A 72089-nucleotide genomic window follows, 5' to 3' on the forward strand; every position below is an offset into this window, starting at 1 on the left:
AACATTTTTGTCGGTTGACAGTTTTGCAGCTGTAATGACTTCAGCCCCTTTACATACATTTTTCCGTGTTGTTTTCTCCACATTATTAGTTTGCTTAACTAAGGAGAGCAAAAGTGTTTAAAAACTGGTTGAGATAGAACCATTGGATGATAGTTCAGGACGTAGTGGAGTTTGAAGATCTTTTGATGTTGAAGCATCCACAGAGGTAGAAATATCTAATGGTAATTCCCTAGTCAGTTTAGTCTGATGGTCTCTTGTAGTATCCATTGTCATAGGTTGGTATACATTTGACGCAACAGAACAAGGAGGGCATGCTTGACTAATTTCTTTTCCTGATGAAACAGCTGGGCCATCACGAGACTGGGAGGATTTCTTAATAGCTTCTTCGAATCTTCTCAGTGCATGTGGATTGTACTTGGAAGAATCAACTACAGAATTGTTAAATGGAAAAATTACACCTTACGGAAGCCTGCTGAAATATTTTCTGCTTTGCTGTCCTTCCAAACATTTCCAGAGTGATAAACTCTTTTTTTGGAATTTTACTTCCTTGATGATGCCGTTGCCACAGAGTAATTTTTTCATCCCATGCACTCTTTATGCCCCTGAAAACAGGTTGGCTTCAGTAGGTGGCTGCTGTGTGGGGGCAATTTCAAAATGGTAATATTATTTTCAACTGCTAGTTGGACAACTTAGGATCTATGTGGGTTGAGTGGCCATCAAAGATCAGCAAAATTGGCCTCTCCTTTGATAAAGAAGTAATGTGGTCATTCTCCAAATAGGGTGCTTTTTCTAAATACATATTTTTTTCATATCACATTAAGCAAACTGTACCAAAGGCACATTGTGATATATAGTATGAAATACTAATGTACGTTTACAATGTTTCCAAGCTCAAAGATAAATAGTAAAAAAGAAAGTTAAATAGAAAGTTTGATATGTCTACGGATGTGACAGCCTTGTCCACGGATGTGACCACCTTGCCCATGGATATGACAGCCCTGTTTACGTGACAGTCTCTTAAGTAACAAAGATTTTATGAACCGGCTAGCTTGCGTTATTTTAAAACACAAGGTTAATGAGTACTGTTAGAATAAGTAGAGAATCTTTATTAAATTAAAATAAAATATGTGAAACCTAAGTTCAGTGTGAATAAACATAATCTAAAATTGCAATAATATGCCCAGCTATTCATAAACTAAATAAAAAAACTTTAAACTAGTAAAATTAAATTTTTTTTACATAATTTTAATGTGCCCACAGAAGTTGCTTAACATAATAATATGACAAGACTCTTAAGAGAGACAAGATTTAATGAACCAAGCTAGCTTACGTTTGAAAAAAATTCAAGGTTAGTGAAAGATATACTTTAAACATGACCTAAAATTTCAATAATAAGAATGCCTCTTTTTCATAAACTAATTAAAGTTAACATAACACAATTAAAATTCAAATTTTTTACTCTTGTATCCATTACAGCTTACGGGAGTCACCTTTTATCTTGTGACTTGAAGCTTAGGAATTACTTCATGAATCTTAAAAGATCCTTTGAATTGGGGCACACTTTTTGGTAGATATTTGTCATTATCTGCAATTGCATTACTGTTGATCTGGAAAATCTTAATTCCTTTACAGTTTTCCTGTAGTTCATTGACAAGAACTGTAACATTAGGTATGTCTTTTCTGTGTCCATTCTTTTAGTACAACCACCAATACCATCGGGTCCCCTTTTCCATGAGCCTGTTCTGTATAGTGCCAGTGAAGGCTGCTAGCATAAAGCATTTTTGGCAAAAAAGATGATGCCAAAAATACATGTTTTTATTCCGGTACTGTGTGCACGGCCCATCACTTAAAAAGTGCGCTTTGTTAATGTTTGGTACAATGTTTTTTATTTCATTTTCACTGGCACCAAGTGTGTACAAATCGCTATGGGGTCATGACGCCAGCTCTCTGATAAGGTACAAAATTCGGACCTAAAGTACACCACAGGTGTATGTAGTGCAATTTGATTTCTTGAGCCACCGAAGTGTACTGACTGCACTTCCTCCGAGTATTTACACAAATAATTTTCTGAGAAATCGCAATGTAAGAAAATTTCGTCAGCTGCCAGATCACTTTTAATTTTCGTGGTTGTGTTGTACTGATGCCTGATATTGCATTATACAAACACGTGTATCTGGCTTTGTAATCGGGTCTCATAATCCAAAATGGTCAACATTTGCAAAAAGCACTATAGGAAATATCTTTGTGCTGTGGAAATTCAGAAATGAAGTCCTTGTGAATGTTTTTCATAGTATTATTTAACAGATGCTTTTTTTTTTTATTTTTCTTCTTGTAATAGTTTCTTTTTTGCCAGCGCACAACCTGCTATTCTTGTCCATTTCAAGAAAATCTCTTACAGCATTCCTACGTACAGTAACACGTTTGTAGGATTTGTTACATACTGTATGATCAGAGGTGACCAACATTTTGCGAGAAGTGAGGGAACTAACACGGTTCAATAGTTTATATTTTTTAACTATTTTACCACTGATAACTGTCAAAAATGTTGCTTTTCTTTTTTGTACTTTTTTATTGCTTATAATTTGAGGTTATCTGCTTTTGAATTACTTCACTAAAAATAAGCTCCTTTTGAACATGTGCAGAACACTTTTTTCCCTTCAACAGAGGTTTAACATTTTTCTCTGGAGTTGCAATGTATGATTTTTTGGCATGATAGTACCTCTTTTTGTAATTCTCAACTTTTGCTTTCAACTTCTTGTTGTCTTATTTCAACTTCTTGTTGTCTTCTTTCAACTTCTTAATTTCAGTTTTTAGCAAGTTCCTATTTTTCCGCCGTGTTTTCTCACCACTGTCCTTCCTTGAACTTCCTGCTTTGTTACACTGTGGAGTTTCTTGCATTTTTACTAGTGTAGGGCTTTGAGACGGTGTGAGAATATTTTGTATGCTGTTTTTAATTGCTTTTTCTTCTCTCTACTCGTTCTGGTCCTTTCCTTCCACCCTTTTCTAATGTCTTTTTTCCCTTTCAGACAAATTGAAAAACTTTTTTCTCTGTGCTCTTTTCCTTTCTCTGTCTTTTCTCTTTTGTTATTCATATTTATGTACATCATATTTTAGTCGTTCTCTTGCCTTTCTCATGCTCATTTTTTTACTTTCTCTCCTCTTATCTAATTTGCTCATTGAGGCAAAATATACTCTGAAAAAAAATTGATTATTCAATAATTTATCAGTTTTGCTCATAACATGCCAATGAGATTGTTTCCCAAATCTATGAATTTTACTGATACAATCCTTTATCTAACAGAAAATAAGCCTAGGACTAAGAAGGATGCAAGATTATTCAATAGTCATAATATTATGCTGTGTATCAATTTTCATGTCCGTGGATAAATTGTCATGCCCATGGTCAAGGTATGACTACGGATGTGACGTCCATTGACGTGACATATTCAGTAACAAAGTGATCTAAACAAACACAATTTAGGTTATGGACAAAGTTAGTGTCATGGCAAAGAAAAATTACTGAGTTTTTTATACATGCTATATAAAATAAATTTTTTTTTTTGCCAAACTTACAGATATTTGATGGTCATAGATGAGACACAATGATCTCAACATTCATGAAATCTTTCACTTTAACACAGTGTAACTCGCTAGTAAAGAAACAACAACTCACTGACAATGCACCCACGAACAAAATGGCTGACTGCCAGTTAATTACGTGAATAGAAAGCAACAGTGTTGCCCTTAGGGGTATTTCATATGAACTAACAGAAATGTCCATGGACATGATAGTTTTTCATGGGACTGACCTTTTATCTGATGGAAAATATTTAATTTCAGTTTCTTTAGTAATTAATCACTTGAAAATTATTTTCAACATATTAAGGTTGCAGGAAATAAATTAATGTGTTTCTTTAGTTGCACATTTTAGCTTCAGAAGTCTAAGAAAGTTAATTAAGAAGAGAATGGGACAGTCCACGGACGTGACATTTCACAGTCTGTGGCATTATTTGTTACTAATATTTACATTCAGAACTGATATTTAATGCCTTTGTTAAATATTTCTAACTGTATGTATAGCATTAAAAAACAAATATTCAGTACTTTAAAACAATTTTGTTGTTAAAACCTGTTGGGACATAAAAAACACTTTGTTTGGAGAATGACCCAATGAAAGTCCTTTCGAAGTAATTGATGAAAACTTATGTTTCCATCCACCCATTAGGTGTGGCTGCATATGATGTATTTGGGTACCCAACACCTTCAGGAGCAATCCACTGATCCCAAATGTTTTTTCTTTTGAATATAATAAGTGGTGGCAGTTTATCTCCTGCAGAATTTCCTCCCAAAAGAACAGTTACATTTTCCTTATTAGGCCCACTTGTAATCCTTGATGATGGACTGTTTTTTGTCCTACAATTTTGGTGTTTGCAGGGTCCATGCTAAAATTGGTCTCATTGATATTGTATATTTGGTGAGGTTTGTCATTCAAATTTAGTTCATCCAGTGTTGATTTTAGAAGTTTAAAATATTCATCAATCAAGAATGGGTCAGTTGCCTTCTTTCTTACATTCTCTATGGACTGTGGCTTCTTAATGGATAGATTATGCCTTTTTTTGAAATTTAGGAACCAATCTTCTCCCGGCACTCCATTTTTTAATGGTATTTGTAAATTATTTTCTTTCACATACTTTTCCAACTATTTGCAAAACTTCTTTCCTACCAAGCCCCCAACCCCACTTTTCCATAACCTTGATACATTCTACCAGTCTGCGTTCATCTATCGGTATTGCTGTACTTCTTCCTAAAGTGTCACTTTTTCCTCTCTTACCATTCAAATTGTCCATAAGAGAAGAGTATGGAATTGAATACTTTCTTGTAGCACCTCTAGCCGATATATTACCACATCTTACTTGAGTTAGAGCACAATGTAGTGTTTCTTTGGAGTAACTTTCACCCTTTGCAGTCTTTTTTTTATAATTCCTCACCATTTTGACTTAAATCATCAAACCTGAAACCAAATACAAACAATAACTATAACTGGCGTAAGTGAGATCACATGATCCCACTTGCCCCACCATGCATAAATTGTGGGGCAAGTGGGACACCCCCATATAAAATATCAAGGGTAAAATATAGCTGTTTTTAACCCTTTAAAGGTCAGGGGAAGAAAATTGTTTTTACTCAGTTGTTTTGTGGTTTCCTGAGCTGACCACCCTTCTTTGTCCCTGTAACGCACAATATATATTTTTATTTTTTATTTTCCTAAATTTATTTGTTTTATTTTGTAGCTGATATATTTCTGAAGGTCTGTTAGCCATTTAAAATATTTATCTACTACTAAAATGTAAGATATGTAACTATTAAGGGTGGTTACCCCAGATAACCACCATTCATTTAGTAATATAAACAGCAGCTTACACTGAAGTTATGTCGAAATGATTGGTGGTTACTCCTGGTAACCACCAAATATTGTTAATTTTAAAAATATTTTATTTGACTCTAAAATTAAAAAAAGTTTTTTTTGTTGTTATTACACTGTCTGATGGATTTACAAACAATTTTTCAACTCTATTTATTTTTAATTATGTAGGCCTACAGTATTAATTTCACAACAGATCCTAAATACATTATTGTTATGAATACAATGCAAGTAAAACGGAACTAAAATGTGCAATTTAAAATATGGGTTTTACAACAAATAATTTTACACCAAACAACTGACAAAATATAAAAAAAATCATAATTACAATTGCAACAAGGATTAAAATGTAATACATACATATTGATCAGTGTAACTATGACTGTTCTGTTAAGATGTAATGTACAATGTTACTTTTATCACTATTTTTTTTGACATTTGCTTTCTAATTTTAATGTTTATTTACTAATATATATATATAATAAAATATATAAAGGGTTATAATTATTTTACGAAGTATATAAGTATATATAGTGCAACCCTTCTCTACCTATTACCCTTACAGCAGGGAGAACCTGGCCTAACAATTGGCCCAAGGGTACAAAATCAAAGGGAAAGAAAAGGTTACGTTAAACAAAACAAAGAGCAGAGCTCAGTGGTATAAATATATTTTCATTATTTAGCAAACAACTTGGTATATGTGCATCTCAACAGCGCTCAAATGCAAAAAAAAAGCTTTACTACAACAATCAGAATAACCTTAAAAATCTCAAAATTCAGGTACAAGACAAAAACTTTAATAGAGGTGGGTATATTTTTCTTTTTGGTTGCGTGGGTTCACAGGCTTCACCACAAATTCACCACAAGTTCATGAACTCTTAGTCCATCTTCATACACCAAATACAAAAAACAAATTACCTAATAAAAATTTTAAAATATTATATTTCGTTTATCCTATCCCGAGAGCTCTCCTATAGCAAGTCCCGACACTCTAAACAATAATTTAATTACGGTACTCTACCAACATTATGAGTATATAGTTTTATAAAATTTTATATAAAAGACAATTATGATAATAAAGATTTCCTAATTTCATCAATCACAGATGGCAGCCTCAAATGAGCATGAATAGAATATTTTAACTCTCATACATTTAACATCTAATAAAACATATATGATAATAATTTGTACCACTCAAGATATCAGCAATATAAATATATAATTCTATAAAAAAATTTATATAATTAAAAAATATAATAAAAACAATATAACAAAATTATAATCTCACTAATCACCTACTGCAGGCTTTTTCTCCAACCTACGGAGGGGGGCAGTATGCAAACAATAAAATGCCTAAAATATTTCTGGCAAAATTAAATCACCAAAACAAATTATAGAACTAACACCCTTAGGCAAATTGTGTTCATTATCTCAACTTCTTAGTAGCTCTTCACTATCCAAAGGCACCCAAAGAAATATACTTTTCAAGACTCACCCCATCAGTTGCCATCGGGAACAGGACGACGCACAATATAAATAATTTAAAAAGGCCATTTAAAAGAAAATATCACTACACCACCATTAACTGGACAGCTGGGACGCCGACTGCAACCACCGACTCTCGAACCAGCTGCATTCCATACGACGAACTATTTAAACTTCGTGGAATTTCCTTCGCTCAGCTACCGACGAAACTTCATTTCTTCCTAAATTTCAATTCCAAAAATAAATTAATCCGTCGAGACGATCTATTCTCTTCATCCGCAATAAACAGGAAAAATCACATAGTAGACCAAATTTAAGTTTATAAAATGTTGTCCTCCTCCTGTGCCAGCTGCTCAAGTTGACTCGGTAGACTAGTCTCACACCTTCTCGCTCATTCCACAACCCTCCATGTCGTGTCGAACTCCAAAAAAATTGATTACATAAATTTTTTTTTTTATATAATTCTTAAAATAATTTTCTCGCACGCCCCGATGCTTCCTCGAATTTAGAAAAGAAGGTACCACTATTATCTTGTTACAAAATTTTTTTTTTCCCACAGCTCAATCGTAGCTGCTTTTCTTCTGCTCGTAAGTAGCCCGGGTCTATGCTAATATTATCCTCGGCGATAGAGGCCTCCACTGGGGGTTAACTACACTTCATTTCCCCGCACGAGCCTCGCGTTGCTTTGTCCAGCATATACACGCTGAAATCTCTCTTCTCCTGTCCACGAATTACACATAAATCAAGTAAAGTGAAAATCATTTCTTGAAGTCGCGATGTGCATTATTCACCGGAGGTACCTATCATAGACCCACACTGACCATCTGGCCCCACTGCTAACTCACGAGTCACTCCCAATTTCTCTCTGTCCAGCGCTGTGCTTGACTCGTCGCTTACCGCGCATGCGCGGTAGCTAATTCCAACAGTCACCGCCGGCAGCGCTACACGGATATAGCCCGTAGCTAGCGTACAACTCTCAACCCAAAACACTAATAGGTGGCGCGATAAGTCACACCTTCCGACAACGCGCGGACACGATCAAAACAAAAAAAAAATTTATTTGTGACGCCGTCACAGGCGTCACAGCCACCCCTCCTAAACCGTCCCCCCCGGCGGGACAAAAAGAGGAGGAAAACACAACATATGATCACCTTCAACAACCAGAAGAAAACTCAAACACCAGGAGAGAACAACTGCTGGGACATCAGAAGGAAAACCCTACCCTAACAACAAACACAAAAGCAAGAATCCTAAACATAGACAATCAATTTGGTTACTGAGAAGAGACAAACTTCTTCACTGCAGAAACATGTGCCTTCTTAATAACGAACCCCTTATCAGGATCTCCCAAGCTCACAGTGACTGGCGTAAGGAAAGAAAGCACGCGGTAAGGACCATCATATGCAGGGCTCAACTTACTGCTAATAAAATCAACCTTTTTACTTAACACGACCTTCCTGCATACCACTAAATCGCCTTTCTTGATTTCTGACTCTATCCTTTCTTTGTTATACTTCTTCGCCATCACAGCGCGCGCCTTCTCTAGAGCCAGATCCGTTTCCATCCAGATCTCTTCCAACTCCTTTCCCGAACTTTCCAAACACTTTGGGGGAATTCCCCAGATACTCAACAAGGGGTGTGGCAACTGCCGCCCAAACATCACCAAACTGGGTGATTTACTCGTAGCACCATGTATTACAGAGTTCAGGGCAACATTAAGAGAAGACAACTCTGAATCCCAGGCTCTTTGATTTCTATGGTGGAAAATGGTCAGCGCCACTTTCACCGTCTTGTTCACCCTCTCTACCAGGTTTGGACAAGGATAGTAGGGGCTTGTGTGCACCTGCTTTATCCCCCATCGGAAACACATATTTCTCATAGTTGAAGAGGTGAAGTATGTAGCATTATCTGAAACGAGGATCTCCGGGCTCCCAAAAATTTTCCATACCTCATTTTCCAACTTAGTACTGACCGAAATGGCCTTCATGTCTCTTAATGCTAACAGGATCACGAACCGAGAAAAAGCATCCACCAGAATAAGTATGCAGTTCATCCCTTTGCTAGACCTAGGAAGGGAACCAAATATGTCGATAAACACCCGTTCCCAAACTCTTCGAGGGGTTTGCACGGAGTACTGCCCTACCTTGCTATTTAGCGGTTGTTTAGCTAACTGGCAGTGTTTACATTTCTTCACATACTTCCTCACCTCGTCGTGCATATCGTCCCAGAAAAACTCTTGCCTAATCTTGCTCTCAGTCTTTTTAATTCCCATGTGCGCTCCCACCACGGAATCATGAAAATAACGAAGAAGCATTTCCCTAATAGCCCTAGGTGCCCATACACTCTTCTTCCCCTTCCTATTCACATGGTGGATGATGTCTCTCTGTAAAATGTAATCATTTGTTTCTCCCTTCTCTATTTTTGATCTCAACTCTCGGCCTTCATCATCCTCCTGTTGCCATCTAGCTATATCCACAAAGGACTGGGGAATAGTATGAATTGCCAAGCACCTACCCTCTTCTTGCTTCTGCTGTTCCTTTTCCCAGACTGCACAGGCTTTCTCTACTTCTCCTTCCTCTTCCCCCTTTGTCTCAACTTTGAACTCCCCTGGATCATACATCCGTGAAATTGCATCGGCTACCCCGTTGTTACTACCCTTGACGTGTGCGATCTTAAACCGGAACCTGGATAACCGCATAATCCAGCGCCCAACTTTACCCAGCTGTCTGGGGTGTGAGAATAACCAGGTAAGCGCTTGATTATCTGTAAGCAAGTGAAACTCTGTATGTTCGAGATAGTTTGAAAAATGTTCCATTCCGAAAATGCACGCGAGAGCTTCTTTTTTATAGCTACTATACATCTGTTCGCACCTGTTCAACGCTCTTCCAGCATAGGCAACTGGTCTTAAATTTCCATTCTCTCCTTGCAACAATACCGCCCCTAATGCTAAGCTACTAGCGTCTACTTGAAGCGTGAAAGTCTGGTTGAAATCAGGCAGTCTGAGAACTGGGGGATGCGAAATAGCGTACTTCAAATCCTCAAAAGCCTTTTGCTGTTCACTACCCCACACGAAATCAACATCTTTTTTCTTTAATGAGTTTAAGGAAGCACATCGTTCCGCATAGTTTGAAATAAATTTCGAAAAATATCCTAGCATTCCCACAAAACGCAGCACCCCTTTCACATTCTTGGGAACAGGAAAATTTATGATCGGCCCTATCTTTTCCGGATCCATCACCAGGTTACCACCTGTCACGAGAAATCCCAGGAACCTCACCTGTTGTTTGGCCCAAACTACCTTCTCGGGGTTGACTGTAAATCCGGCAAACCTTAACTTCTTCAATACCTTCTCTACATGGATCAAATGCTGTTCAAAGGTCTCCGAAAATACCAAAATATCGTCTAGAAAAGATACAAGAAAGTCAAACTGGTACTCCTCTAGCAAGGAATGCAGAATTCTCGAGAGGCACTGTCCCCCGAAATTTACGCCAAAAGGCACCCTTTCCCATTCATAGTGTCCCCATGGAGTGACGAATCCTGTATACTTACAGCTTGCTTTATCCAAAACACATTGATGGAAAGCAGAGTTTAAATCAAAAACCGTAAAGTATCTCCCTTTACTGAGATACTGGAATAGAACTTCGATGTTGGGCAATGGGAACAGGTCCACCTTAATCTTTCGATTCAGGAGCCGGTAGTCGAGGACGAGTCTGTACTTTCCAGGCTCTTTCTTCTTGACCAAGAAGGCAGGCGATGCATACGGAGATAAAGTTCGTTTGATGATTTTCTGTTCTTCCAAATCACGGATTATTTCTTTAAAAGCCAACAACTTAGGAGGAGAACACTGGTATGGTTTGCATTTCACGGGTTCTTCGTCGCTGACTTTAATTTGGTATGGTAGTAATTCACACTTTCCTAGCCTTGAAGTTAGAACATCAGGAAAAGCCTCAATAACTCTCTGGATTTGCTGTTCTTGTTTCTGGCTCAACCTTCCCTCCTCGACCTGTATTCGAGAACAATTTTCTTTCTTGGACCTCTTCTCCACGACCTCTATAACGAAATCCTTATCAAAATCAAATCTGAGCTGGTGGTTGCCGCAGTTGAGAATCGCTCGAGTCTCTTCAAGAAAATCTAGTCCCAAGATCACATCACTAATCAATTCAGGGAGAACCCAAAACCTCCGTGTCCAAGAGAATTTTGCGATTTTAAAATGCATTAAAAAGAAAACCTTGACTTGATAACTTTCCCCATTTGCAACCTGCAACTCGAACCCCTTTCCCACTTGCACCCGGGTCTTCAATTCCGGCATCATCCCCACAAGTTTGCTGACAAAATGTTGGCTGACAAAGCTGGCACTAGCCCCTGTGTCTACCATAGCTTGGAACTTATTCTCACCCACTTGAATATCTACCCAAAAACTTCTATACCTTTTCCCCCCAGACTTGGCTTTAATTACGGCGACTTGTCCTCCATTTTCCTTCTCCGAAGTTTTCTCTGCTTTACTTGGCTCCCTTACATTTCGATTTTGCCACCCCTTTACTACTTTCCCCTCTTGTCCACCCCGAAAGTCTCTCTTCACCTCTCCGTCCCTTCTCATCCTCTCATCAGCAGACTTAATCCGACAATCCCTAACCAGATGCCCCATTTTTCCACAATGAAAACAGCTCTTAGTTTCACGTTTACGATTCCAACAGTCCCTCGAAGAATGCCCCAGTTTATAGCAATTACTACAAATTTCCCTTTTTGGATACCCAGCAACACTTTCCTGAGCACTCCTAACATCTCTTGTGGATGGAACCCTTCCCTCATTCATTCCACCAGTTTGCTCACCATAGACCCTACACGTATACACCAGGTTGTCGACTTGTATGGCCCAGGATCCCAATTCCTCATCATTTCTTGGGCGATTGAGGAAAGCACACTGTGGCCGCACCCCTGGATCCATATTATCTATAACCCACGCGATGAGATCCTCAGTACTCCTACTCACCCCCAAGGCTGTAGCATTTTCTTTAAGAGATTGGATGTACTCAACCATGCGCTCCCCCTTGCGTTGAAAGCGACTGATGCAACGGTTGAGGAGATCTTCTTTTTCTCTTACAGGACACATCACCCTCCATAACCTACTCTTCACCTCATTCCAAGACTCTTTCTTCTCGACCCCTTCTAGCATCAACTCCAGTACTAGACCGGAACATTTGGATAATAGACCTTGAAGCAGATCTACGTCCGACTCCCATAATAGACTGCGCTTCACCTTATCCACCTCTATGATGAACTGCAAAATGGTGGTTGGCTCGTAACTATGCAAGGAAGGAATATTTTTCATGGATGATAATGCTAACGCCAAATTTGCGTCCCCTCTCATGGACCTGCCACCCCTGTCTCCTTCATCCTGCTCCCCCTTATTTCCCTTCAAATAATTAACAAACTTTTTCCTCAGTAAAACCATATCTTCTGACTCATCGACATCAAAACCCGCAGCTGTCAAATTTACCTTAAACTGAGCCTTGCTTAACTTCTGAATCCACGCAGTGGGCATGGCGAATGCTATGAATACCCACAACCGTAGGTCACAGAAATACACAAAATGTTCACCACTAAGACTACTGCTCTGTAGCAGAGTGGCGCAGCCTGTAACCCTTCTCTACCTATTACCCTTACAGCAGGGAGAACCTGGCCTAACAATTGGCCCAAGGGTACAAAATCAAAGGGAAAGAAAAGGTTACGTTAAACAAAACAAAGAGCAGAGCTCAGTGGTATAAATATATTTTCATTATTTAGCAAACAACTTGGTATATGTGCATCTCAACATCGCTCAAATGCAAAAAAAAAGCTTTACTACAACAATCAGAATAACCTTAAAAATCTCAAAATTCAGGTACAAGACAAAAACTTTAATAGAGGTGGGTATATTTTTCTTTTTGGTTGCGTGGGTTCACAGGCTTCACCACAAATTCACCACAAGTTCATGAACTCTTAGTCCATCTTCATACACCAAATACAAAAAACAAATTACCTAATAAAAATTTTAAAATATTATATTTCGTTTATCCTATCCCGAGAGCTCTCCTATAGCAAGTCCCGACACTCTAAACAATAATTTAATTACGGTACTCTACCAACATTATGAGTATATAGTTTTATAAAATTTTATATAAAAGACAATTATGATAATAAAGATTTCCTAATTTCATCAATCACAGATGGCAGCCTCAAATGAGCATGAATAGAATATTTTAACTCTCATACATTTAACATCTAATAAAACATATATGATAATAATTTGTACCACTCAAGATATCAGCAATATAAATATATAATTCTATAAAAAAATTTATATAATTAAAAAATATAATAAAAACAATATAACAAAATTATAATCTCACTAATCACCTACTGCAGGCTTTTTCTCCAACCTACGGAGGGGGGCAGTATGCAAACAATAAAATGCCTAAAATATTTCTGGCAAAATTAAATCACCAAAACAAATTATAGAACTAACACCCTTAGGCAAATTGTGTTCATTATCTCAACTTCTTAGTAGCTCTTCACTATCCAAAGGCACCCAAAGAAATATACTTTTCAAGACTCACCCCATCAGTTGCCATCGGGAACAGGACGACGCACAATATAAATAATTTAAAAAGGCCATTTAAAAGAAAATATCACTACACCACCATTAACTGGACAGCTGGGACGCCGACTGCAACCACCGACTCTCGAACCAGCTGCATTCCATACGACGAACTATTTAAACTTCGTGGAATTTCCTTCGCTCAGCTACCGACGAAACTTCATTTCTTCCTAAATTTCAATTCCAAAAATAAATTAATCCGTCGAGACGATCTATTCTCTTCATCCGCAATAAACAGGAAAAATCACATAGTAGACCAAATTTAAGTTTATAAAATGTTGTCCTCCTCCTGTGCCAGCTGCTCAAGTTGACTCGGTAGACTAGTCTCACACCTTCTCGCTCATTCCACAACCCTCCATGTCGTGTCGAACTCCAAAAAAATTGATTACATAAATTTTTTTTTTTTTATATAATTCTTAAAATAATTTTCTCGCACGCCCCGATGCTTCCTCGAATTTAGAAAAGAAGGTACCACTATTATCTTGTTACAAAATTTTTTTTTTCCCACAGCTCAATCGTAGCTGCTTTTCTTCTGCTCGTAAGTAGCCCGGGTCTATGCTAATATTATCCTCGGCGATAGAGGCCTCCACTGGGGGTTAACTACACTTCTTTTCCCCGCACGAGCCTCGCGTTGCTTTGTCCAGCATATACACGCTGAAATCTCTCTTCTCCTGTCCACGAATTACACATAAATCAAGTAAAGTGAAAATCATTTCTTGAAGTCGCGATGTGCATTATTCACCGGAGGTACCTATCATAGACCCACACTGACCATCTGGCCCCACTGCTAACTCACGAGTCACTCCCAATTTCTCTCTGTCCAGCGCTGTGCTTGACTCGTCGCTTACCGCGCATGCGCGGTAGCTAATTCCAACAGTCACCGCCGGCAGCGCTACACGGATATAGCCCGTAGCTAGCGTACAACTCTCAACCCAAAACACTAATAGGTGGCGCGATAAGTCACACCTTCCGACAACGCGCGGACACGATCAAAACAAAAAAAAAATTTATTTGTGACGCCGTCACAGGCGTCACAATAGTTTTTTTCTATTATTAATATCATATTATGTTAACTATGAATACACATTATTTTGAAGATGAGCACTTTTCAAGTTGAGTGCTTACTCATTTTCTCATGAAATAGTTGAAAGCAGGGTATTTTACACAGAGCCACATCACAAATTTTACATGAAAGACTGCTTCTGACAGGTTTACATTTAGTACTGCAGTTGGCACATCTTCTTGAGGTTCCTTTTACAGGCAAATCACCTTCTGTCTGTGGAACAAATACTGTTGGACGTGAAGAAATTTTTTTTTTTTCGTTACGAACACTTTTTGCGTTTTCTGCTTCCTATTGCAAAAATCAGCAATTAATTAATCAGCAAGTCTGCTTCGAAACAGGTGATGGCTAATAGGTTTCTTTTGTTGTCGCTTCATTTCTAATTTGTATAGTACAAAAGAATTTACTATGGCTGCATCAATAAGATAATAAAACCCTTTAACCCACCACCTCCGAGACTTCCATTGAATACTATAATATGACATACACTGGTCAAACATGTCGACACCTCCCACATAGCTGCCAACTTATACGATTTTCCTGTACAATGTACGATTTTGCTCCCTAATGTACGATTGCACTATTGGTGTAAATTATTGTACGATTTCCAAGCTTTTTCCAATTTTTGTCTCATTTGGGTGATTCGTAACAGTAAATCTATACTGATGTCATACAATTACGTTATCGAACATGCGACATGCGGTATCAAGATAGTACACAACAGAAGAAGTTTAGTAGATAATAAAGAAAGCTCGTAATACTGTATTTTCGGAACTAGCATACTCCATTTGAAGTAGTTATGCCATATTTTCCCTACAGCGTACCGTAATATTCACTCATTGTACGAACGTAACCTTGAACGCCATTGGCAGTGGAAAATTACCGTTTTTGCTACAGGGAGAAGCTACACATACGCGTACGGGAATTGTTTGTTTTCAAACATGCGCGGAAATTCGCGGTAAAAATGGCGAGTAAACAGAAAAAGAAATCTTATAACCAAGTATTTTTAGATTGTCATAGTAAAGAAATTCCGTGGGTTAGGCGTTCAAAAACTGGCGTCAATTATGCTTTCTGTGCTTATTGCTCGTGTGAAATAAATATTTCGCACGGGGGTAGAAATGACTTGAAAGTTCACGAAGGAACAGTGAAACACACAAGGAATGCTTCACTTGGAAGTTCAACCAACATTAGTAATTTTTTTAGTGTTCAAAGTGACGATTTTAGTGTTATTCGAGCAGAATGTTATTTCACATCATTTATTCTGGAACATAACCTGCCGGTGTCAGTAGCAGATCGTGCTGGACCTTTGTTGAGAAAAATGTTTCCCAGGAGCGAAGAATCTAAGAAATACAGTTGTGGATGCACCAAAACCACTGCAATAATTGCAGAAATGGCAAGTGAGCGTCAAAATGTTACAGCAGGTATGTTGAAAAATGTTCCATTTTCAATTGCTACAGATGGGAGCAACGATGATTCTAAGCTTTATCCAGTTGTAGTGACCTATTTTAGTGAGAAAGATTCTCAAATCAAAATGGATTTGCATGAAATTGTACCGTTAGAGGGTGCTGCAACTGGGAAAAACGTCAAGAAAATGTTACTCAACAGTTTAGAAAAGCATTCCATTCCTGTTAGAAATTGCATTGCCCTAGGTTCCGATAATGCATCGGTCATGATTGGCCACAAAAATGGTGTAGCCGCAGAACTTCAGCAACATAATGAAAATATTATTGTTTTGGGATGTGCATGCCATTTACTGCACTTAGCAGCAGAAAAGGGTTCCACAGGGCTTCATGTTCGTGTAGATGAAATCCTTGTTGATATTTACTACTATTTGCATAAAAGTGCTAAACGTAAAGAGCAGCTCAAGAATTTGCAAATCCTCTGTGACAAAAAATCAAAGAAATTCTTGAAACATGTCTCCACTAGGTGGCTATCCCTGGGAGAGTGTATCGGTAGGTTAACCATTAATGTGGTTTTATAAAGAAGAAGTAGATAGTAAGCTTGAATGTCCAAAAGGTTCTTTACATTTGTACAAAATCCCTAAGAAGTTGCCAGGTAAAGTCGAAGAAAGTTCTTGCAGAGCTTCAGATGAAAACAGAAATGCAGGCTTGCGTACAGGTGAAATTTCCTTAAAAAGAACTTCAACTTCAGATAACTTTTGTTATGGCAAGAAGATCAAGCAGTCATGTGAACCAGAAGAGCAAAAAACCATTCCAATTTTGTCACGTCAAGAGAGAGTTTTCATGTTTCTCACTGATGACCTAAATAAAGCAGTTTGTTATTTTTTGTGGCAAGTTATTCCTGTTTTTGATAAGACAAATGTTATCCTGCAATCTCAAACACCTCACATACATCTTCTTAGGGGATTGTTGACAGACGTGTTAAAAGAATTGCTTGTGAAATTTGTAAAACCTCATGTCATCAAGACAACACCAGTACTTGATGTTCTGTACAATAGTGCTACAAACCAGAAGTCCGATGAAGACCTAGTTGTGGGTTGCAATGCATCAAAAGTAGTGGCTACATTGACACAGTCTGACAAATCTAAGTTTTACGCATCAGTTAGGAATTTCTTTAAACTCTCATGTGATTACATTATTTTGAAATTTCCCTTGAAAAATGAAATTTTAAAGCATGCTGAAGTGGTTAATGTGAAAAATATTGAGAGCTCATCATTTTCTTCAGTGAAGTATTTTGTGGACATGTTTCCTGCTGTTCCACTTGTCAAGGATGGGGAGACACGTGAAGAGGCACTAGACATTCTTCAACAACAGTTTTGTTCTTTGCAGGTGGACAATGACATCCCACTGGATTCAGTGGAGAGAATAGACAAGTTGTGGCCTTACATAGGGAAAATAGGTAGTGGTGTTGGTGGTCTTAAGTATGACAGAGTTGCTCATGCAATGCTATCAGTGTTGGTTATTCCACATAGCAATGCTGAGTGTGAGAGGGTTTTTAGCAGCATTAAAAAAAAGTAGGACCACTTTCAGAGCTTCAATGTCAGACAAAGTTTTAAACAATATATTGTTGGCAAAACGTACTTACAGCATTTGTTATGAACAAGACTACGATGAAACTTTTCTCAAGAAAGCTAAATCTGCCACACATGTATCCCTGCTGCAGAAAAAATAAATAACGTATTCAAGCACCATGATATGTATCCAGTGACATGCACTTAGAATCATTAAAAAAAAGGTATGTTTCCAAAACCAAATTATTACCATCTTGTTTTTTACAGTTTTTTTCGTGAACATTATATGTGCAAAACAAAATAATTTTTGCCGCGCCTGTATTACGTAGGTATAAAAATTGCCTTTCAATGATTGTACTATAATTGTATTATTTTCTTTTGTAAATTGTACTAATTGCTTTTCTGTAAGGTTGGCAGGTATGCTCCCATGTATTTGTTGTATGTTGAAACTGATATTGAACTTTTGATATCTTCCTTTGTACCAGATTTGTTTTTACGTTTTATGGTGCATGTTTCAGCTGGATCATATATTGAACTCAAGACACAAACAGCCGTCGTGCCTCTATCCTTCCATTTCACAATTCCTATTTCTTTTGTTGAAACAAAATCATGTTCTCCAAGCTGCAAATCTTTGTCTTTTTCAAAAGATTGTACGCTAACATGGTTTTCGTTCAGATTTTGTTTATTTATTATTGTGAAATTAATTGTTAGATGTTAAGATATTAGTATGGAAATGTAAGAGTTAATTTTATATTGTTAAATATGTTTCTACGAGATCCAGCCACGAACAATCTAAACTCTTATTTATATTACATCAACAATAGACATTACAGCATTTACATCACATAAGTTTGCAATCTATCCTGACTGGATTTATTTTAAATTATTTTATGTTATTTTGTTATTTAACTGTCATTTATTGTAAGTTTATTAATTATTATCACTTACCTGTATCTTATTGCTTACATGTGTACGAAGGCCTCCTGTTATGTTCTTACAGCAGCCAATCAGCAACCAGATTTTAAGTAAACAATAAGACTCTTGTTCAACAGGGAGGAAGTAATAGAATAAAAAAAGAAATGTCTGAGGTGTACATCGTAAGGCTTAGCCCGATGCCACCGTGTAGAGATTTTTAAATTATATAAAATATTTATTACGTGTTGTGATAATATATTGTGCATCAGAATCTACACTATACCAAGGCGTGCCGTGAGTAAATGTGGCAAGAAGTAACTATGTTGCACGTAATTATTTCAATATTTCGATGGAAGCCTAAGCCATCAACATTGAAGCCACGCTTCTCTTAGTAATGCCACTTACCAATTTCGTAACTTCGTGGTTACTTTGTTTTGCATTACTATCTGTGCTACATATCGAAGATAATTGTAATTAATTCAGTTATAGCATTTTTAATTAACATTTCGAGGACATCGTAAGTTTGAATAATATACCAGAGGTCTGTTCAAGTAATCATCGTTCACCCTGAACTAACTAGCCGTGGTACATTATAATAATTAATTGTGATAAAACTGCATAAAGCTAAATTAAGAAATATTTAAAGCTGAGTTAATCGATTTTTGAACCTATTTTAATTTCGAACGCAAGTAAAAAACTTTTGAAATGATTGATCACACCGTATATTCTGTCAATCACCAGGTCTGCCTTAATCACACTAAACAACAATCATATTTTTTTATTTTAATTTTTGTCAATCCAAAGCAAACTACATCAACGCCTGCGTTCTTGTGTATATATTAGTTCTTAAGTCATTGTAAGTGTATATGCATGTGTAAGTATAGTGTTATCATTATATTAAATGTGTTTTGTGTCCTGTGCCCCAAACCAGCAAGACCTTTTTACTACTGTATATATATATATATTTATCCTATACCTTTTCCACACCATTAACATATTTTATTATATTCTCAACCTATCTCAGTTTTATTTGTATTTATTTTCAATTTATGTCAACTGGATCAATCTTCTGGATGTTATCCCCTGGTGATCTTGATACGATCACAGTACAACACTAAGTAAATCTGTACCGATAGAACAGAAGAAAAAAACGCCCAACTATAATTATAACAGTAATAGATCTAAATATGAGTATCAGTACAGAGATAAACTTTTCTACCTCAACGTGGAGTCGTAATCAAGTACACACCAGACATATCATTTCCAGTAATAGTACAAGATCTTTGGGAAAATGTTTCTTTGTCTTTAATATGGTACAACAACAAAAAATTCCTTTCATCAAAAGGTTTTTACTAGAAAAAAATCTATCAAAAAAAAGACAATACCCAAGAGATTTGAATCCACGCACCAATCCAAGTACCACTCTTTCTCCTAAAGGTCCCTCGCAAACTGTAGTTTTTCCTGCATAAAATTCGAATCCTAACATGTAACCTGTTACAGCACAGCAGATTACCCATATTTTGAAACCTCTTTTGATTGGTTTCATTGGCATGTATTGCTTGAAAGATAACCGACCTTTGAAAGGAATCATTCTCTCATCAATAGACAAATATCTAGTAGGGTCAAACATTTTTCTAAAATCTTTATTAAAGTGGTCCAGAAAAGGTCGCACTTGTATAATTTGTCAAAATTTGGATTATTTCCGGCATTTTACTATTGTCATTGAGGTGTAGCATACGCAAAATTAACAGAAATCTTTTCAGTGGCATTATTTTCGAAATTATTTTCATTACCGAAATTTAGGTTCGATGACCAATACGAACGTAGTGATGGCAACTGATTGAATCCCACTATCACTAATATGCCAATGAAAGCATTGATTTTCGAAACTTGACATTTCTAAGCACTGACCTTTCTGTTGACTGTACAAATCATTTCCGCAGCTTTTATGTTAAAAAAACAAGAAAAAAATGGAAGAAAAACTGTTCGTATTTATATTTACTTTAGCTCCAACATGCTCATCAAATTTTGTTTGTTCGTACTGAGATTTAATTTTATGGCTCTCAAAAGCTTTTCCCCATTTTGGTACAAAATCATCTTCCTCACCTTCATTTTTATTTTAATGGAGTATATTTTCTTCTGGATTTTCATCCAAAAAAACAACACGAAAAGGTACTCCTTCCTCTGCTGGATCATCACATTCAAAATTATTTGCAGGATCTTCAGCACATGTGTAGAAGCTCCTGCATCTAAGTAAGTTGCATTACTTGTGGATGCCTGTGAACTTGTGGAAAGATCTACACTCGAAACATCTGAAGAATTCTGCCAAAGTGTACTTCCTCTGCAATCAAGCACAAATATATTTATAGAGTCTGTAAATAATGTAGAAATAAATATTTAAAAATATTACAACTGTAGAAATGGTATACCTTCTTGGTCGCTTTTCTGCTGGCTCCATAGATGCAGTAACTTGCAACATGTCATCTGCATCACTATCTCCACCTTCTTCAGAATTACATGCCTGGTCGTCATCCAACGGATCAAACCTTCTGAGGACTTCGTTGAAATCAAGACCTTTCAACTCAGACAGTGGGACAGTTATTGACTTCATTTTTCTGTGAAGTAAAAATTTACATCTACCAAACCTTATGAATTTCTTATGGTATGTAAGGCTAAATGTAACATATATATTGGATTCACAGTAAGTACCATTTTAATTTATTTTATTCAAAGTAGTACATCTACATTTTATTTCTAGTAATGAAAAAATGTTCTGAATAATTGAGCAAAACAAGGCACTGGTTTACTCTCAATAACATCTAAGCCAGAAACTAATACTGCATATTAGTTATTAAGATATAATATATGATATTGACATATTGAAATAAATGCATTACATGTCAAAAAATATTTGTACAAATACTGTTAAAATAAAAAAGAAGTTTGCAAGGAAAATTATCTACCAACAAATGTGTTACAAAACTAACTATTTTTAATATTAAGACGACTCATTTGAAGATAAGTTAAAATAAAATATAAATATTTAATAATTAATTGCTGAACTTACCTAACTAACGTATTTATTCCTTCAATCCATATATGCAGAATTTGTAAAAATACATTGCGATGTACAGTTCAACTGCAAATAAGACTGTGTCCCATCAGAATGGTGGTTTCTTCAGGTAACTACCCTCTGTAGTTTTAGGAACTCCCTGCAGTGCTGCTAACTATCTGACCATAAAAAAAGTTTTAGGTTTACCATTAATCTATGGACCTGTTTAAAGAATCTATACTATCGACTATTGCGTGCTTTAAAAAAAATACTCAATGGGTGGTTTCTTGAGGTAACCACCTTTCACTAATGGCATGTTCCGTTGGACCTTCAGAGTCCATAGACGTACAGGATAGGGTGGTTACCTGAGAAGACCACCAAGGCTTAAAGGGTTAAATACAATCACTGTAATTTTCATAGTTTTTTTACCCTGAGAAAGCAAGTCGGGACACTGTAACTGTAACCAGATGCATACAACAGCAGACCGAAAATCTCATAATGAGCTCATGATCAAAGGTTAATGAGTTTTTCAATTTGACATTTTTGGCAAAAAAAAGAGGTGCTTATGTTGAGCTAAAATTATTTAAATAACCTAAACAAGCATCAAAGTGCTCTAAAATGTAAATAAACCCTTCTAAATATATATCACCAACATACAAACTGCAGTGGTCCCACTTACCCCACTTCACCCTAAATGTTTCTTCGCAGAGTTGTTTTACATCTTGTAAATTACAGGTTACATTGTGCGATGCAACTTGAGCTTTTACTTTTGACCAAATATTTTTGATGGGATTTAAGTGAAGGTATTTTGTGGTAAACAAAGTGTTATTTGTCTTTTAACATTTCAAAATTTCATCTACTGAATAAATGGTTTGGTTTGACTTACTGCTCAATTGCGTAAAGTGTTGTCTTGAGCATGACATCTACAAATGGAATACCATGCTCTTGCAACCACTGTTTCATTTTGTGTTGAGTTAGATGTTGGAGATTTATTCATATTGACATGATACAGTGAATTGTTTAAAACAACAGTATTGGCAGGAAGATTGGTTATAAGTAGGGGCCTGTTCTTTTCGCGATTGCGATTAAACGATAAACGCAAAATCATCGTAAAATACAATTTTTACGCGAAATCGCCATTGCATACTTGCCAACTTTTACGGATTGTCCGTAAGTTTTATGGATTTTAATACTATTTTACGGTTTTACGGACATCTTTAATATCTTACGGATTTATTTTTGCGTGGTGGTTTATTACCGTTCATTGTACCGGCCACGTATACAGGGCCGGTGCAAGGTAAATTGGCGCCCTAGGCGAAAAACCTTAATGCCCTGCCCCCCCCCCCCCCCCTTACAATCCGGCCGGACACCACAAAAAAAAATTTTCCTTGCCTCAAAATACATTACGTAAGCCTAAGATTTTGTCAACAATCAAATGTAAGCAGGCTTGTGTTTTCTTTTACTTTTTTACTTATTACAAATCATAAACAGGTCACCGTGGACTTTAAATAATTACTTATATCAATATAAACATTCCAAACTGTTACAAAAATCAATTTTCATCTAATTTCAATAATTGTTAAACATATTATATCAGCTGTTATGTGTAGTGCTGCGCCGCCCCCAGCTACTTGGTGCCCTAGGCGGTTGCCGAGTTCGCCTATATGGATGCGCCGGCCCTGCATGTATACCTGCCGACTTTTACTGTACGGGCCATGTTACCGACGCATCAACGGAAGGCGGAATGAAAACAAAACAAGAGAGAGTTATATGTATATGGTTTGGACTGGACGGTCTACGTTTGTTTTCCACTTATCGCAACGAAAAAGTGCTTCCTTAAACGGAGGAACGGACCGTATTTGTGACGTTAACCCTATCTCCTTGGTCTTTTCCTTGTTCCGTATATTATTTCCAAAATGGCTGACTATTTTTCGTAGTTCCAATGTAGTGCTGCGCAAAACAGTTTTTTTTTGTTTGTATTTACGTGATGGGAACCATGAGTAAGCTAGCCAACAAGAAATATATTCAGACTTACTGTGTTGCGTATAACAACGAATTCTCGTGTATTCTGAAATCGCAAAAAGGAGAAACTTTTGTGTTTTGCACAGTGTGCCGGTGTGATTTTAGTATTGCTCATGGAGGTATGTCCGACATAACTACACACGTTAAGTGTCCTAAGCATAGGAAAAACGTGCTTTCTGAGGAAGAAAATAAGAAGATTCACTGTTGGTGTCAAATGGGCTGATTTATCAAGAGTTCGTGGAGTAGATGGTTTCCTGAAGTATAACAGACTGTCAAAGATAATGTTATCAATTCTGTCAATCCCCCACAGTAATTAAGAATGTAAGCACATTTTCAGTATGGTCAAAAAAAAATAACCCAATTTAGGTCCTCCATGTCATCTGAAACTTTACAGTCTATTTCTGTGTTGAAATCAAGGAATTGTGTTTGTTATGAACAAAGGTTTACCTCAGATTTATTAGGTAAAGCAAAGAAGGCAACTGCTGCACATTCTAAGTCTTAAAATTGCATCAAGGATGATAATCAGGAGATGATTGAAATATGTAACAAACATGTGATATAGCAAGGTATGTCTTTAAGTAATCTTGTTTAGTGAATACTATTGCTTTTGTTTTGTACTAGATAATTTTGCTTTTCATATGCATGCTGTGTAAATTGGCACATTCTGGATAGGTTTAGTTTCCCAGTACATTTACAATATTGACTGTACGAGGTTTTCATTCTAGGCCATCGATATGCCCTTCTTGTCATTAGTTAATTAGCAGAAACCAAATGGAATAGAAAAATAGAAAATAATTGCACATAAAGCGTGTAAAAAAATTGCCGTATTTGATTTACGATACATTTTCCCAATTTAAAAGTTTTCTTGATGACCAAACTAAAAAGTTGGCAGGTATGCCATTGTCCTTATGACCGAGTTGTACGTACGAACCAGCTAGGCCAAATTACGTCCATTTGTGGTTATCCCCCCCCCCCCCCCCCCACCATTTTTCCCGTTGTTGCCGTGTCCTGCTGCCACGGGAAATGACCTGCCGTGACTATATATTATGCTGATGTATTTTTGATCAAAATTATATCCTATTCGTGCAGAAACAACAACGTAAAAATAAAAAAAAACCGACACTGAAGGCAGTGTCGTAAGTCCCGTGTTTACATTTTTTTATATTTTATATCAATAAAATAATAATTAAAACACAATATATTTGCTCAAATAAAAAAAATATCGTGGGTACTTTAAGTGTAGATAAGATTAGCTAGCAGGCCTAAAAACATTGTGAAAAACGTAACGTGTATAGTCGACAATGAACATTTTAAATCGCAAAATATACATATTTTATAACATGAAAAATTGCTTTTATATCTAAAATGTACTAGGGAAAAACGTAAACTCACGATTGTATAAACGTAACGGGAATGTCACGAATATTACGTGGCTGCTTGTAAGTTCTGATACTGTATTTATGTTACAACTTAGCCGAAATACTGGTACGAGACACAAACTTCACAAGATAAAATGAGCGGAGTCTTTCTTTTACCAACTTTTTGTAGTTATGTTGATTCATGTTGTGATGATAGTCTTCTGTAGCCTGTTGTGATTTCTACATCACTAAGGCATTAGGGATAAAACCATTTTCACCACCAGCATGAACCATTATTAGTCTTTAGTCCTTTAGAAACAGCTGTTACAGGCCGTGGGTCAAGTCATCACTAGAGTCAAGATTTTGTGGTGTTATTTTAAGACAAATTTCGGTGTAAAGAAATAAAGATTTCTGTGTTATATGGTTTTATTTTTTTGCTCAAAATACCCACGGCAAATTTTTCTTGCTTTTCTGTACGACATGCAAATTTATTAAAACAAATATTAATAAACACTAAAACCTTATGATCTAATTACAATTAAGTTCATTTGCAAATTCATAGACAAAAGTTCATTTGCAAATTCATAAATTCAAAGTTTTAAATAACTACTTAAAAATTTCATGACTTAATTACAATCACATACACTACAAAATTACACAATTAAGCACTTCCAAAGTTACTATTAAGACGGTTTTATTGAAATGCTATCATAGTTAAATTTTCCGCATTTTCTGGAGTGAGACGTTGTCTTCTGTCACTAACTACCAGTGAGTACTTGGAAAATGAACGTTCTGCATCAACATTTGATGTTGGGAACCAGATTGCCCTTAAACTGGCTTGAGCAAATTCACTGTAGTCCCCTTTAAGGCAGCAAAGTACCTTTGCAACATCAATTTGGCTTGTTTCTGGCAATGAAAGTTCATCTTCAATTATTTTTTTTGAAAGCAACATAGCCATGTATGAATGTATCAATAGGAAGATGGGAAACAGAAGGCAAGTTACCGTATGCAGAGACTTCTGTAGGTTTGCATCTTCTATGCTAACCCTACTCACATTTCTTGGGTTGAACAGCAAATTAATTGCATTAAAGACTTAGACAAGGATGTCGTTTAACAGATGAGTTTTGCCTCAAACGCTTATGTTTCTCACTCGCGACATGTTTCACAAGTGTATCGCGTCTCTCGTAGTCTAGCCTGCAGTTACAGAATTTGCACATTAAAATTTTATCACTGAAATAAAATCCTTCGCTGGAAAATTCTTTCGATCGGTCACTGGCAGAAACCTTTGTTTTAGGCATTATCAAAAAATTTTAATCACATAGGAAGAATTTAACCTCTTAATACGTAACAACTTGCAGTGCTGGAAAGATCAAAACAATGGAGAATAGATGCGAATACAAACGCATACCGAATACCAACATACGTACGTGAAAATTAATACCGACATAAACATGTACTATTTATTATTTACAATCGTTACGTTAAGCAGTGTTAATTTTATTTTCGTACCCTACGTACTTTATTTTAAATAAACAGTAAAAGCAATGCGCTTTAGTGTGTAATATTTTAATGATTAAAAATGTAATCTTAGAAAAACATATTTTGGACGTTTGTTATTTTTGTATTTACAGAAAGTGAACGGCGGCCATTGTATCATAGTTATCAACATCTTAAATTATTATGGTACACAAGATTACAGTTTAAAGAAAATATTACGTTAATTCCGAGACTTCATTTTAAATTCTATAATGAATCACCGTCGCATATAATATATATGGCTGCTAGTTACGGTCAGAAATATTTGATTGTGCTGAAGATAGTGAATTGTCCTTACAGAATGGAAAAAAAAAACGTAAATAATCAGGTTAGACGAAATTTCGGGACATATCACGGATTTCGGGACATATCACGGATTTCGCACAATTTCGTTTTATTTCGTGTTTTCAAGCGGTTTTCGGTGTTATTTCGTTTTATCGCGCATTACCATATAATCGTGCCTCTAGTCATCACTCCAGGATTTCTGTTGTACATCGGACGACAAAACATAAATGACGCATCCATGTACATAATATTAAGATTTTCATTTCTGAAACTTAGTATTTTTCTCAAATACTCGAATCGCTTCTGTCGTAAGTCAGACTTTTCAATCAAAATGAGACGTTGTGACTTAGTTTTTCGTCACCGAAAATCATTTTTTTAAAAATTTTTTCTGTAAAGTTTCTTTGTAACCTTGGAAATTAATGTCCTGTTGCAGTTTTATTTGTATTTTTTCCATTGTTAGGACACATTTTTTTGTTATATTAAAATTATATACAGTTCTGCGAAGTACTGCTTGGTCAAAATTATCTATGTCGTATGTACAGTTAATCTGTCTCTTTATCTCCTCCAATGCTTAGCCTTTTTGCTTCTACTTTTATTCTCTGCACTGTGCTACGAGACTTGCTAGTAGCTGCAGCTGTTCTTAACTGTGCTTTCTTTTGAAATCTATGATTCCATAGTGTTAGCTTGATTCTCCATAAAAGACAATACATTATAAATTATTTCACAGGCTTGCGAATGCAGTTTCTTCCCCTTCACTGTCAATAATATCGATGCAATCATGATACATAACCCACAACAAATTAATTTATCTAGCCACACACTTGAAAGTGTTACGTATTCACAAGACGAAATGAACACTAGTGACAAGAATTATAAGACGTGTATTCATGTCTGGACCGATTACATTAAATTATGTTAAATATAAATTTATCACACCAAAAGCACTAATGTAGCGAATTCAGATGACTAGGCGCAAACAATAAGGGACAGTCAGTCTGGCTGAATCCTGCACAGAAACTACTGAAAAAGGTTTATATTTTCTGGTCTGATAGTATGAGCCTAACACAAGCTCTGCGCATGTATATGCGGTCACATGGTCAATTCCCTCGCAAGCACACTGTGTATGTGCAGTCACAAGGTTAACCCCCTCAGAGTGCCTTTTTACCCTGGCCGTAACGGTCACTCAGGTTTCTAGATAGAATGCGCCTACTGTACTATACAACCTACACATAGCATAGAACATAGAACATAGACAAACCATTGTCAATCTCCAAAATATTCTGTAAATTCTTTTTTATTTTTGGCCATTGTCCTGAAAATCTTTCTACACTTGATATAAGCACATATGGTCACCTTATTTGTAAAACCTCGTAAGTCAGTATGTATAAGTTTTACGGGAGAGAGAAAAAACTGTTTCTAAGTGACATGTATAACAATATTATATCAGAAACTATTTGAAAAAATGAAAGTTACCAAGACATCTATTATTTTAATCATGATATAATAGTATTTACTCATTTCTATGATTTTTTGATTAAATTAGAGACTTACGAGGTTTTGCATACAGAAAAACTAGTAATGAGGAAATCATCACAAGCAATCAAATTTATATTATTTTACTTTTTTATTCATTAAAATTAATAATAATATACTGGTATTCAACACTATATTAAAAATATTGCCTAACAAATATGTTATAACCAAAGCAAACTGTCATAAAATGATTGTTATCTCTGATTAATGTTACTGATAAAGCAAATTATCATAAAAACTGTGATAATCTTGAGGCATGACTTTTTCAATTTGCTGGAGGTCACGATACTTTACTTGTCTCCTTTTAGTTTTAAAGGAACACTGTGAAGTGATTTTATGTCCACATTTTTACAGCACTTCACCATTCTTTTCCGTTGCTGTAGTTCTTGCCATTCACCTGCAAAATAAAGACAGCAAACCAGGTCAATATAAGGATAGTGGAATTATTTGTTTTGAGAAGTGAAATTAATTCACTGTTACAATAATTACCTTCTAAGCTAGTTTTCACCCGTACATTCAATCCTGGTTGGTACTGAATACATTTTATATCAGCCACAGTGGGATCCCCTTGTTTGCAACCTGGTCTTATTGATGACATAATTTGCACTGTGCTGTAGTCCTTGAAAAAGTTATGGTTGAGGTATGAAACTTCATAAGGTCTTGGATGCAGCCTTGCCGTTTTACGAATTGAGACATACCCTGCAGGTGTGAAAATTTCTTGTCTTCGCAGTTTCCTCTCAATTGTTGAATGCATTGCATCACATTCCTTTTGTGTAATGGTGATTTTTCTTGTTCCAAATTTGTTAGTGCATTTGCCAGTGTGGAGTTGCGGTTCTGATAACCACAGCCATCGCTATAAAATATCACTTAATCACCTTCGTCATAGGGTACTTTATCTACAATAAAATTGCAGATAAGTAGGGGGAGCATGCCGGTTCTGGGACACTATAAACAAAGAACAGGTGGTTGTCTGAGCACGTGGTCGGGTGGGCGTGGCATCGCGTTGCCGGGAGCCACGTGGAGGGGGTCCGCAGGGGGTTGTTGACGTCACATGGAGGGGGGGTGTGTGTATGTTTCTAAATGAGGAAGGTAGGTAGCGCTAGTGTCGCGCGCCAAAATTATTTTTACAAGTATAAAAATGTGAGGGCGGGCGGCGGTTGGATTCGAACCTTCGTTTCTGGATCGTTTCTGGATCGTTAGTCCGTCACACTAACCACAGGACCACGAGATCATGTTAGAGAAAATAATTTCAGATGTTGTATATATGCTTATAAAATATTATTTTAAATAAAAGGTATATTTTTTTATAGTGCTAAGCGGGAAATTTAAAATATATAGTGTCGGCTGCTATGCGGCCGCCATGTTTATTTTTTTATAGTGGTAAGCGGAAAATTTAAACGAGGCGCATCGGCTGCTAGTCGGCTGCCATGTTTTATTTTTTATAGTGCTAAGCGGGAAATTTAAAAACGGGCTGGCCGCCATGTTTATTTCAACATTTGAAAAAAAAAAAGAATAATTTCGACTGCTAGGATGTAACCAGAAAAGCAAACTTTGAAAAAAAATTAAATAATATTATATGCATGACAATCGATTGCTGAAAGTCGCCATCTTGTAGCACAGCACACCAGGCCGCCATCTTGTAGCACAGCACAAGAGGCCGCCCATCTTGTAGCACAGCACAAGAGGCCGCCCATCTTGTAGCACAGCACAAGAGGCCGCCCATCTTGTAGCACAGCACAAGAGGCCGCCCATCTTGTAGCACAGCACAAGAGGCCGCCCATCTTGTAGCACAGCACAAGAGGCCGCCCATCTTGTAGCACAGCACAAGAGGCCGCCCATCTTGTAGCACAGCACAAGAGGCCGCCCATCTTGTAGCACAGCACAAGAGGCCGCCCATCTTGTAGCACAGCACAGCACAAGAGGCCACCCATCTTGTAGCACAGCACAGCACAAGAGGCCGCCCATCTTGTTGTAGCACAGCACAGCACAGCACAAGAGGCCGCCCATCTTGTTGTAGCACAGCACAGCACGGCACAAGAGGCCGCCCATCTTGTTGTAGCACAGCACAGCACAGCACAGCACAGCACAAGAGGCCGCCCATCTTGTTGTAGCACAGCACAGCACAGCACAGCACAGCACAAGAGGCCGCCCATCTTGTTGAAGCACAGCACAAGAGGCCGCCCATCTTGTTGCAGCACAGCACAGCACGCCACGCCGTGCCAGGCCGCCCATCTTGTTGCAGCACAGTACGCCGCACCAGGCCGCCCATCTTGTTGCAGCACAGCACGCCGCACCAGGCCGCCCATCTTGTTGCAGCACAGCACAGCACAGCACAGCACAAGAGGCCGCCCATCTTGTTGCAGCACAGCACAGCACAGCACAGCACAGCACAGCACAGCACAAGAGGCCGCCCATCTTGTTGCAGCACAGCACAGCACGCCACGCCGTGCCAGGCCGCCCATCTTGTTGCAGCACAGCACAGCACGCCACGCCGTGCCAGGTCGCCCATCTTGTTGCAGCACAGCACGCCGCACCAGGCCGCCCATCTTGTTGCAGCACAGCACGCCGCACCAGGCCGCCCATCTTGTTGCAGCACAGCACGCCGCACCAGGCCGCCCATCTTGTTGCAGCACAGCACAGCACAAGAGGCCGCCCATCTTGTTGCAGCACAGCACAGCACAGCACAGCACAGCACAGCACAGCACAAGAGGCCGCCCATCTTGTTGCAGCACAGCACGCCGCACCAGGCCGCCCTCTTTTTTACATTTCTCAAGTTTGAATATAAAAAAAGTATTATTTCGTCAGCCACTACTGTATGACTATAGTAGTAGTAGTAGTAGTAGCAGTAGTAGTAGTAGTAGATGCCAAATTTTGAAAACACATACTGAAGTGTAGCCATGTTTTCTTATAGTACTAGGCCATTATAGTCATATTATGCTAATTTGTTGTGTAGCATGTCTGTCTATAATAATAAAAAGCTATAGGCATTACTTATGCTTATAGCGTGTTAATAAAAAAAAATTATACTTTACATATTTCAGCGAATTCAAACACAGTTTTTTTTTGTGTTAAAGATATAATGTTCTCTTGTAGTGTGTATTGTGGAAATGAAATATACAGTAGTATTAATTACTTAAAAAATAATATTATTTATAATATATCACCAATTTTATTAAAAAAAAGTATTCTTATTACGTCACTTGTCATTTAAAAGAAAATGTATTGTGCATTTATAGTCATTATATATATTTTAAAAAATAAAAATTTTTCCCAAGGGGTGGTAGCTGCGAGGGAGTACGCGCCGTCGTCTGCGGCGCCAACCCCTTTCCTTCGTCCCCCATTGTCATTTTTTTAAATAATGACCCAGACACCGGCGCCCGCATAGGGAAGCCGCTCGCAGAGGGGTGGGGGCTGCAGCCGCAGAGAACTGTATACAAATGTAATTTCTTCCAAAGTTAAAATATATATTTCCCCAACACTTAAAAAAAATAAAATATTACGTCTACCTGGTGTGTGAGTTACTTGTACCTGCCATTTGATTGATACCAGGTAAAAGTAACTTATATTTTGCCATAGTCTCGTTTACGTAATGTTTCTGTTAAAATATAATGTATGTATATATTTTTTTTCACAGCATTTTTATTTTTACGAGTAGCGCATTGCTACAAAATTATATTAAATATTACGTGTATTTTTTCAAACAAAACGAGTTTTAAACCTTAACACCAGTCTACCATGACCGCATAGTTCTTTACACGTATTACCAATTTTTTGCATACAAAGTTACCAGCCACAAGTAACACATAATGGATATTGAAATAATGTAGTCAACACATCGATATTACTTAGTTAAAATTTTTTTTATTTATTATCCCCCCCTACCCCGCTGGGCGTCCATAGCCATCAGCTTGGCCACGACTTTGCCGCTAGGCAGAGCCGGCACCTGCTGGTTTGTAGCAGGTAGCCGGACCCCTCTTTTTTCGTCGGCTGTTAGGGGCTGACCCCAGGGACATGTCCCAGAGGGGCCCGCCACCAACAGCAGCGGCGAAGTCTTGGCCGGTGGTGTTGGCGGAGGAGGAGGGGGAGACGACGGCCCTTCCAGCAGGTCTTCTGCGAAGAAGGCCCCCGCAATGTCGGCTGGAATACTCGTCCCCTCCTCCACCTCTTCCTCGAAGAAAGAGGCCGCCAATGCTGATGGGATCCGTTCCATTGTCTGGGTTGGGGAGATCTGTAGAACGTCGCACAAATTTCAGGCATCCTATCAAGAGGACGATTTATATAAATTAAAAAAAAAAGAAACAGGAGAATATTTTATTTTGACATTTAATTATGAAAGCATGTAAATTAATATACTTTGAGAGGCAACTTGAAAAAAAAATAGTATTTTTACGTTAAATCATGATAGATTGAATATTCGTGATGCTGCAACTTGAAACAAACTTGTATTTTTTACATTTAATCAGGATAGATTGAATATACTTTGAGAGGCGACTTGAAACAAAATAGTATTTTTACGTTAAATCATGATAGATTGAATATTCGTGACGCTGCAACTTGAAACAAACTAGTATTTTTTACATTTAATCAGGATAGATTGAATATACTTTGAGAGGCAACTTGAAACAAACTAGTATTTTTACGTTAAATCATGATAGATTGAATATTCGTGATGCTGCAACTTGAAACAAACTAGTATTTTTACGTTAAATCATGATAGATTGAATATTCGTGACGCTGCAACTTGAAACAAACTTGTATTTTTTACATTTAATCAAGATAGATTGAATAATATACAAGCTATCATGGTAACAGGGAATATTTTTTTTCAAACATCTCTACACATTTTCTTTAACATACTGACAGTTTTTCTCTCCACATGCATAAAGAAAGGATCAGTTGGCATGACATGGCGCGGCGCAGTGGGGGGAGGTGAACACACCCCTCTCGGTTTAATATTTTTTCTTTTGTGTGTGGGGGGAGGCGGAAGAAGCGCTGTTGTGTGCCTTCAACCCCCACACACAAACATATATATATACACTTGAAGCCCCTCCGAGCAGGGGAGGAGTGTAGAGCGCTGTTGTGTTCCTGCAACCACTGCTTGGAGGTTACGTCAGCAGTGTTTGTCTCACTGGTGAACGTAATCAGAGGAAAAATGGAAATATGGAAATATGTACAATTATTAGGAGGGATCGGGCGAGGCACGAGTTTTAGAAGGACACAGATCTTTATGCCCCCAAGGTAATGTGCTGACACCGTCTTCAGAAAGCCAACGCTTATCGTCTCCTGAAGACAGTGCTACCTTGTTCACTCTCTCCGTAAACACGGCGTGGCCTCGCGAACGGAAATGGTATTGACTGCCTAGAATCCGGGAATTTTTAAGCAAGCAATCCAGGTATTGAGGGAACAGAAGTGATTGGATTACGTTGGCCTTAACTACTTTCGCTTTACGCATACAAGAACCATCCTCCATCTTGTATGCGTAGAGTTTCGGGCGAAGACCCACGTATTTCGTAATGATCTTGCCAGCGGCTTCATCTTTCATCACCCCTGTTACCTAAGGGGAAGCGTTGATCATTACCTGGCGCATAATTTGATGTGTCGAAACGTGAAGCTAAGTCGGGTCGAATCGAATCATAAACGTTATCACACTGATCTTGGTAAATGAACGAATCATTGTCTGAGTACAAGAGATGCAGAGACTGGGGAGGGAATTTTTTTTGCATGTAGTTATAATGAAAGTCATATAAAATCAATTTTGACAAATCTAAAATGGCAACACCCGTGTACAAAGGTTTATCGAAGGTTATCGAACCTTTCTGCAACTCTATGAGAACTAGATTTTCATCGACGATTTGCCGAGCCTTGAATGTCGGACGACCAATGAGCTCGGCTGCCCCATAAATAGTTTCGTAACACGAAGCGATGCAAATGTCTCTGTGTTTTCTAGAATCTTCTAAACTTTTACCGTACACTGCTACTCTGAATTCGAAAGTAACTTAAAAAACGATTTTTCGAAGGGATTCGCAGCCTGGGCACGACGCTCAGCATTAAAGGTTATGTAATCTTTCATCCAGGCCACCTGTTCAAACGGCAGCACGCGGTGAACCTGGCCGATGACCGCCTCATACTGAACGTAGTGCCGCAGTGCGAGAGTTAACCATAATTTACTCATTCGCCCGTTTGGCGGTACGCCATTCACAGGGGCCAGAGGCAGATCTGATAGGCGGTCGTGACAATCATCGGGAAAGGTCAAATCCACTTCCGCGAAATAAGACGTATCGCCATCTATGTCAATAACGTTGAAATCCCAACTCGCATACTCATCCCTGGGAACCCACTCAAATTTGCCCACAGGAAGTTTATCTAACATTGTGTGAGCATACAAAGCGTCTACATCGAAATAGGGAACTCTGAGCCCGAACAGTTCGGTTTCGCCCTGGAACAATTAATCTTTTGTGCTTTTTTGCGGTTGTAATGACGCGAAAGCTGCTTTCGAGTGTAAAATGCAAAACAAACTTGACAGGGTAGATACATACTTGGTAAAGCAGGCGCAGTTGGTCTTTTTTAGGGATAATTTTACTTTCCCCTTTCTTAAGTGAGTTTATGTTTTGCTGATATTGGCCTCGATTTCTCAGCTCTTCTATTTTATTTTTCCGCTTGTTTCCCGATTTCGGCATTGCTAAAAACGCAGCAACTTCAATTTCATTAGGACGAACTGTTTCCGAATGTCGAGGCAGTTTGGAATACTGTTTATGACAAAAACAGCATTGATATTTTTTATCCCACATTCTTTTAGCTTTGTTCGAGATGTTTCTTTTTGCAAAGTCACCTTCTGTTTTAAATCTTAGGGCCCCTGTATTTTTTGAGTTTGATAAACTGCTTTCTTGTTCTGCTGGTCTAAAAATAGTTCTGGTCCTGAAACTGTAGGCAACAAACTTTGAGATTGATGGCTACTATCTTCACTCTCAGGGACATTGTTTTGTGGCTGAAGAACTGCGTTAGTTTGTTCTGTTGTATCTATAGATACAACTAGGCTCCGAAGGAATTCCTGTGTCCATTTCAATTTCAAAACTTGAGCCTGAAAATGTTTTCGGGGAAATGGTTTCATTGCTTATTTCTTCTGTGTTTAAACGTAAGTTTTCAGTAGTGACTGGGATTTTTAATCGGAAATCCCGATGACTTGAAAATTGTTCATTCTCTAAAACTTTCGACAATGTTTCTCCGACACTCTCACTCTCTCTCACTCTCTCTCACTCTCACTCTCTCTCACTCTCACTCTCTTGAAAATCATATATGTCATATGGATGGAGAACTGCAAACGTTTTTTCTTTTGTTGTGAAGGTTTTAACATCACAAGACTGAAGAATTTTCTGTGTCCACGCCTGGGGATACAGATTTCGGCAAATCCTTTGTAGAGAATGCATTCATGCTTTGGATTGCATGGATGTAATCGTCATAAGAAAGTTTAGTGAAACACTGCTTTCGGCATCTGAAACAATCAATTTTAACACACAATTAAGTCTACTATCAAAACTTAAAAGTTTCATGTTTTCGAACAATTATCCTCGTGTGGTGTACGGGTTCGAATATCACCACAGCCGACCCGTGCTTGTCGTACGAGGCGACTTATCAGGATGCGTTCGGGACCTACAATGTATTCGGACCTCGCCCAAGATGTACGACTTGTCCCTGGTTTGGCCCGGTGCACATGCTAATGTGCTACTGGGCCAGTGATTCACAGTGAATAGCGGTGAAGGGTAGCTGCTCCTATGTACAGCTTAGGCCTGTGGGAGGTTGGTCCCCCTCCCAATGGCACAAACCGTGGGGTATTCCAACTGCTGGCTTCTTTTCTCTTACCCCCCGAGCGGCAGGCTGACGCCAACAGTCCTATTAGGGGGGACTCTCACAATGGCTTCTAAAAGCACTCAGGGTGGCACCCTAAACAGCCACAACTAAAGATTACGCAAAGCCGACACAAGCGATTCTTCGGACAGCGACACAGGCAAATCCACCTCGACCTCTGTAAAGCTACCCACCCCTCGTTTTTTGGTTATCCAGGGTCTCGAGGGGCACACCTTTCAAAAGGTGTCCCCCTTTGAACTGCAGAGAGTGGTTGATGGTGCAGCTGGTGGTTCCGTCAAAGACTGCAAGAAGATTAATGACCGAAAGGACATCATGTTGGAGACATCAAATGCCGCCCAGACGCGTGGGCTGCTTGCGATGTCAATGTTCAACGGGGCGACCGTCAGGTTCCCCGTTGAGGTCAAGCCCCACGTGTCGCTGAACACGTGCAAGGGCGTCATTTAGTGTCCAGACCTGCTCGATGCACCTGATACAGAACTATTGAACGAATTGACACCCCAGTATGTAGTCCATGTTTGCAGAGTATTTAAAAAATATGATGGTGTTCTGTCTCCTACGGCTACTCTTATCCTTACATTCGGTATCCGGGAACTCCCTCCTACCTTAAAGGTAGGCTACCTGAATGTAAGGGTTAAACAGTTTGTTCCGTCTCCGCTCCGCTGCTATAACTGCCAGAAATACGGTCACTCTTCCGCCCATTGCAAGAACCCTGCGGTTTGCCCGAAGTGCTCTGAACCACAGCATCCTTCTGACTCGCCTCAATGCAGCAAACCACTGAGTTGTGTCAACTGCCATCAAGGACACCCAGTATGGTCTAAGGAATGCCCAGTCTTCCAAGACGAACAGGCCATCCAAAAGCTGCGAGTGAAAGAAAAGATCACTTTTTTCGATGCACGTAAGAAGTTTCAGTCACTTCGTGGCCCCTGGCCATCAGTGTCGTTTAACAAGGTAGTGGCCTCCCGCCCACTGACGAAAGACGCGTTCACGCAGACAGATCCACTGACAGTTTCACCAAAGACTACTCCTCCCCCGAACGCCAGGACAGCAACAGTCAGCACACAGTACGACCTGCCTACTTATCAGGAAAAGCGGACCATCACAATGGCTACAACAGGAGTTTCTCAACCGAAGCGGGTTGGAAACGCAAAGGTTTCAACTCCTCCCACTTCAGCCGGTACCATGCATTTAAACCAGTACTCAACAGACATAAGGGGAAAATGAAATCAAATAAGTAACCTCCCACCAATACGTTTATGACTCTTCTCCAATGGAATTGCAGAGGGTACTTCTGCAACCTCACTGAACTGCACCTGCTTCTCGCCTCGCACACACTCTTGCTTACCTGCTTGCAGGAGACTCATTTCCGTCCTACTGACTCACCCTCTATTAGAGGGCATACATTCTATCGCGCGGACTACCTGCAGGCTGACCAAGCATACGGTGGCGTGAGTATCATTGCACGGGACACCACATTTCATGAAGCAATTCCTCTCCGTTCTCCAATTCAGGCAGTGGCGGTTCGCAGCTACCTCGGCATCTTGATCACGGTGTGCTGCGTGTACATTCCCCCCACCCAAAGCTTACGTCGTGCCTAATTTGAAGATCTTCTCTCGCAGCTACCACCACCGTTCATTGTTGTTGGTGATTTCAACGCACACAATGAGCTGTGGGGCTCCTCGCGTCGGGACAGCAGAGGCCGTGTGATCGAGGGAATCTTGACAGGTGGCAACCTGGGCCTGTTAAACACCGGTTCTGCTACTCATTTTACCTCTCACTCTGGCTCTTCCTCCTGCATTGACTTGTCCTTCTGTAGTCCTGCTTTAATCACCCATTTTGATTGGTCTGTTCACAACGACCTCTGTGGAAGTGATCACTACCCAATCTTTCTGGAGACATTGACGAATCACTCACCACACCTTCCGTCTCGATGGGTGATTAAGGAAGCGGACTGGGAAAAATTCCGCGCTAACCTCCATGTGCCCACCACCCTCAATCCAGATGTGGACATGGCAGTGGAGCAATTCACTACAATGTTGGTATCTGCGGGAGCGATATCCATCCCTAAATCTTCGCCCACCGGTCGGCGTCGCACACCCAGGTGGACTGACCAGTGTCGTGATGCTATCCGTGCCAGACGGCGAGCACTCCGACGGTTTACGGCCCGACCGAAAAATCAGCGCTTGGAAGAATTCCGCATTTGCAGGGCACGAGCACGACGTACCATTCGTGAGAGCCGACGCAATTCCTGGAGAGAGTTTATTTCACAATTAAATGTATATTCCACAAGTCAGCACATTTGGGCCACTATTCGGAAGCTAAATGGACATAATACCTCCACCTGCATCCCTTATCTCCGAATGCATGGTACCCTTGTGCTAAATGAAATGGACATAGCCAACCAACTCGGCCACACCTTTTCCGATGTCTCTAGCAGTGCGCGGTATCCTCCCGCCTTCCAACACCTCAAAGCGCGTCACGAGGGTGCCGGAGTGGACTACCGCTCCTCTAGCGAGGAAGACTATAACCTCCCATTCACGCTCACAGAGCTGGAGTAGGCACTGTCTCACTCGAGGCAGTCATCGGCCGGCCCGGACGGCGTACATTACTCAATGTTGAAGAATATGTCTGAGACAGGAAAGGCTGCTTTATTACAATTATTAATAACATTTGGATATCCGGGACTTTCCCCTCCGCCTGGTGTAAATCGATTTTGGTACCTATTTTAAAGCCAGGGAAGGACAAATCTGAGGCATCCAACTACCGCCCTGTCTCACTTACCAGTTGCATATGCAAGACCATGGAGAGAATGGTGAATTCCCGCCTGGTGTATTACCTTGAGGCGTGGCGGCTCCTCTCCCCTCTCCAATGTGGCTTCAGGCGTAATCGCTCGACTGTCGATCACCTTGTGGGCTTGGAAGCACTGGTACAGGACGCCTTCCTTCACAGACAGCATGTTATCGCTATCTTCTTTGACCTTGAAAAGGCTTATGACACAACATGGTGGTTTAGTATTCTTCAACAACTGTATGACTGGGGCCTTCGAGTCTATCTCCCTTTTCTTATCTCACATTTTATGCAGGTTCGTAATGGCACTACTCTCTCCCGTGTGTACGTACAGGAGAACGGTGTCCCACAGGGAAGTGTACTGAGCGTCACACTCTTTGCAGTGGCCGTCCGCCCTCCAGTGCAATGCGCTTTGTACGTGGATGATTTGACCATCTTTTGCCGCTCAGCCACATTCGCCAGCTTGTGGTGCGGCGGCTGGAGAGCTGGGCGGACTCTAAAGGCTACAGGTTTTCCCATGCCAAGACTCAGGTGATGCATTTCTCCCGAAAGCGCAGTCTTTTCCCTGCCTCTGCGATTAAACTATATGGCTCAGTACTACCGGTCCCTAGTACGGTAAAATTTCTGGGACTCATGTTTGATCCCAAACTGACTTGGTTGCCTCACATTAAAGACCTGAAAGTTCGTTGTGGCAAAGGGCTCAACCTCCTTAAATTGGTGAGTAGTCGAGATTGGGGCGCGGACCGAATGACCCTGCTTCGTTTGTATCACGCTCTGATCCGGAGTAAGCTCGACTACGGATGTGTGGCCTACTCCTCGGCACGGCCGTCTGTGTTAAAGCAGTTGGCGAGCGTTCACCATGCTGGTCTCCGCATCGCTACCAGTGCATTCCGTACCAGCCCGGTCGTGAGCCTCCATGCGGAAGCTGGTGAACTGCCACTGCAGTATAGGCGAGACCTCCTGCTACTCTCGTATGGAGCGCGTGTCCATTCAGACCCCTCACATCCCCACCATATGTCGTTTCTGCACCCCCCTTGTTTAGCACTGTATGCAGCGAAGCCACGTGTTACCAGGCCGGCGTGTGTCCGAGCACACGCCGCTTGGGCAAACACAGCGCTTCTGCATAACATGCTACCCCCTGTTCAACATGAGCAACACTGGGTGCAACGTGAGCCTGTGGTACACCTCGACCTGGCGAGATGGGCAAAGCCGTCTACACCACCCTTTGTGTACAGAGCGATTTTTGGAGACCTTATGTGTGACAAATTCTGTGGGTTTTACTGCCTGTACACGGACGGGTACTGCTCGGATAGAAACGTCGGGTGTTCTTTTATTTACGGCCAGGAGAGTTATTTGTTTGGGTTACACCCTATTTGTAGTGTCCTAACTTCCGAACTCTACGCCATTTTATAGGCCCTGGGTTATATCGGTGGAGGCACACACCGTCGGTATCTTGTGTGCTCCGACTCTATGAGCGCACTGTCGGCCCTCCAGTCTGGCTCGACTTCGCACCCTGTTCTTGCCCTGATTCGCCAGAAACTGCGCGACGTGGAACTCAGGGGTACTCGTGTTGAGTTCCTGTGGGTACCTGGGCATTTAGGCATCCCTGGCAACGAAGCCGCAGATCGAGCAGCAAAGGAAGCTTGTGGACTTCCACCTAGCATACACCGTGTCCCTGTATGCGATGTTTTGCTGGCTGCCCGGGAGATTGTTTGGACTGCCTGGCAGAGGGAGTGGCATTCTCCCTCCCTCTGAACAACAAGCTCCGCTCCGTCTGCGAGACACCTCGCCGCCATTGCTTCGCCGACCATCTCACTCGCAGGGAGGACACGATCATGACCAGACTGCGAATAGGCCACACCAGCCTTACTCACCGGTACCTCCTGCAGGGGGAACCACCGCCAGAGTGTGACCACTGCGGCATTCCCCTGACTGTACGCCACATCCTTCTGGAGTGCCCGCATTATCACCAGGCCCGCTCTACTTTTAACCTTCCTGTTACACTTTCAGGATTGCTCGGTGAGGGGAGCTCACCATTGAGCGGTGTCCTCCACTTCTTACGTACTGTGGGCCTTTTTCATGTGTTGTGATGTCCATGTAATTTTACTTTTAGTCGCCTTTTATTCTGAACATACTGCTTGTGTAGCTATGTCTCTGTTTTTCATTGTTTTTAAGTCTTAAAATTGCATCAAGGATGATAACCAGGATATGACTGAAATATGTAACAAACATGTGATATAGCAAGGTATGTCTTTAAGTAATCTTGTTTAGTGAATTCTATTGCTTTTGTTTTGTACTAGATAATTTTGCTTTTCATATGCATGCTGTCTAAATTGGCACATTCTGGATAGGTTTAGTTTCCCAGTACATTTACAATATTGACTGTACGAGGTTTTCATTCTAGGCCATCGATATGCCCTTCATGTCATTAGTAAATTAGCAGAAACCAAATGGAATAGAAAAATAGAAAATAATTGCACATAAAGCATGTAAAAAATTGCCGCATTTGATTTACGATAAATTTTCCCAATTTAAAAGTTTTCTTGATGACCAAACTAAAAAGTTGGCAGGTATGATGGTGACAGATCAGCTCGAAGGAGAAGCTGGAGCCATGATCCCGGAGGACGATCTGCAGCTCGTCCCCAAGCCCAGGGTCCAACCATTGGAGCAGCGCCCCTCACCTCCAGCCATCTCTGCTGCATGTTGCCAGCAGTGCCATCCGACAATACTGTAAAACTTTCATACCCAGCATCAGATTCATCAACAACAACAACACTTATTCTTAGGTGATTCGAAAACACAAACTTACATAGGGGTAGCAACATACTTTAACAATAGAAAATAACAAAATTGTAAAATTACCTTTCATTAATGTCATTTAACAGTGTCTAACATAGGCAAATCTCAAACAATGTAGGAAACCAATAACACCTAACCATTGATGAAGCTAGGTGCCTATTTACCCCACAAATTCAATAATTATGATACAAAATTCATAACCTACAAATAAAGGTTAACTCGAGCAAAACGAGTAATGTGCAACAAATATCCTTCCCTTTTTAAGAGGATCGAGGGCAAAAGAGGATATACTTATAGGTCGGAACCAGGAACCAGAAACCAGAAGGTAGTTCAAAGGTTTCAAAGGTTAGTTGAAGTCCAAAATCTTCACAGAGTCATAATGGCAGCAACCCGCTGCGGGATAGAATGTTCACCAAAATCACTAGTACAGAAATGTAGCACTGGATTCTCAACATAGCAATGTTATGATAGCGGCGAACCCCACTGCGACCAAACAGTCTCTTCTCTTCTAGAAACTGAGAGTCCCCACATACATGTCGCAATCAACTGGGGTCATCCAACAAATGCACTTCCACAGGAGTCATGCACAGCCCACAACAATTCCTGGAAGGGATAACAGTTACTTTTTCCCACCACCAGGTACAGGCTGTATAGTCCCAGTTCCTCGGTAATGGGGATGAGCACGATGAATGATGCTATAACAGTTCATCTTCTACACTAACAACACATGTCGAGTTTAAAGTTGATTCTGGCTCTCCGAGTCCATGGGTATCTGGTTCAGATGCACAGTACACGACACTGGGAGGGTAGTGAAAGGAGGTAAAGGAGATAAGGAACTCTCTCTTGGCTTAACCTCCAACCCAACATAACCTATCAAAATAACAGACACCTAGGGTCATCCCTGGTTAACAAACAAAATCTAGATCTTTATAAACAATACACCAATGTGCCCAAATAAGTAGTCGTAACTTACTTTGTTTTAAAAACATAGCTAATTCTTCATTAAACAACAAATACCATCTTTAAATAATTACAAACCGCGATAACAGTAAACAAATAGGAAGAGTCCATCAATCAAAGAAAATTTACCTCATGGTTCGATAAGCATGATGTATACAAGAAATTGATCACCAGTGTTACTGGACAATTTGGCCTTTATTACATTTTCATTACCTAATCGTTCTCGTAAGTCCATAGCCTCTCCACTCGTGGATGCCTCAACAGGCGTGACTGGGGACGATGTCTCCAAATTTTTCTGTGCACTTCGTTTAAGTTAAATACACTTCCAGATAAGAAAAGCCAACATACCAATTACAATTCCTAATATAAAAACCATAACAGTAAGTTCCGCATTTAACATAGTAGTCTCATCCAGAGCAGCTACATGTGGAAACGTTCCAATACCCACAAGGTATGGATTTCTAATAATAATCAAAAATAAGATATCCCCTATCACAAATAATGCAATACTCTGAACATGTCTGACCATGAAACTCAGTACTTCAACCGGTTTATTAAAAGAAAGGGGGTCCAATCTAGTGAACTGAGAAACCGTGAAATTCAAATGAGGAATGGCAGAGGGCCAGTCATTATCTAAACAATCCTCCAACGAGGGGAAAACTGTGTGGCAGCAAGCAGTCCGTAGAAAAATCTTTAATTTCTTAAGCTTAGTCCAGGCTGCTGGAATCACATGCAGTAGTTGAAACTTTTCAATTCACTATTCAGATACAATCGACAGTCACATGGTACTTCTATGTCCACAGCACCTGGTCATTCTTCATCATCTATTAACAAAGTTTGGTTAGGATTCTTGGCTCACTGTAACTCCACCTTGCCCCTAAGGTGAGTCAAAAAATAGCATTCCGGCCCAGCCTGCGTGATCATCAGGTGAGTTCCGGAACGGCATTGAAAAGTACAAAGTTCTGCAAGTCTTTCAATTGTAACCCCCTGAGACAAAGCTTTGGGACACAATGCACTTCCCATGGTGTCTCCTGAAAATCTAGGCACAAAACACAAATCCTCCTCCAAAGGCCGGCAGTCCAACAAATTACGTCCTTGGATCGTCACTAGGTGGTTAACATCCGCCGCTAAAAAGTTTGGTTCATGTTCTAGGTGACATGTGTTATTCTGCCAACGAAATGGTATACCAACAAACTGAAACAACTTCCAATTAGAGTTATAACGTACAATAGGGATTTTGACTGACACATACAAACTTTCTTTAAATGCATTACATCTACACGTTTTTCCGGGATGGTACAAGAAATAGGTCACTCTTTTCAGTTACAATTACTGTTAGCGACTCAGTTAGCTAAGCAAGCTCACACTCTAACTCGTATTGAAGTTATGGATCAATGCCGCTCAAATAAGATTCCTTCTGTTTTGATTAGCCTGGCTCTGTTACAAGAAAAATTGCAGGATTTGGACGCTATCCTTGTAAAAGATGGTTATAGATTAGCAATTAGTAGTACTTAAGTACAGGCTTATTTCCATTTGCCTATTTGTAGACACTTGACATGGCTTCATTTATAACACTAATAGAATTACTCAAATTGGCAAGCACCACATGGTCATCTATGATTTGTGCTTCCATCTGATCGATATGCAGAGATATCTGTTGCTGATTTAAAAATAAACTTTCTACTTGACTGGTCACTGCCACATCACAACACCATCTTACAAAATTGCCAATAAAGGATGAGCCTCGCTTTTCTCTATTAACCACACTGTCATACTCCAAATCCTCACCAGCTGCATCATTTAGTTTATTCATCAACATATCTGAGTAAAACATAACCTGTTTTAATTCCCGGAAAACTGAACACCAGTCAGAAGATGCGTTAGAGGGGCAAGAACTCAAAAGTGTTATACCTTCATGAATTTATGACAGTTGCAATGCCAGGGGACCTTAAAATTTAAAGGTACCGACGAGGTATACAACATCACCTTTGGTAGAGCTTCGAAATGGGCGCCAGCGATGACCCCCACTGTCTCAGGTTGGGACGGCGAATGAGGCGCGTCATCCCCTCGAGACAGCACCAGCATGCCCATCAGTAGCCACCAGCAAGTTGTCTTCATTATGAGGGCCCGAGTGGCTTTGAGGGTACCTGAAACACTCTTACAGGCGACTTGAAAACCAAATCTTAAACTGATAAGTCACTATTAAACAAAATTACCCAGGACCAAAATGAAATGTATCCCAGGTTAAAATACACAACAAATGAACACCAAAAACAAATACTTGAATACCTTACAAAGAATCTAGGCACAACACAAACAGAGCTCACAATTGACAACACCATAAAAAATAAAAAATAAACTCGGGCAGCAAAGAATGGTTTCATTCTTTCCACATTAGTTACTTCATAGCTAACTTTACCACGTTGACACTTTTTTAACCGATACAGATTATCAGATATTTTTTTCTCAACCACAAAAGGACCAAACCACCGATGAAACAACTTCTCTGAAAGCCCCTTTTTCCGGATCGGAGTAAACATCAACACTTCCTGCCCCACCTTATAACTCACGGCTCATCTTCGTTTGTCGTACCTGCATTTGTCTACCTTTTGCTGTTTTCGCAAGTTGGCAGCAGCCTGGCGGAGGATGTCCTTCCAGCGGAACCACAGTCTAAGGCTCTCGTCCTCTTCCATCGGTTGGCTCAGGTGTATCTCCGAAGGCAGAACAGGCTCCCTTCCATAGATCAAAATAAAAGGACTGAAATTAAGAGTTTCTTGTTTTGCTGTGTTATAAGCAAACGTTACAAGGGGTAGGAACTCATCCCAATTCTTCTGAGAACTGGCCACATACTGTGACAACATTACTGTTATTGTGCCGTTTAATCGTTCGCAAAGACAATTTGTATTTGGTCTATAACCAGAAGTCATCATAGGTTGAATATCAAGTAGCCTAAACAATTCCTTAACAATCCTAGAACTGAAAACTTTTCTTCTATCCGTAAGAATAGCCGAAGCCACAGAATGACTGCAAATAATCTGTTACAATAGGAAATTGGCTACCTCTGTGGCATTGCTAGTAGGGGTGGCCTTTGTCTCAGCCCACCTAGTGCCATAATCAATAGCAACCAACACATACTTATTACAAGAAGTGGTTTTAGGAAACGGGCCTAATATGTCAACTCCAATCCGCTCGAATGGCTCACATACAGGTAAAGGTTGTAGAAAACCAGCTTTTCTTTGAGGGACACCCTTTTTCCCTTGGCTGTCTCGACAACTACGTACATAGTCTTGAATCTCTTTGATCATGTTTGTCCAATAGTAACGTTTAGAAATTTTGTCAGTGGTGCGGGCCACGCCTAGCTGACCACCGAAAATAGGATTGTCATGACACTCCCGCAGAATTTCAGGTTTCAGACTGTCAGATACAACTAACAGTTTGTCTTTACCACCAGGATTAGAATTGTTACGGTTTAATACATCATTAAACAAAGCAAATTTTTTAGCCCGCCTACTTAATTTTGTGTTTGTAGGTTGCTTAACTTCATTTATTAAAGGCATTAAACTGGGGTCAGACTGTTGCATCTTAGCCAAATCAACATCTTGCAGAACAAAAACTGGCAATTCTAATGATTTCTCTTCATCATTTAGGGTTCCATTGCTAACTGCATTACGACTCAAGCTGTCCACATGACCGTGTGACTTCCCACTACTATAGCAAACAGTGTAGTCGTATTCCATTAATTTCAAAGCCCACCTTGTCAACCTCCCTGCACTGTGTGCATTAAATTTTATTAACCGATCAAGGTAACATAGGCTATGGTGGTCTGTAACAATTTGGAATGGTTTTAGGTAAATGTAAGGCCGAAACTGGTCCAGATAATAAATCAAGGCTAAACATTCCAAGTGGGTGATGGGATATCGTGTTTCCGCAGGGGTCAAAGTGCGACTAGCGTATGCAATAGGTTGAAGTTTCCCCTCGATCTTTTGTAATAGAGTTGCCCCTATACCTAGTGTGCTAGCATCTGTATGTACTTCAATGGGTAAATTTTCATGAAAATGGGCCAATACAGGGACAGACGTTAATTTTTCTTTCAAATTTCGGAATGCCCTATCTTGATCATTTCCCCAAACAAATTTCTCATTCTTCTTTAGTAGAGTTGAAAGAGGTTTAGCAATTTGAGAAAAATATCGTATGAACTTTCGATAAAAAGAAGCCAGCCCCAGAAAACTCCTTACTCCCCGTTGATTATTAGGCTGGGGAAAGTTCCTTACAGCCATAACCTTCTCGGGATAGGGTCTAAAGGGTATTTATTATCTTTAAGGACCAAATTCAGCTTGCGGTAATCGACACACATGCGGAAATCGTTATCTTTCTTCCTAACTAGAACAACAGGCGAACACCAGCTGGTGTCGCAAGGGCATACTATTTTGTTTTGAATGTGTTCTTGAACAATTTTGTTAATAATTTCTTGTTCCCCCGGTGAAACTCTATAAGGTACGGAGGAAACAGGATGGCTGTCTCCAGTATCAAGAAAAACCACCTCCTCCTTGGTACGTCCTATTTGCTTAGGGTTCCAACTAAAACATTGACGATACTTATACAAGGTTTCTACTAACTTATCCCTCTTGTCAGGCAGTAATGAAGTTGAGTAAGATCGAAATCATCGTGCTCCCTAGCTTGTAAAACTGTCAGTTTCCCCAGACTCCTGTTGAACATTGTCGTCAAATTCATGTAAGAAACCTAACTCATCCCTTGATGTAAGGTTACCTGATGATTTGCGGTATTAGTGACCTAGAGGTGGGTATGTTTGTTTCTGTTCACAATAATGCTGGTTACTAGGACTGAAAGTTTATTGTAAATGTTCTCTTCATGTTCCACCATAACTTCCTCTGCTAAATCATTCCCTTCAAAACACACTGGGATTAGTTGGTGCATCCGAGCATCTATTCGTAAATGTTCTTTTACCCTGACACAACCTATCCGCAACATAGGTTCTGGTTCTATTTTGTTTAAACTGGTAGGATAATCTTCAGTTAATGGCTTCCTAACCTGGTTATCACAAGGGGGTGAGTTAACTTTGTCATGCCTTCTGTGTCTGCCCTTGGTTTGATTACTGGACTTAGCCTCCCTCACTTCTGCGCCTTGAACTGGAATGCTCGCAAAGGGATGGTTTATTGTAAATAAAGTATTTCTGTTTCCTTTACATGAAATTACTGCCTCATACTTAGTAAGAAAATCACATCCTAAAAAAAGACCGCGGATTGGTCTCTCTACCAGTCCTACTGGGCGATGATAAAAAAAATTACCTAATTGGAAACTTAGCCTAATCATGTGATTTAAGTGGTGGTTTTGTCCAGACCCCTGCAAAAACTCTGGGTTCTGCGGGTTTCCAAAAACGTTCAGGAATTAACTTACTGTCCACTAAAGATACAGCTGCGCTGCTATCTATAAAAACGGGTATTTCTGTCCCAAAAATCTTGGTTTTTTGACTCAACACCCCATCATACTTAAAAAGGGTCATTGTGTTTTTACGGGAAGAGTTAATACCCCGCGCATAACTCGTCCAGCCTAGTTTACCTGATTCTTGTTAGTTGGCTGTGACCAACAGTTCCACTGTATGTGTCCAGGCTTGTTGCATTTAAAACAGATGGGTCTTCCATCAGCTGTCCTTCCATCAGCTGTCCTTCCATCAGCTGTCCTTCCATCAGCTGTCCTCTGGGGTCTAGCAAAGGTTCTAGAACCGGGCCCTTGGGTTGTGTCTGTAGGTGTACTGTTGTTATTATGTTGGTTAGGTTGTTGGAAGTGTTTATTAAACTTATTTCAAGTTTCCCTGCTGGATCTGAAGTTTTATGTGGGTGTAGAATGGAATCTTAGAGCTTCCATTTCTCCGCGCAACTGTTTTAACTGTTTCCCAAACTCCATTAGGCTCTTTTCTATTTTTGAATTCATTGTGTCTGCCTCCCTGATATTTCGAACAGGAACTTGTTCTGGTTTTACAGCCCCATTTCCCTGTAACCTATCATGACTCATCACATAGTATAGACCTGCCTCAATGTTTCTTAAATTTCTTAGCAACTGGTCTACTGTGTTGTTAGGAAACAACATAATTTTCTCCACAATATCAGGTCGTAAGCCTCTTAATAAATATCTCACTTTATTGGCTTCTGGCATTTTGGGGTCAAGCCGATTACAAAGGTGAAGAACGTCGTAAATAAAAGATTCAAATGGTTCCTCCCCACCCTGTACTCTTGACTGAAGTCTTAATTCCAGGTCTTCTACTTGACCTACACGAATGAAAGCAGATTTTAAAGCGTTGGCTAATTCATCAAAAGTTTTCAAATTTTCCAATGTTGACTCATAACTGTCATACCAGCTGCTAGCTGGTCCCCTGAGAAATGTGGGTAAATACGCAATACATTTCTGGTCATTCCAACCATTGACCTTGGCTGCTCTCCTAAACTGTTTTATAAACTCATCGACATATTCTATTTCTCTCCCCCAAAAATAGCTGTGTCGTGGTGGTTTCCTCTAGGTGCTGAGTTTAACAAATACAATTTTTATGTAATTTTACCAGGGGCTCCTCATCTGAACTACTATTTCCACAAATATCAGGTATCCCTGTCTTGTCGTCAGTACATAGGCTAAGAGTGTATTGATAAGACATGCCCAACCATAAAAAAAAGAATACTCAGTGTGTGGACATACTTAAACTAAAAAAAAAATAATTTTACTCCTGATAAACATTCAGATTCCTCACAAATGTTACCTAACCTGGCTTAAAAAAAATTCTTAAATCAACTGCTTACAATTACACACACAATACCAAAAAATCAATTGAAATACTAAAGGGCAATTTTAAAAAAAAAATTCTTTGTTAAAATACTTAACTCTATAACAAGACTATTTCATTTCTACACTCAGAGAACATGTAAGTAGGCTAGCTGTCTCCACTCCTCTAATTAAAACCTGAAAATGTGAAAATGGAAGGTGTGCAAATTAAAACTCCTGAATATGTTGTTCCTTGCTGATAAACATAAACATTAATCTCAAACACTGGCTGTAAAAAGAAAATGATTACCAATACAGAATATGCCATTAATAAAACCAAATTTACAAAATAAAATAATAATAATCACTCATGCTTAAAACATTAATAAATAACCTGGCTGTACCTTCTCGTTACTCCTGAAACAGATATGGTTAAAACCAAACATCACCATTACACCAAACAAATTTAAAACACACACCCTACAATTAGACATACCCGGTGCCTCCACCATTTGTCGCGGAGGCCCGCGGTCTCCGGCAAGATCTACAGAATGTCACTCAAAACAAAAAAAATAATAAAATAACATCTTAAGATTTAAAAAAAAAAACATGGGGGGTGGGGGGTGGTGGTAGTAGAGCTGGTACCGGGATGTCTAACCTCCTTAGGACAGGGGGTGTAGGGTGTTGACTGAAAAAAAGTATTATTCATCCCACATCGTTTCAGGTTTATTTCCGGTAAACTACCCACACAGCACAGGGACATCCCAGGGTTATCCAAGGAATATCCGCATAGGACGTCTGGGATATCCCTTGGACATCCTACGACATCCATAGGATGTCCCAGGGATATCCGTGGGACTACGAAATCAACGTTTTCAGTACATCCGCAGGACATCCCAGCGGAAACCTAGGGACGTCCCAGAGGGGCATGTGTAGCAAATGATCATTTGGTACAATGTAAATAACCATACTCTAAGTTTTATGATCACACAATTTTTGAGTTATGTGTGAATTAGATTCCAAAATGTTCATTAGTAAGAGTGTAAATGCAAGCACTAAAGAACATTTCCTAATAATGTTGGAAAAAAATTCATCTAATATTCTTTAAAGCACACTACCCTGCGATCTCAGCTAACAAGTGATAGTAAGTAAAATAAATGAGGCGGCAGACTATTGACAATCTATGAATGTGATGACTGCATCTGGTGCCTGCTGTAACATACTTTAGGTGGTTATAGTACACTTTTATTACTTATGTAATTTTTAAAAGAGAGTAGTTTGGAAAAAAATAACTGGGAAAACTGAAATTAGAGGAAATATCTATGCAAATAATTTAACAATTTATGGTAAATTGGAGCACTTAACTGATATTTGTTCAATGCCACCAATTGTGAGTACACACAATGGAAGCTTGTACACAACCCAGGATCTAAGCTAGGCAGAGGCCTACTGTGAGGCATGCTTGTAAACTTATGTATGCCTTGATCATCACAGTAAAGACATTATCTACTTCCTCAAAAATAATAAATAAACTACATTATATATTAGACAATTTGTTTTTACCAATATTAAATGAATGTGCAATACTTTAGTACTGTAATTACAGGAAAGAACAACCCAACTTGTTTTACTTAAGCACTGGCACTAATAACATAGTTCAAGTTAACATTTAAGAGTGATTTAATAATTTTTCTATTTTAGGAAGAAAAAAATTCATGTTACATGTAAAATAAACACAAGATTTTTTTAAGTTAATGTGACAAATTATTTGGGATATTAGTTTCAAAACCATCATTAAAATTTGTATAGTTCACATAGCTACTATATATAAAACACACACACACACACACACACACATATATAAAGATTTAGGAAACATGCTACCAAAAACCACAGGCCATATAAAAACATTTCCATGAAGAAGTAAAATAGTTATTATAAATCACCACTGATGAGACAAGGAAATGAAAATGTATTTTACATTTAAATGGTATTTATTGATCTCTACAACACATATTTACACACGACATATTTACAGACTCATTTACACATTGTTCTCGTTGGCCTGGGGCAATGGCTTGACCAACCTGAAAAAATAAAAGTTATACAGTTATGAATATAAAAAAAATACACGGAAAGTTGTATTGGTAAATATAAGGTTAAACAATACCAACAAAGACTGATAAAACAATTCTGTACCAATCTGCCTTTTAGAGAGTTGGATCACAAGCAGACTGGTGGACTGCAAGACTGAAATAAAATATAAATTCCTTGATAAAACCTACCATGATATAATAGAAATGGCAGGAAAGCTAGCAGGTTAAATTAGCCAGGCCTAAATAGAAAATAATAAGAGTATAGCAAATACTCTTTGATCAGCAGGGGTGTTAAACAAAACTGACCTTGATTCATTTCAGATGACTAGCATCCTATTCCATATGTGGGAATATATAATCAGTCACTTCTGTGACTCTATTAGGCATGTATTTATATTTACATGTACCACTGTTAGAACATATCATAATGAATAAAGAACTGGAATGACAAGTAAGAGAAGGTATATGTGTCAGAACATGCTGAGGAAAATCATTATATGATAAGCATCCGAATCCAGAACACTATGACAATGCCAACTGGTAGGAAAAATATTAAATGGTACCACCTACCACGAGTGCTTGAATCACAGTTAACTGTTTGCCTAAATTTGTCCAGATACATGAACCTTTCATCTGTTCATGTCATTCTGGTTCTTTATTCACTACGATGGGTTGCAACAGTTGTACAACAAATGTCATTCCACATTTCTAAACTTAGGGTGAATCTGGGGTGGTGGCAAATCTGATAACTCTTAAAATATTGTTTTTTTTATTTTTTTATTTACAAAACCCTGTTGTAAAACTGTGGTTCTTGTAATATCTGATAAGCATGTTTATTATCAAATGAAAGATGTGATGGCAGTTAAAGTCAAGTGATTGCAGGGACGTAGGCAAAAAAATGGGGGGGGGGGGGGGGAAATGGGCACAGGTCTGGCCCCCCTACGCCCCCTCCCCTGAAATGTTGTCACTTTAAATTTTTACCTCCACTTATATTAGAGTCTGTGGTTCATAATTGGTGTTATGCAGGGAAAAAAAATTCATATTTCCATGCAATAATTTTTGCAGCAGAAGGTTGACAAAAATAAACAAATATACATGACTTTTCCCTGACTTCTCACAAAATTCCCTGACATTTCCCTGTTTCCCCTACCACTTTCAAATTCCCTGACCTTTCCCTGTTTTCCCCTACCACTTTAAAATTCCCTGACTTTTCCCTGTTTTCCCCTACCACTTTAAAATTCCCTGACTTTTCCCTGTTTTCCCCTACCACTTTAAAATTCCCTGACTTTTCCCTGTTTTCCCCTACCACTTTAAAATTCCCTGACTTTTCCCTGTTTTCCCCTACCACTTTAAAATTCCCTGACTTTTCCCTGTTTTCCCCTACCACTTTCAAATTCCCTGACTTATCCCTGTTTTCCAGGTGTGTTGCAACCCTGTAATGGTGACTTCGTAATCATATAACATGTAGTCAATTTATTAACATAAAACAGAGTTTTAATTTATTAACAGTTTTTTTTAAAGCTGTGGTTAAAGAAGTGGTGCCACAATTTTTTGACAAACATATCCTTGGATTTTTGATGTCACATTAAAACATACTGCCAGTTCCTAATAGCAATTTAGATTTGTACTGCAGTGAATTGTTAACAGAAAAGCATGTTTTTTAAAATAGTAAATTAATTGTTTTCATAATGTTAAATAAATTTTTAAAATATTAAGATTCTAAAAGGTTGTTTTCAAGAGCCAACACAATTATAAAGACAGGTGGAGGCAGAAGCTACCCTACCTTCTTGTATATCAGCACAAAGGTTTCTATTTATAGAAGATAGCTTATCCCTCAAATATTACAAATTGTTTAAGTTTGTTAAGGGTTAAAGAGCACACTTTTGCAAATTAATATCAAAGTTTTCGGCAGGAAAGCCTTCTGCCAGCAGTGTGGATGTACTGGATATATTCAATCTACTGAAACATTTAAATTTAAGAGTTATTATTTTGAAGCACAGAAAGCTCGATTACATTCAGCAAGCACCTCTATGCCTATCAAAGTGCTGAGTACTAAACTAGCATGCAGTGTTTTTTTTCCAAACAATACCTTTAGTGTGAGGTTTCATCATCTGCTACATCAGTCAGAGGACTGTTTCTATTTATCCAGTCACAGTTTGGCACACTTTAACTTTTTACTGATGATCTGCTTTTTGTATTAGGTATATTTGGTTAAAATAATAAAAATGCTTGTGGTTAATGGATTTTCAAAATAAGTTTTAAGTATTTGCCATTTGATACATTATTATCACTATATAGTTTTTGTTTAATCTTGTGTCATATCAGTTTTGCTTGCTAATAATACTGTATTAAAGCAATACCTTAAGTGTCACTTTCCTCCTTTTGAAAATTAGGGGGAAGTTCATATTTACTGTTGGTAGAATGTATTTTTACTAATGACAATTGCAAAGATGATTGTGAATCACATAAGTGATGAACCAAAAAGGTGGTGTTTGATGGCTAGACAGCTCGCGGATGACAAGAATGATCGTGACCCCACCTTACAATTATTCACGAACAGGAAACTGGCTGGACAAACTTGCTGTGGGCATCCAAGTCACAACAATAATTTTTCTACAAAATGTGAGGCTTTTTTCCAGTTACATGTCAATAAAACATGTAATTACGTATCACAGACTTAACTCGGTCATGACTATTTGTGTTTTAGAACTTAAAATTGTGGTTGGAATTTCTATGAAATGAGTTGTTTTGTTTTTTTGGCCCATTCACCATGCCTAGGTTATTTAATTTTGTTTATTTGCTTCTTGTACACAAATTCTTTATTATTATGTTAAAGTTATTTACTTAATTATTTTTCATGAATGATTTAAAATGGTGATGGCTGGCCATTGTGTTAACTATTAAAATAATTATTTCACATTTTATATCATTTGGGGTTTTACATTTAGGCAAATGAGTTCTTTCAGTTTGTTCATATTTTTCAGATCTGAGCAGTTTTCTAACGTTAAGATTAAATGTGTTTAAAATGAGACCTGGAGTACATCGCTGAACTATTCTACAAGTAGCATCTGTCAGATGTGCTTGATAATTTTTAGGAATTCTTAAAAATATGGTGTTGATTATAAACTACAATATTAAGATACTTATTTTTTGACTCCTTTTACTCACCATGTACAATGTAACCCATTATAAAGAGTTCTGATGGTTATAAACTCACAGAATTAGTTTGGCCCTGAAGGTTACTCAGTTTTCTTTTATTGCAAAAAAAGGCAGCGAACACTGTTTAACTCTTTCAACTTAATCATTGTTAGAGTATAGACAACTTTTCCATTTATTGTGCAAGTAATCTTACCATTAAAAGTTACTTATTTTCAACACACATTTTTTTTTTAAGTCAGCAGCTTACAAACTGTTGCCTGAATTGCTATAGGGCCAAATGAACTTGTGGCAATTTATATTTCAACTCTCTTAGAATGAGCTTTGTAGTCAAGTAGTCAACTGAACTATGGAATCTAAACCATTCATGCTACTATTGTGAAGCAGTAGACAATCATTCCAGTCATCTGCATCGCACGGCAGGCTGCTCCTTATGTTGCATCTACTATATGAACTGTGAGGATGACAAATTACTATTAAAAAGTTTAAGAAAGGTACCTAACTACGTAGTTCTCACAAGATATATGATCAGCAAGGAACAAAGCATACAGTGGATTCTCTATCCATTGTTTCTCATGGGAATGACAAATAATTTCAATACATGAGGAATTTCAATTGATGCGGTTTAGAAATGAGACTCCATAATGTGTTCCATGTAAGAAGAATGTCAATATATACATCAGGTATCAAAAGATACAAAATCCACTGTACAAGAATATGCTGGAACATTATAACTTACTTTTGTTCGCGAAGCACCCTGTCTTTCGTGTGACGGAGCCATGATTTAATGCACACTGCCACATCATCATCAGTACAAGATTTAATGTGCTTTCGAGTTACTTCTGTAAAAAAAACATCTGTTTTCAAAACTTGCACACAGAACTGTGACAAAAGTAACAATTTTTACATACAGTGGAGCTCATCATACTTTTTGATAGCTTCATTTTTGTCAGTATGGAAACAGATGCAAGTATTCTCATCATGTACGGACTTACAAGTCTAAAATAAGCCTAAATTAATATTCTTAAGTAGAAGAGGATGAAAGTATTTTCAGGCAGGTACTTTAGGACTAAAAATATTCCAACATGACATTTCTTATATGTGGAAGCACTATAGTGTCATTTTGATGGCTCAGATCAGCTTCATCAGGCAGTGAGTCACTGCACAATTTACCGCTGCCATACAAGCAGTTTGAAATTTGCCACGAGATGAAGATGGTCTAACCAAGTACAACATTGTGATTGCACGCACAACAAAAGTGTCATCCTATGTTTAAACATTTTCTGTCTGGACATATATGTCTGTTAGTACTTTTAGCACACATACTTAAAAATATTGGTAGTTTACTGGTCAAAATGTTTTTAACGATTAAGATTCAATATTAATTACAAATCAGCATTTGTATATGTTAATAAGTAAACATATTCCTAACAGACTTTTCTTTAACCCTACCAAAATTAACAATAAATCTCTAGCCAGAAAATGAAGTTTTTCATTTATTAAATTGAAAGTTACCGGTAATCAACAATAAACAAGTGCAAAAAACAAAAAAAAATGTTTCCAATGAAACAAACTACAATTGTATATATGAAGCTTGTTACCAATGTAGTTTATACAAATTACCAAGCAGTACATACAAAAGAAAGCTATGTCTCCACAGTATTAATTTGATAAATTTATGTTTGTAGAAATTATTTTTAAATGACACAAGTTATCTGAAAATTTTATTTGAAATTTTGAAATGGTATTTGAATGCATAAATTGTCATGTGTAACAAACTGTTTAAGAATTGGTACTTCGTTGTTTAATAATGCAGTCTCCAGAAACTTATTTACAGAGTATTTCATTCTGGCAGCTCTCTAAGACTACAGTTTCAAGTTAGGGGAGACACACCAACTACCGATGTGTTAAGGTTTTTTTTTGTGTTTTTAATTATTTTAAGGTAGAAGATATTGATCAATCAAGTAAACGAATGTTTTGTCTTTAACTTCAATCCTTTCTTTAAGTATCGGCATGGTGTTCCGGCATGTAACTCTTCAACTATTATTTACAATAACTTTTTAAAAATTACGTGATTTTGCACCAACTACTGATGTGGCAAAAATGCCTGCGCACTAAATATCAGCGCCCCACTTATCGGCCTGTTTCTTCTACCTTTTATATGTTAACAATACATTAAGCCCACTTAAAAAAGTCTTCATAGTAAGCAATTTAATTTACCTTGAATAACTTTACATAACTGCAAAGATGCAAACACTCTCTTCTTTTTTCCCCCTACATAGCTGTAGGTATCACCCAATGGGTTCGTAAGCATCAACTCCAACAGCTTTCTCACAATTGTTTTCATATCGCCCCCACCAAATTTTGAGAGTTCCTTAATCTGTTGACAAAAAAAAATTACAATTTTAAAGTAATGATCAACATTCCAATTAACACTGCTTACAGAGACATTACCATCATTACTTAAAATAAAATGAGTATTAACCAATAAAATCAGACATTATAGTCTAGCTCAGATAAGATTTCCAGATGTTGACATTTCTCTTATGAGAAAAGAGTCTGTAAAAAGGTTTGCAGAGGCCTTGTTATTCCAGAGATTTTTGATGGTTTGTAGATCAACACAATATGGAACTGTCAGGCTTCTTTTTCAGAAGAGGAATGTCAAAATCAGGAAACCTTACATGATACAAACTATACCAATTTCATGTAGGTACTACGGGTGCTGTTAAGGTCGATTACTAAGGAGCATAGCAATACAGAACAAGGGTACATCACTTTTAAATTTTTCTCCACATTCTACAGCCATCTCCTATACATTTTGAATGCATAACGTTTAAGGGAAATTGCATTGCTATTTTCACAGCAAAAACTTTGGCGTACTTTATTAGCATTTCTTTCTAGGAAACTGATCAAATAGACTTATTGCTACTGAAAGTCATTCACATGTCTTTTCTGTGAACATGATACTGGATGCCTATGACCATATAGGTCCAATATGTAAGCTGATGTCTTTTTTTAAAAATTAAATTGCCCATAACTGAACAGATATAGGTCACAGGCTAATTTGTAGTTTAGGGCAGTTTTCAGAGCTTAAACTTGCTTACCTGTAATCTACACAATTTGTGCAGGTAAAATAAATTACCTGTACAAAGAATTATTTGAATAACATTAATCTCGCCACGTTTCACCATCTGTAATCATGACCATGGATAGGAACTCAAATCGTGGTACAGGTGTAGTGGAAGTTTTGTACTTGTCATTTGGAACTGGTCAACTCAACTATTGAAAATTACTACTCAAGTTTATCTTAGCTCATTTGTCTTACTTTGAATTATACTTCGCCAAATCAAAAACTTGCATCACTAATTCAGTAAAAATTTTTTGAACTGTAACAAACTTTTATTTAAAACTTAAAGTTTTCACAGTTTTTTATAAGCAGATACATTTCACATTTAGAAATATAACGTAACATTAGGTGTTCATAGAACTTTTAAACCTAAATTGGGAAGAACTGAAAAACCAAAAACAAGGAATTCAAGTGGGCACTAAGTGAAATATGGTTGCACGAGAAACCTTTGTAATAACTCACTGTGCAGCTACAGTAAAGATTTTTATCTTACAGAAATTTATACAACAGTAATATTAGATATAAGATGTAATTCCATTACAGTCCACTTTTTTTTCTGTGAGAAATATATGAATGTATGTATATTGGTATGCATCCGTGAATGTTGGGAATTGTACCAAGAAACTGTCACAACACAGAACCAGTCTTAAAATAACACCACTGTACAGACATGTCCCTCCATTAAGCATTAATAGTAAAAAGTGAAGTAGATTGTGTTAGAAACACAGTAAAACTGTGTGCAAGATCCCAATCAGGAAATTTTTCACAAATAAGTGAACAATGTATAGTAAGCCTTAGTCGAACTTTATGGCTTATTTGAATATACTTGACTCGATGAACAATTATGGGGCCGCGGCAGTCTAGAGGTCTGACAACTCATCCCTCAACCTAGGTGATCCAGGTTCAATTCCCGAAGGAGTAGGATCCCGGATTTTCACAAGCGGGACTCGTGCCGGACGATGTCGTGGTCGGGGATCCGTTTCCCCGCACCTCTTTCATACTGACGCTACTCTATTCACTTCATATCATCATTTAGGACATGCAGATGCCATCAGCCACCCAAAGAAGTCTGCACTCAGAGTACAATAGCCTGCTCTTGTATACCTCACCCATGATATATACAATAGCCTGCTCTTGTATACCTCACTCATGATATATTATTGATTAATAATGCACTTTCAATAAAAAAATAGTAATAGAGTTTTTTTATTACCATGGATTCTTTGAACTTTGCTTCAGTTTTGAGTTTCTCTTCTAGTGCTTGTAAGGCTTCTTCAGTGTGGAGAGGGAAGTCATTAATTACGGTTTCGTATGTTTCATTTTCAGTCAGTGGCTCACAAGTATTCACAGATTGTAGTTTTTGAAGAATTTCTTGCTGTGATAATATCACTGAATTCATCTTGTGTTTCAAATCTACCAGCATTCTCAACATCATGTTTTGGAAAGGCTTATCTGAAAACGAAAATTGTGATAGCAAATTTATAAGCCAAGCAAACTGGTAACAAAAGTCACTAACTTCTATATCATGCACAAAAAATGTAACTTACCTGAATTCTCTGTAATGTATGCAGGATCAAGACTGCCATTACTTTGACTTTCAACAATAGAACCATTGTTTTGCACTCCTGATGTTGATGCCAATTCCCCGATCTTCTGAATCTGTAGTGATGGCTGCTTTGGGAATGGAGGCAGTTTTGATATTTTGGCAGGAGGTGCAGAACCTTCATCATCAGAACTAGAGCAAATTCTTTTTTGAGCATTTTCTCTGCGGCGTTTTCGGATTTCATCGATATCATCAGTGTTTAGGTCGGACATTGTTTCAGCCTGCTTTAACTTGGACTTCCCCTTTTGAAACGAATCTGAAAACAAGAAGTAAGTATATCAATACTGTGTTAAATTTAGATGGTATGTAACTAACTAAGCTATATTCTTGCAAAATCCTTACTTGTAGTTGCCATTATCCTGAGAACTGGAAAACGTGACCAGGTGTCTTCAGGATATTCCATTTTCTCAACTGCTCTGTCATATCTTTGTATACTGGTGAATGATGGCCAGTATGAAAATTTTCTGTCCTCAGACAACCACTTTGAAGCGATAATTTGAAGGCCGTCATTGAATTCTACTATGGCATAGTTGTCCATTTCTGCATAAAACATACAAAATCAAAAAAATATTACCCTAGAATAGCTCACGCCATAGATGGCTCAAGCCTAGTAAATATATTTCTCATTTCAAGCAAATATACACATAGACAGCTCATTACTTATTCCTTGCAATACTGTGAAGTGATACCTAGATCTATCAGCTGATGACTGGCAGTGTGCTAAAAAATAAAATTGTTTATCACCACTTAACGTGATAAGATTGTTTTCAAATATAATTATCATATATAGTGGCATATACAGAATGTTTTGCTGCTGCATATACTCTGTTCCACGTAAAGTTTCCAGATTTTGACATTTCTCTTCTGTAAACACAGGTTTGTGGAGACCTTGTTTTTCTAGGAAACTTGGCGGTATTAAAGGCCAACACAATGGAACTGCCAGGTATATTTCTTGGAAGAGAAATGTCACAATCTGGAAACTGTACATGGATCAGAGTGAAGTGCGTTTAGTATAAACATTTTATATTTTGGTGAAATAGTGTTAGTTATGTAGACATTACTTGTGAGTACAGTTTCCTCTTACAGAATAATTCTAGATAGCTCGTATAGTATTCTCATAATGGCACGTAAAAGCTAAAATTTGCATGTTACGCTGCCCAGCAAATTGTGATAGCCAATTGACTCACGTATACAAAATAATTCATGATTAACTAGCATACCATAGCCTATATGTAACGAAGGAGTAAGAAACCCATGGCGTAATTCTTCATATATAAAAAAAATTTGAGCTTGCCACTTTTTTCTGAATGGATGTTTTGTAATGAAAAAATATCTGTTTTATATCAGGCCCTCTGAATACCAGCATTTGCAACCATTTTATGTAGACCTAAATAAGAGGAAGAAAATTATCTCAGGCATTTCTTTCTCAAACGTGGCAGTGGGTTTGATCCAAAAAGTATGTGGCCTGTATGAAATAGTTTTTTTTAAGTTACTTACATATAACAAATTTTATTGCAATTTTACTGTTTTGCTCAAAGAATAACAAATTAACACAGCAATACTACTGCATTAATAGTGAAAAACAGGCATAATTAAAATGCAAGCTTTTTAAATACAGGCTATTATACAGTATTATAATCCATACAACAAATTTATTTATTACCTGATTTTGCATATGTAGTAGAGGTACAACAACAATTTTGTTATTGTGTGGAATCTTGTAATATTTGTTGAATAGCTCGTCTGCTGGCTAAATTTTGAGTTCCGACAAATTGTGAACAATGTGTATGCCCAAATAGGAAGAGGTGCATGGAGATGTAAATAGTTCTTCTTTGACTAAGAATTCTCTCCCTATTACATAACACTTCCCATTTTTGTGAGCAATGTTTTCCAACACCACAATGTTTCCTCCTTTTAAGCCACAACAATTGTCTGCTTTATTTCCCACTTTGTATAAAAAATTTGGTGTAGAAATGCACTTGTACTGGGGCTCTGTACAATCCTCAATAAGTGGACCATTATGATGCTGATACCTTAAAACTGGTTTTAGGCCTTTTGAAACTGGATTCTTTTCTTGTTTGTCTTGCAATTCATGGTAACGACGACTGAGCTGTTGAAATGGCTTTTCCGACTTTATAATCAGTTTCTTCAGGGACTGCATAAAATTTTAAAATTTAAAGGCACTGAACATATCAAGTGATCCAAATGCCTTTACATCAACAAGATGAATGAGGCCATGCACATTATGAGTGATGTGTTCCTCACCATACAAAATTGCAAATGATGTCACAAAATGTACAATCAACAAATGGGAAAAATTAAGAACTTCTTCAGAAAATTTATCATCTGAACATAGAAGTCTGATGCTAATGTGGAGACTGAGGAAATGATTGAATACATCATCACTCAAAACTGATTTCACTGCAGTTGGGCCAATATATAACAGAAATTGCTGAAACTCTGTGGCTTTCCACTGGTTAACAAAGCTCAGAGATCTTGGCTTCCTGCCAAATTCACATGGAGTGTACTGTGCCATACTTTCTAATTTACTGGATATAATGTCAACTTTTGTGCTTGTAATCCGAACTTCAAAATTCCCTTTCAACCATAAGTGGATCATTTTCCTAGCAACACCTAAACAAACTAGATGCATAAAGTCAAGAGGAATGTTTGTAACAAGGCCAAGTCTAGGAATTTTTTCCAATATGGATGGACCTAAGTGATAGCCATCATCTCTGTGATAAGAAATCAATGTCTGTCATTTTCTGAGCATTTGTATCAGCAAAGCAGATTCGTCTCTCTCTGTACTCACCTTCAACATAGCATTTGGTACAGCTGGAATAACCAGTATGACCTTTGACATTCAAAATGAAACATTTTGCTGGGGCATCACAAATAATGTGTTTGTGTAAAACACTGTAATGCACGCCATTAACAAACATTCCTTCTCTGCATAACGAAACAGCTTCGTCAACAAACCTCTCTAAAAAATCACAGGCATGCTGTGGTTTTTTAAGCCCATGATAAACACCAATAATAAAAACATACTCATACAACACAACAGAACCAAGTATAGGCCAAAAACAACTATTAGATGATTTTGACAATGGTAGTCCATCGACTTAAACAGATAAGTCAATTATTGTATCACTAATTTCAAAGTTATTAAATGTTTCTATGTCATGGCGTAAACCAAAATGAGAATACAACCCAGGCTCAAGTTGAACTACATCTGTAACCCTAGGAGTTCTCAAAAGACTTCTAGCATCAACTGGTAAAGAAGCATAACAAGGATGATCTTACAATATTTTTAGCAGTGATGACAACGCTTTGTGACAAATTTTATGGGTTAGTGCCCATTCAGCTAGAGATTGTTTTATGTCGAATGTGTCTGGTTTTTCATCTGGTATTTAAAACAATGCAGATAAGTCACCATTACAGGTATTTGTACTATGGGTTGCTTCACAAATTTCAGTTGGGTTAGAGGGGAAATACTTATGGAATAACCAGGGGAAATACTTTTGGAATATCCTACGGATATACTTTTGGGATATCCTACGGTTATACTTTTGGGATATCCTACGGTTATACTTTTGGGATATCCTACGGTTATACTTTTGGGATATCCTACGGTTATACTTTTGGGATATCCTACGGTTATACTTTTGGGATATCCTACGGTTATACTTTTGGGATATCCTACGGTTATACTTTTGGGATATCCTACGGTTATACTTTTGGGATATCCTACGGTTATACTTTTGGGATATCCTACGGTTATACTTTTGGGATATCCTACGGTTATACTTTTGGGATATCCTACGGTTATACTTTTGGGATATCCTACGGTTATACTTTTGGGATATCCTACGGTTATACTTTTGGGATATCCTACGGTTATACTTTTGGGATATCCTACGGTTATACTTTTGGGATATCCTACGGTTATACTTTTGGGATATCCTACGGTTATACTTTTGGGATATCCTACGGTTATACTTTTGGGATATCCTACGGTTATACTTTTGGGATATCCTACGGTTATACTTTTGGGATATCCTACGGTTATACTTTTGGGATATCCTACGGTTATACTTTTGGGATATCCTACGGTTATACTTTTGGGATATCCTACGGTTATACTTTTGGGATATCCTACGGTTATACTTTTGGGATATCCTACGGTTATACTTTTGGGATATCCTACGGTTATACTTTTGGGATATCCTACGGTTATACTTTTGGGATATCCTACGGTTATACTTTTGGGATATCCTACGGTTATACTTTTGGGATATCCTACGGTTATACTTTTGGGATATCCTACGGTTATACTTTTGGGATATCCTACGGTTATACTTTTGGGATATCCTACGGTTATACTTTTGGGATATCCTACGGTTATACTTTTGGGATATCCTACGGTTATACTTTTGGGATATCCTACGGTTATACTTTTGGGATATCCTACGGTTATACTTTTGGGATATCCTACGGTTATACTTTTGGGATATCCTACGGTTATACTTTTGGGATATCCTACGGTTATACTTTTGGGATATCCTACGGTTATACTTTTGGGATATCCTACGGTTATACTTTTGGGATATCCTACGGTTATACTTTTGGGATATCCTACGGTTATACTTTTGGGATATCCTACGGTTATACTTTTGGGATATCCTACGGTTATACTTTTGGGATATCCTACGGTTATACTTTTGGGATATCCTACGGTTATACTTTTGGGATATCCTACGGTTATACTTTTGGGATATCCTACGGTTATACTTGAGGCATTTGCCCAAAAATTTTCAAACTTTTTTTAACTGTTTTCAGTATTTGAAACTCTCATTATGGTAATCCATTCGTCCAAACTTTGTATTTGTCATGAATTATGAAAAAAATAAATTATATCCCATTAGAATATTCTAGGGATATCCTGTGCTGTGTGGGTATGACCAAAATATAAGTAAATAATTAAATAATTAAAAAAATAATGTAAATAATGTCAAACTCCTCTGTTAAGAATAAATAAATAAACACTCCTTTGAAATAAATAAACAATAATTTTATCCTTTCTTAGCACGAGTATTAATTTTTAAAATAACATGATTATTCTTAACACACACCTAGACCCATCCTTAAGCTAAAATTAACGAAAGAAATTTTACATTACTGGATACCCCAAACTGCCTGCACTCCTGGAAAGAATCAAAACGTTAAGTCATCCTAACACAATTTGAAAATACACCTACAGACTTTACACGAGGTGAAGGAGAATTACGAGTTTGCCATTACTTACAACACCATCTCCGGACGGCAGCACGCAGCTACCCTCCAGGGAGGGGCTCCGACAGTCCTCAAAACCTCACCGAGAAGAACCACCCCAGGCGCACCCAGGGTGGCCCCTTTATTAATTTACCCTCACATCGTCATCACGCCGAGAACACTCCAGGCGAAAGCAAAAATCCGGGCCGCGATTTCAGAACACAACCGCCAGGCCGCCGACCGACGCTATCCCCTCTCCACCGGTCATGCCAGACTCGCATTTCTTCCGCCAGGTTGTGACACCAACACCAGCGCGTCAGGCGCGCGCCTGCGCGAAAACAAAAACACGTCAGGCGCGCGCCTGCGCGAAAACAAAAACACGTCAGGCGCGCGCCTGCGCGAAAACAAAAACACGTCAGGCGCGCGCCTGCGCGAAAACAAAAACACGTCAGGCGCGCGCCTGCGCGAAAACAAAAACACGTCAGGCGCGCGCGCCTGCGCGAAAACAAAAACACGTCAGGCGCGCGCGCCTGCGCGAAAACAAAACAAAAAGTATTCAATTAAAAGTACTTTTAAATCTAATAATTAAGTAATAATCAGTAATCCGTCACTAATTATAAATAAAATTTGTTCAAAATATAATTCATTGGACTAAGAGTGGCGGTGATACCCGCACACGTCGCTAGATGGCGCTGACTGTATTTTAAAACGCGCTTACGTTTGTTTTTCCGATAACCTTATATGGCGAAGTGGCAACCGGCCGCGTTACAGTCGTTTACGACATTCTTCTACTGCGCTTGAAAACTTTTGCTAGGGATTAGGATGGATTATTTGCATTTTGTTGATTTCGCTTATTATTTCGTGAGGTTTGCTAAGGTTAATTAGCAGGTTGTTATAACAATTCGAAGATTTGAATAGGTTAGGAAATTTATAATTAGTGACGGATTACTGATTATTTCTTAATTATTAGATTTAAAATTACTTTTAATTTAATAATTTATTTAATTGTTAGTTATTTAGTACTCTTAGTTTTGTAGGTTTAATTTACAGTTAGGCAGTACTTCGAATCGCGTTCGTGTTTATAAGTAAGTACTTTTCTAGTATTCTAGGTTTAGTTTATTTAGGTAGATATTACTTCGTTTAGTTTAAAAATATTATTAATATAGCTGTATTTCAGTACTAGGTAGGTAATACCTTTGGTACAAAGTTCATTGATAATTAATTATATTGACACTTGTCTGATAATTAAGAGGTAACGTTTTGTTTATAGTTTGTATAGATTGAGTAGGCTGAGTATAATATTATCTTTGAGTTTTTTTATTAAGACAAAAGAAGTCTTAAATATATAGGTTATTATTGTTTTAGTCTAAATATTATCGGTATTTCTGATTTGTTGTCCATATACTAAAGGTCGTTGAGTTTATTTGTGTTTGATTTCGCAAGATAATATCGTAAAAAATGTCAATAATATTAAAAGACGACGAACTTAGTGGCTACCAAGTAGTTGGTATTATGCCCAAAGACGGGTCTTGTCTCTTCCATTCAATATCTTTCTTGGTGTATGGTAGAACTGACTCAACTTGCAATATCATATGTGCTATTGTTGCATACGTTGCTGAACATTGGGATTAAATGCAAGTGTACACGTGTGATGCTGATGGTGACGTATACACGAGCGTGCAATCCTACACGAGCGATATGATGAAATTCACTACCTACGGCTCAGCTTCTGAGCTTATGGCTGCTGGAAAAATCTTTCCCTTCACTTTTGAAGTGTATGAGAACGGTATACTAAGAGGTTCCTTTGGTGATGCTGGCCAAAAAAAGTGTTTACGTTTTACCGGTAGTTACTTAAACGGCCACTAGGCGTAAATACCGCGCCAATCTTTCAGAAATTAAACCGTCTAAAAGAATAAATAATGAACGCGAATGGGCAATACGAAAAACTGTTGCTACTGTACAAGAATCTTAACCGGAAAAAAAGAAAAGAAAGATTTGTAATAATAAAAAAATTCTCTTAAAAAGAAAAAAAATTGTCAAATAAGAAAATCTAATAAAATAAATCAATATGCCCACGTTTCTACAAAAAGAAGTGAAATCCCACCAAAAATATTCTGTAAAAAAATTAGCCAAGTCTCAATGGAGCTGCTTGTTTATCTCTAAAAAGTAATGAAATGTAGACAAAGTCGTGCCAAGTCTAAGGTTCCTTACTGCGATTTCTTTATTATTATAGTTAATGTTGTGTGACTTGGCCATTGAAGGGTACACAAGGGTACAAAACCAGGTGCTCCATGACACAATTGCACCAATCTGTCGTCAGAACCGCTACCCATTGACGATGGAAAATTGCCACTTGGAAAACGTTGATTCAATAACCAGTCAATTGTAGGCTTGATAAAGCTGCGTATTTCAGTAATACTTATGTGTAGGCGAGCCTGAAACAAACAGTATAAAAAATTATTTCCAGTACAGACAGACTTCTAATCATTGATAGAAGTCCGCCTGTACGTCTATTTTATGTTAGATTTGACACTCCAAAAAGAAAAGAAGAGAGCAGAAGTCAGCATTGTCAATGCTGAATGCATGTGTTGCACAATCAACAACAGCCAAAAATTAGACACTAGCGTCCAATTACCAATACCAGTATGGGCTATTATCTCACTTAACAAACAGATATAACATAACGTGTAAACAAACTTGACTTGTAGGGTAAAGTAAGGTAATTTTGCAGTAATTCTAATAAATTATGAATTATAATTGTAATATAAATTTGAAAAAATTCAAAAACACTTGTTCATACAACAAACATATATAATAAACCTCATATAACAAAATGACTGCCTTTATACCCAAATTTCTTTAATTATTAAGAAAAAAGTCAGCACTTGTGCAGTAAGGTAGGTAATTTCGCAACAATAAAATTGTTCACACATACTGAAATTACTTGAACATGCTGATGTTTAATCAGAATCATCGAAGTCATATTTTCCACCACAAATGTCGCACATGTAGACTACGTCGTCGTTAGGACATTTCTGGCAATTTTCATGGTATGGTACTTTGCAGAAAGAACACTGAATCCATTTTGCGCCAGTCTTCTTCGAAACGTCCATTGAAAAGAACTGAGAACATACACCACACTCCCAATCATCTGTGATCGTCTGATGTGTCTTCTCGATATTATGGCTAGGTCGACTCTGAAGTCCAAAACATCCGGGCTGAGGCTCAGGTGGGTTGAGACATTTAGCCGACTTATCTTTGATAAGGTGTTTCGCTACAGTCTTTCTTTTCTTTTTTTAGATTGACTTTCTTCTGCTGACCTATTCATTTTTGGAAAATGTGGCACTTTCAGTAATCGATTAATTTCTTCTTCCTCTGAAATAGTCCTAGACCTACATTGGTAATCATCACGCCTACTGCTTTGTGACTCTGTTGGACTATTCTGTAGCCATTTCCTTATGTGGACAATTAGTAGAATTTCCCACTGAAGGCGTGTGTGTGAGGAAATTATCTGTCAGTCTCCTCGGAGCTAAAGCCTCACTTGCAACAGCGTCAGCATTAAAAGGACATGCACCAGATTTCCTGAAAGAATTCACAAAATTTGAAGGAGAAAAACTTTCAACAAATGCTGGGCCTAGAATCTCATGAAAGTCAGAACGATCTGGCTTGTCATTGGGATGCAATAGCATGAATTCATTGAGCTCTTTTGACCATTTTCTCTTCAAAGGCTTGTAAACACCCACATCAAGCGGCTGTAGCAAATGACTCTTGTGAGGAGGGAATGTCATAAGATAAACTTGGTTGTCTTAAGCAACTTGTATTACCTCTGGTCCGATATGAGCACTGTGGGAATCCATCAACAGAACATTTGGTCTTGCATCAGAAATAGAATTAATAAAAAAACGGAACCACTCAAGATACAGTTCTGAGTTTATCCAACCCTTTGGGGAAAGTCTGAAAAGAGAATTGGGCAGACTTGTTTTTCAAGCTATCATTCCATCTCACCCCCTTAAATATAATCATAGGTGGAATAAAATAAAAGTCCCATCAGCACAAGCGCAGCCGACTAGTGTATGGATCTGACCTCGTTCCCCATAAGTTCTCTTGTAAACATATTGCTTCCCTACTTGACAGACAACCTTATTTGGTTTGACCACATAAGCAAGTCCAGTCTCATCCACATTCCAGATTCTTGAAGGCTGATCTTTAATTCCTAATTTACACAAAAGGGCATCTAACTTACTGAAATAGTCATCAATAATTACAGGGTTTGACATTGAAGCATGATATGCAGACAGATTTTCAGGAACCCTTAAGCACAAATTATAACGTTCCTTGAATTTTGACCTCCACCTTTTGCTGGCAATTTTTTAGCAGGATTTAACAAGTGTTGACGATTCACAGACTCGGCGAGGTCGTACGCGAGCTTTCTTACTTGTGTCACTTTGAGTCCAAATCCAAGTTCTTGCATTTCAATAACGAAGTAAAACACACATTGATCAATGTCTGCAGGTAGTGCGTACGGCCTACCCAGATTAAGCAACTGAGGATGATCTAAGTCTTCATTATCTTAGTCTTCATTATCTTTAATGAACTTTTTCAGTGTATTATATGGTACACCAAACATCTTAGTAGCCTTGTAGATAGTTATGTTTTCATGTTTCACTTTGTTTGCAGCACTGAGTAACTCAGAAATGTCATAGTTTCTGTAGTGTGGCAAATTTTTATCACTATACTTTATTGAGGACATTTTTCGCTCCACTTCACATAGGGATACGGAAAATACTCTGGCTGACAGACATCACACAAAGAACTTCACCTAAAAAAGGAATCGTATTTTATTAAATTCGTAAATGAAACATGGGTAATGTAAAACCATAAAACTGTGTATGATATGTTCTATATTACTTACAATCAATCAGTTTACATAAAACAAAGCAAATGCAAATTGTGTAAATATAGACAGGTAAGTTAGCATGGTACCTTCAAATATGGGTAGGTAATTTGGCAATAGTCCTAAACGTAATAACTGTAAAAATAAATTGAAAAGAAGACCTCTTTACATGCAAATGTAATTAAACAAACCTAAATAGCTCATTAAAGTTAGAAATAATAGTTGTTTCCGCACGTTCTACCATTAATTCAAAATTTGGCTCAGATTGCTAAGAAACAAGGCTTGATTGTTAACGCCATAGCGTTGACAGAATAAGGAAAAAAAATTCGGAAATGAAAGGTTAAAAAACTACGTTTTCGGCACTTATAACTGTATGTATGATAGTCATTGTTACTTACATGCATGTAATTACAAAAAATATATTATTAAAAGATGTATAAATCCATCACAATATGAAATGCCACCGTACGTTTTCACGATTTCTGTGGAGCGAACTACCGTTTAGAAAGAAGCGAGCAGATGTGTGCTCCGAAGCGGACAGTCTATGCTAACTTTCGGAGGAAAGACAAACTTCTAGCACGGAAGGGAAGTTAGCAATTGCCTAGTGAAAAAATGCTGCGAAATTACCTGTGCTGCAAAATAACCTTACTTTACCCTACCCACTAACGTATAAAGAATGTTCAACGACCAAGTCACACAACATTAACTATAAGAATAAAGAAATCGCAGTATGGAACCTTAGACTTGGCACGACTTTGTCTAGATTTCATTACTTTTTAGAGATAAATAAGCAGCTGCATCGAGACTTGGCTAATTTATTTTACAGAATGTTTTTGGTGGGATAGATTCTTACAGCAAATATCTGTACCACCTAGCTGGAGTTTGAGGCGCAGGATTTTCACAGTCTTAAGAAATGTCATTATTGTCTTATTTAAAGCATTTATTTCACTGAAAGTAAAGTGCAATTCACTTATTCAATTACCTTTTAAAAAAGATTTTTACGTGAATGTGTAGCCTATCCCCGAAAGACAGTGAAATATGTCCTTCGTACTACAAATTTAATTGTTTTAATTTATAAAATGACCATAAAAATACAAATTCATTTTAAAATTATTGTAAACATTCTAGACATTTACAGATTTTATGTACATATTGCAACACAAATGAACAAGATTTATTACACAATCATCCAGAGCTAAATCAATTACTTCACCATTTTTTTCACAACTGCACAACATATAGGTAGCTCCAACCTCTTCTATCTCAAGCCTGTTCCAACTAAATGAAATGTACCGGAAAAAAAAATTAGTATATTAATAACATCCTTAGTGAAAAAACTCTTAATTATGAATGCAATGTTTATGTTAGATATTAGATAGATATGGAATTCACTGTACATGCGATTTACTTGAATTTAACAATCTTTCGGACATATTTTGCTAATTACGAAGATATGAACTTCAACTCTTGATTAAGTTACAGTATATCTAATTTCCATCCAGCTCAATAATTACTAGTATAATATTAATTCTTTAGAATATTTATCCATAGAAGCTTTTTTTACGTATTATCAGTAGTCCTTTAGTGGAAAGGCAAAGTTTTAATTTTTTCCTACAAAGCTAGTTTCTTATCATTAGGTAGATTTAGAAGACTACCTAATGGAACCTTTAAAATGATGACGTTTGGAAAAATTAGCCATATTTTTTCGTTTCATAATAAACTTACTCCAAAACATTATCGATGAAGATATATTTCACTTTTTATGAAGAATAACTGACGACATTTTACGCAAATTATCTCCAGACTGATACACAAATTATGAAAAATATTGCATATCAACTATCCTCAAGTGATGGAAGAAACAGGAAAAAAAAAATTCATTTCTCCCTCAGAAGGTTCAGTTTAAAATTCATTCAACATTATTGTAAACCTTAATATGAGAAGAACTTGTGTGAATTAACTTCAGATACAACGAAACCTTCTTGCTGGGAAACGAGGTACCACAATATTACTGAGTACGTTCCAAGCATTTAAAATTATAAATATTCCAAAATTTTTTTTTTCCTGAATGTCTTTTTGATAACTGAAATGTCAGAATTGTCTAAGAGTTTTCGAAATGTCCCAAAATAAATTCTTATTAGAAAATTTACATGTGCCTGTAGGCCAGTCTTAAATGTATTTCTATGATCATCAGATAAAAAAGGACAGTCACTTCATATTGAAATAAATATGCAAGACCTAATTGTGCACGTAGCCTGTAATCTGAAACCAACTGAATGTAAATTTTTGAGGACTAAACTTATTCGTGTTACTGGAAAATACTCTCCGAATAAGAAAAACAAAAAATTGAATGAACACTTTAACCAAACAATCTAAATTAAATTAAATACATTCAAATTGTGTTATTTATCCAAGCGTTTAAAAAAAATATTTCGCTTTTGATTACATCCATTTAAATAGTTCAGATGTTAAGTTTATTAAAAGGTAATATT

General features: G+C 38.0%; 3 protein-coding genes across 3 annotated transcripts; all 3 read right to left on the reverse strand.

Annotated features, from left to right (window-relative positions):
• Nucleotides 1-6992: 6992 nt before the first annotated feature.
• Nucleotides 6993-12080, reverse strand: LOC134545088 (uncharacterized). The gene is made up of 3 exons (XM_063388545.1): nt 10537-12080; nt 9422-9591; nt 6993-7027 (listed from the first exon to the last, which is right to left on the reverse strand). The coding sequence occupies exons 1-3, from the start codon at nt 12078-12080 to the stop codon at nt 6993-6995; spliced, it is 1749 nt and encodes a 582-aa protein (XP_063244615.1).
• Nucleotides 12081-32117: 20037 nt separating this feature from the next.
• LOC134545093 (uncharacterized) lies at nt 32118-41207 on the reverse strand. The gene is made up of 2 exons (XM_063388549.1): nt 38973-41207; nt 32118-32504 (listed from the first exon to the last, which is right to left on the reverse strand). Exons 1-2 carry the CDS (start codon nt 39090-39092, stop codon nt 32145-32147), a joined length of 480 nt encoding a protein of 159 aa, XP_063244619.1. The 5' UTR covers nt 39093-41207; the 3' UTR covers nt 32118-32144.
• Nucleotides 41208-51338: 10131 nt separating this feature from the next.
• LOC134545091 (uncharacterized) lies at nt 51339-60236 on the reverse strand. Its single transcript, XM_063388547.1, has 6 exons — nt 59775-60236; nt 59377-59688; nt 59043-59281; nt 56923-57082; nt 55442-55544; nt 51339-51537 (listed from the first exon to the last, which is right to left on the reverse strand). Exons 1-6 carry the CDS (start codon nt 59983-59985, stop codon nt 51495-51497), a joined length of 1068 nt encoding a protein of 355 aa, XP_063244617.1. The 5' UTR covers nt 59986-60236; the 3' UTR covers nt 51339-51494.
• Between the last annotated feature and the right edge of the window lie 11853 nt (nt 60237-72089).

Source organism: Bacillus rossius, unplaced genomic scaffold (genome assembly GCF_032445375.1).
Source record: "Bacillus rossius redtenbacheri isolate Brsri unplaced genomic scaffold, Brsri_v3 Brsri_v3_scf57, whole genome shotgun sequence".
NCBI lineage: Eukaryota > Metazoa > Arthropoda > Insecta > Phasmatodea > Bacillidae > Bacillus > Bacillus rossius.

Coding starts and splice junctions, on each gene's coding strand:
- LOC134545093 (XM_063388549.1), bottom strand. CDS start 39,092: ATGCTGTCTGTGAAGGAAGGCGTCCTGTACCAGTGCTTCCAAGCCCAC. Junction 32,505..38,972: donor AGGAGCCGCCACGCCTCAAG/GTAATACACCAG, acceptor GACGTTCTACAG/ATCTCCCCAACCCAGACAAT.
- LOC134545088 (XM_063388545.1), bottom strand. CDS start 12,080: ATGCTAGAAGGGGTCGAGAAGAAAGAGTCTTGGAATGAGGTGAAGAGT. Junction 9,592..10,536: donor AACATCGAAGTTCTATTCCA/GTATCTCAGTAA, acceptor GCGGTTATCCAG/GTTCCGGTTTAAGATCGCAC. Junction 7,028..9,421: donor ACAGCAGAAGCAAGAAGAGG/GTAGGTGCTTGG, acceptor CGGTGGTTGCAG/TCGGCGTCCCAGCTGTCCAG.
- LOC134545091 (XM_063388547.1), bottom strand. CDS start 59,985: ATGTTTTATGCAGAAATGGACAACTATGCCATAGTAGAATTCAATGAC. Junction 57,083..59,042: donor CAAAGTTCAAAGAATCCATG/GTAATAAAAAAA, acceptor TTTTGTCAACAG/ATTAAGGAACTCTCAAAATT. Junction 55,545..56,922: donor GTTATGTAAAGTTATTCAAG/GTAAATTAAATT, acceptor TTTTTTTTACAG/AAGTAACTCGAAAGCACATT.